Here is a 50,728-nt window from a genome sequence, read left to right as displayed (position 1 = left end):
TCACCATCTGTGCTGTGCAGCTGGGGAAACTGAGGCCACATGACTTGTCCTCGGTCACCCCGTGGGCCAGCTGGGAGCAGATCCCAGGTTGCCAGAGTCCCTGGGCCAGTACGCTGTCCATGAGGCCACGCTGTAGGTCAGGCCGTCTCCCACCTAACTATCCCTCAAGGGAGCGGGGTGGTGGCTAATGGCGCATCGTGCCGGGGGGGGGCAGCATTGCTCGCTCTCCTTGAGACACACGGAGGAGAAGCTCCTGCAGGCCCAGGCTGCCAGGGGTTCGGCTGAGCACGGAGGTATTTTTATCATAGTTTTTACCTTGAGGCAACAGCGGGGTGTGAAATCTCGTTCAGCTGCCTGACAAACGCACTCATTGCTTGGCTGGGCTGACGGCCTGCGCGGGGGAGCGATGCCCTGGGAGAGTTCCTGTCCCGTGGAGTATCTGGTACGAGGTGTGGGATCGCGCCGTGAGCCGGTCCTGTGCTCCCGCGCTCGGCGGGCTCGGGCAGCATGAATGATCTCGGTCCGTTGCTGCTCGATATCCCTTGAATGCTCCCTAACCGCCAGGGGGGTTACGCACTGGAGTAAATTGCCCAGGGAGGTGGTAGAACCTCCCTCATTGGAAATTGATAAGAGCAGGTTAGGCAAACACCTCTCAGGGATGGTCTGTTATTAAGAGTCCTGCCATGAGTGCAGGGGACTGGACTGGAGTGGGGAGTGTGCTCTGGGGCAGGCGGGGACGTCCCCTCCCCACTTTGCTAGCTGAACAGTGTTTGGGCACTGACCATGCTGCCAACCCGGAAACATCTAAAATCATGAGTCGTCCCCCTGCCCCCTGAAACCTCCCATGAGATTGCCCTCCCCCAAATCATAAGGCTTGTTAGAAAAGCTGACCCCATATTTACAGTCCGTCTCCTGACGTGTCAGGCGCCCCTGGGCTGCCCCGGTGTCCGAGCGAGATGGTTCAGTGAGCACAGCCCTGTGGCCCCCGCTGCAGGACCCTCGCTCGCGGCCTGGGGCCTGCACTGGGCACTGTACAGACGCAAGGGAAGCAGCAGTCCCCACTGTGCAGAGCGGAGACTCCAGAGCGGAGCGAAGGGGTGAGTTCGTCAGGTGGGAGCTGGCCGTGGCACTCCCCGGGCTCGTCTCCTGGAGGGGCTCCCAGACTGCCATGAGACAGGTGCCTCCGGCCCAGCGGGAGTGTAATAGCTGGGCAGCCGGCTGCGCTGTCTCCCCCCTGCAGCAGGAGGAGGAGCCCACAGCAGAGGGTGGCTGGGTGGAGAATTCGGAAGCAAACCCCCGCCTGAAGAGTCAGGTGAGGCTGTGCTGGGCGAGCTACCCCCTGATGTGTATTTAGTCCTGGGGCCGCCCTAGGAGGGCAGCAACCCAGGCTTGGTGGTGGCTGGCCAGGGCCCTCTGTATCTCTGCTGCTGGTCCCCAGGGCCAGGAGGGGGAGAGAGCCTGCTGCTCCATTTTTCATTCAGTTAACAGCCCTGGCAATGCCCTGGGTGCAAACAAACCCTAAATGCACCCCCCAGCCCTGGGAATAGGGGCCCTTCCAAAAGCCCCCCTGGAGAGGTGGGGAGGGGCTTGGGTCTAATCAGCAGGTCGTGGCCCTGCCAGAGCCTCCATGAGCAAAAGTGGCCGACGCGCAGGGAGCCGTTCGGCGCTGTGGCCACGGCGGTTTCAATCAGCCCTGGCGAGAGGACTGCCTGGATTCCCCCAGCCGGCTCCAGCCAGAGCAGCTCCGGCGTGGAGCAGCGTCGCCTGCTGGAGGAGGTGCAGACGTCCCCGGCACGGCTCACGCAGGGGGTCTGGAAGATGCTGTGTGCCACCACCAGGCAGATTCCTACCAATGCTCTGGCCTCCATCCATTCCCATTCACCTCCCGCTGCCCGTCCCTTAGCCCAGGGCGACCTGTAGGGCCAGCAGAGGGCTGAGACATATGGCCCAGATCCTCGGCTGGTGCAAACCAGCCTGCCCCCATTAAAGGCGTGGAGTGAAACTGGCTTATGCCAGCTGTGGGAGGATCTGGCCTGTAGCCATGTTGCTAGTCAAGGGTGAGGGTAGCGCCCACCACACGTGAAAGCATCGAGCATTGCCGTGCGGTACTGGAGTGTCCACATGCAAGCGCCAGTGTGTCCTGGCTCTGCTCAGCCTGCAGGCGGTAGGAGATGCTGTAACAGACGGCGGGCAAGGAAAGGAAACGCCCGAACCTGTCTGATGGAAACAGCCAGCCAGTCTGATGGGTACCAGAGCAAAGTTGGGCCTGTCGGGCCTGGGTCTTCATGCACTAACATTGTTTATACACCAAAAACGCAGCGAGACGCGAACATGAAGGTTTACGTGGAGCGAGAGGAACATGAGAGCACAGTTACAGAGAGAGAGGGATGCGTGCACACAAAGGGAGACAGAGCGGGGTACACAAAGTGAGAGGGACACATGCATACGCAGGATCACAGGAAGAGAGGGACACCCACACCCAGGGTCACAGGGAGCGAGGGCCACACAGACACACACACACAGAGTTACAGGGAGAGAGAGGGACACACAAACCAGAGGGCTCCAGGGAGACAGATGGACACGCACACCCACGGTCACAGGGAGCAAGAAGGACACGTACACAAAAGGTTACAATTACAGGGAGAGAGGGAGACGCACACACAGGGTCAGAGAGAGAGGGACTCGCACGGAAAGCGTCACAGAGAGAGAGAGGGACACGCACACACAGTGTCACTGGAAGAGAGAGACATGCACAGAAAAAGTCACAGGGAGAGAGATGGACACACAGGGTCACAGGGAGCGAGAGGGACACACATAGAAAAGGTCTCAGGGAGAGAGACACATACGCACATACACAGGGTCACAGGGAGAGGGGGACACACAGAAAAGGTCTCGGGGAGAGAGGGACACACCCAGGGTTACAGGGAGAGAGAGGGACACACACGCAAAGCGTCACAGGGTTGCCTTTGGCTTTAGCGCTGTGATCTTTTCCCTCTAGGTTGGGAAGCTCATTTCATTGTTTCCTGGGGGGGCCAGAAACCGGCTCAAAGGGCTACTATGTGTTATGGCTCGTTGCATTGCCAGGCAGTGGCCATCGGCTCCTGCATGTGTAACTCATTGTTAATTTGAGCAGCCTGAGGCCGTGGCGGACTCAGAGTTAGTGGGGCCCTGTGCGCAGCTTCACTTCCCGGGCCCCACCTCGGGACCCAGCCAAGAAAGAGGACATTCTCTCTTATCTCCCCCCCATTTTCCATTCTTTTCTTCTTCATCCTCCTCCTATATTATAAGTAATAGGAAGTAAATGAAAATAAAGTGAGGTACCTTGATTGGGGCAGGGGGTTGGGGGGCAGGAGGGGGTGCGGGGTGCAGGCTCAGGGCTGGGGCAGGGGGTTGGGGTGTGGGAGAGGGTGAGGGGTGCAGGCTTTGGGCTGGGGCAGGGAGTTAGGGAGCAGGAGGGGTGCGGGGGTCGGGCTCTGGGAGGAAGTTTGGGTGCAGGATGCAGGCTCTGGGCTGGGGCAGGGGGTTGGGGTGTGGGAGAGGGTGAGGGGTGTAGGCTTTGGGCTGGGGCAGGGAGTTAGGGAGCAGGAGGGGTGCGGGGGTCGGGCTCTGGGAGGAAGTTTGGGTGCAGGGTGCAGGCTCTGGGCTAGGGCAGGGGGTTGGGGTGTGGGAGGGGCCAGGGGGGGTGGCACTTACCTTGGGCGGTGTGGCTCCCAAAGTGACCGGCACACCCCTCAGAGGGAGGGGAGACAGCACGGGCAAGGGGCTGCCTGAGCCCCTGGTGGGGGGGGCAGCGGGTCTCCGTGCACTGCCCAGGGTGGAGGGAGCGTGCAGAGCCGCCTTCCCCCTGCCAGGGGCACGCAGAGGCGTGCCAGCAGCCGGTCACTTCTGGGAGCAGCATGGGCCCGCCGGCCAAGGCACGCAGGCAGCCTGCCTGAGCCCTGCTGCGCCACGGGCTGGGACTTGGGGGCAGGTTGTCAGATGAGATTTGTCCTGCATTTTGGGGCCCCTGTCGTTGGGCGTCCCATGCCACCGCACTGTTTGTTTCATGGTAAATCTGCCTCTGGCCTGAGCCCTGTTAAAGATTTAGCCAGGATTAGGTAACATTTAACGATTAGCGTGTTTGCTCTTGGACAACTGGTGCAGTCAGCCCTGATCCCTTTCTCACATGAGTAGCCTTTGTTCATGTGAGCAATCCCATTGGTCTGAATAAGGCTTACCCCATAGATAAGTGGGGGAGGAGGGGAAGCCTGGGCCATTTACAGAAATGCTTCTTATCTTCTGCAGAGGAGTCAGCATTAATAGGGTCCAGTATGCTCTGTTTCCTTGGGAAGAGCCCTCCGCTTCTGGGGAGAGACACCAGCACTGTGTTGCTGGGGCCTGGAGAGAGGGTGCTGAGATTCATAGAGGCATTCATCAATTCCATGGCCAGAAGGGACCATTGTGACCATCTAGGCCACGGGTGGGCAAACTTTTTGGCCTGAGGGTGCTCCGGACTGGGATCGAGGGGTTTGGAGAGCGGGAGGGGGATCAGGGCTGGGGCAGGGGGTTGGGGAGAGGCTCAGGGGTGCAGGCTCCGAGCGGCGCTTACCTCATGTGGCTCCCGGAAGCAGTGGCATGTCTCTTCTCCAGCTCCTACGGAGCGCCGGAGAGGGCCACTGGAGCACGTGGGAGCCGGAGCGGGGCCATGCTGCGGCTTCTGGGAGCCACGTGGAGTAGCCCCCAACCCACCGCCCCAGTAGAACGCTGCAGTGGGGCCGAGCCGCATGGTGCAGCCCCCAACCCAGCGCCCTGGCTGGAGCGGGGCCAAGCTGCATGGTGTGGCCCCTGACCCAGCGCCCTGGCTGGAGCGCTGGAGCGGGACAAGCCCCTGACCCTGCTCCCCAGCAGGAGCTCGCAGGCCGGATCCAGCCCGCGGGCCGTAGTTTCTCACCCCTGATTTCGTCTGACCTCCTGTACAGCACAGGCCAGAGACCTGCCCCACAATCATTGATACTGTAAGCGGGGGAATGGTCCGGTTATTGTGGGGAACTTTCCTGGCTTCTGCACGACCCCGGTGAAGTGGGCTCGCGAAAGGATCTGAGTCCTCGCTTCCACTTCCTTTACCCAGAGGCCTCCCTGCCCTTGAGGACTCCCCTTCCACTCTCCTGTCTGGCAGAGTCCTCGTAACCCTGACAAGGCTGGGCCCAGGATTCCTGGGGGGCTTGACCCCCAACCTTGTCACGGTCACTTAGGGCAGGGGCCAGGGTGTCCCCACTCCAGAGTGCTCTCTCTGCGCTGGGCACTTCCCTGGCCCACTGACCATCACGTGTGGTTCAAAGCAAATACGATTTATTAAACAGCAACCGATTTTTAAAATATAGGGAAAGAATGGGAAAGGTGAAAGGAAAACCCGTCACCCTGCTCTGTGGCCCGGGGACCCCACAGCCAGCCAGCTTGGGAACGTCCGGGCAGTTCACAGTCTGCTCCTCCCACGTCCCAGGCCCCTTCTCCAGCCCTGGCTGTGCTGCAGGGATGCTGCGGGTCGGACACTCGCTCTGGCGGTGGCTACACGCCCTCAGGCTCTAGGTGGCAGGACCCTTCTTCCCAGCATCAGCCCACCCTGTCAGGGTTACGATCCACACCCAAGTCTGGCCTGCAGGGTCTATTGGCTGGGGGGGGAGGGGTGTCTCCCTGCACTGGGCCCACTGCCCAGGGTCCTCCCTCGCTCTCCCCAGCTGCTCCCTGCACCCGGCTCTGGACTCCTCCCAGCACAGGTCTGCTCTCTGGGCTGCTTCTGTGGCTCTGCTCCCAGGACGGACCTGCTTCCTGGGCTGCTTCTCTGGTTGTTCTCTCTGGCTGGCCCGGCCCTGCTCCCCAGCTCAGCTCGGGCCCCAGCCCTGCTCTCTCCTTAGCTTGGCCCCACTCTGTCGGACCCTGGCAATTCCAGCTCACGGAGGATGGGACACCCCTGGCCTCCTGACTCCATCATTGGCCTGCCCGCCCTTTCAATCAGGCTGACCTGAAACACTGGTCTCTCCCCATTCCCCCTGGGGACTGTCAGTCGCAGGATTCTGACTTCCCATCAACCCTTCCCCTTTCTTTTGGTACTGGGAGGTACCCAACCAAAACAGCCCCACTGAATGTTAGTAAGGGGCCAACAGTCCCCTTACATTCCCCCCTTGCTAAAATTCTGCCACAGTGACAGTATTCACATCAGTACATCTGGGCCCCATAGTAACGCCATATGCCCACATCATGTCATATAAAAAACACTAACAATTAAGAAAAGAACATTTAACATTCTGTGTCTAATTCTTCATACTATACATAATAATATTCATTAAAACACTACATAGAATAAATAACATAGTCATTTCTAAGTTTAACAGGCAATATAACCTTAGTAGTTCTCTTCAGGACCTTCTTCAGACTGATGGTTCATTACCCATATTTTCTATTGCCCTGTCCCTGGGTAACACCAGGTCAATGTGAGGGATCTGGCCATTTTCATCAGGGTTTGGGTTTGCCCCATTGGTTTCAGTCTCCTCAGGAAATGCTGCTTTATGCCTCCTATGAGCCCTGGTCAGACTAAAAGTCCAACGTTTGAGCTGGTCCCTATGTACTATTCTCTCAGGACCCCCTTGCTCAGGCTGGATAGTGTAAACCAGCAGTTCGGGATTGTTGTTGGTGACCACAGTGTGGGGATTTGACTCTCACTTGTCCTGTATTTTATGATGTCTCCTGTGTCTATGGCTACGAACTGGTACACAGTCACCGAGTCTGATGAGAGCCCCACTGGACTTGCGATCGTAAGTCCTTTTCCTACTTTGGGCTGTGTCTTTAGTTGTACTGAGAGCAACTTCACTGGCTGTCTTTGGCCTGTCATGGACACCTTTGACCCAGACATTGAAATTGGTCACCTCATCCTTAGAAAAGACTTCTTGATGCTTCTGAGGCAAGGCCCTTAAGTTAGCCACCTGCGAGGAATCAGCCCTTTGAGAGTTGCTTGAACTGGCGCTGGCAGTCTCCCACCACATCTTTCTCGAGGAAAGGTAACTTGTCCTCCATTCTCCCTTCTTGTCACCCACAGCTCATTGCCATTCTCTTCAAATGTTACCTTCACCTGAGGAACCACCTCCTCAGGCCGGTGAACCTCTGCAGTTCTGTGTCCAGGATGCAACTCCATAGCCTTTGCACTCGAGTTTAGAAGACTCACTGGTACTCTTCCTTTGAGGGCATTAGTCAGAACATTGGCTGGCTGGAGCCCATTAGGTAGGTTCACCCCAGAGGTAGGCTCTCCAAGAGCTTGCTATCTATCGGTATTTCCTGGTACCCAGCAGTGTTCGTCAAGGATCTTCCCTCTCCGACGAGGAATAACAGTTTTCTGCCCACTTTAACGTGTCCAGTCTGCCCCACGGGGCCCAGGGAACGATTCTGCCTCTCTGCTCGAGCCAGTGCTCCACTCAGCACAGCGTTCTTCTTAGAGTGCCCATGACGGTTCATCGTGCTGGTTCCTTCTCCTGGCAACAGTAGCTCTTTCAGATCATCATAGAACCGTAGAATATCAGGGTTGGAAGAGCCCTCAGGAGGTCATCTAGTCCACCCCCCTGCTCAAAGCAGGACCAATCCCCAATTTTTTTTTGTCCCAGATCCCTAAATGGCCCCCTCAAGGATTGGACTCATAACCCAGGGTTTAGCAGGCCAATGCTCAAACCACTGAGCTATCCCTCCCCCCGAGATTACTAATGATATTCATCCCTTGAATCCCTGGTACTCCTTCTCTCATATGGCTCCCTTCAGAGGCCTTGTCTTTCAAGATGAAGTTGCATTTCCCTGGCAGTGACTGACCCATGTAGTCTATGTCTGCTTCAAGGCATCCCACCACTGGGCTTGCCAGTCCATTAACTGCTGATAGATGTACAAACCATGTGCTGTGCATGGTCAGCTCCTTGTCCTTCAAATATTTTTGAAAATGCGACTCAGTAATGGTGGTGACTTCTGAGCCGGTATCTAACAAACATCTGGTCTTCGCCCCTGCTGTACATACTTCACCAGTTAGACAGTCTCCAAATGCTCGCTTGCAGACTTCACTAGACATGCTGGCACTGCCCGCTTTCCTCTCAACACTGTATGCAGAGTGATTTTCCACAAAGGACAGGCCTAGGAATCCTTCTGCCACTGCTTGGCCTACTACTGTAGATGGACCACTCGCTCCTGGTGCCCCACTGGTTTCGAGTGCCTGGGACTGTGTTCTCCTTCTGCGTGGACATTCTTGTCTAGTATGCCCTGGCCTTTCACAAGTGTAACAAATGTACCTTCCCTGCTCATCCTTCAGGGGGATCCCGGTGCCCTTGGAGATTTTGGCACACTAATGGGATTTTTTTCTGTCATCAACTCAGTCATCACTTTCAGCATCTCTTCCTATTGGACCGCCAGTTTTTGGACACCTTCGCTTAAATGTTCCAATCTTAACCGTCTCTTCCACAGGAACTTCCTTTTCTTCTGACCACATAATGGCAGCCTGCATGAGTTCATGGAACTTCTTACCAGGCTCTTCCTTCAACCTTCTTTTCATTTCACAGTGGAGGGAGTCATCCCAGAGCCCCTGCACCAACTGCTCTTTCAGAACCGCATCTGGGTCTGGAACTCGTCAAGGGTCTCACCGTTCCACTTTGCTCATTCTCTCCTGGAGATCATACTTGTATGCCCAGACAGTTTCACCGGGCTCCTGCTTTCTCTCAAAGAACTCCTTTAGTTGGGTTCCAATAGGTGCCTTGTCTCCATACACTTCTAGGAGGAGTACAAATATCTTTTCCACATCTTTCTTGTCTCTCATTGCCATGAACTTTACTGTGGCCTTGGCCTGGCCCTTGAGGTGCTCCTCTATGAAGTCCAAACGATCTTCTTCAGGTACTCTTAGCACACGCAGAGCTGCCTTCACAGACTTGACCCACTCCTCTACCATAATGTCTCCTGGTCTAGTCAGGAAGTCACCAAACTCTGTGACCTTCTGCTCCCATAGGGCATAAATAATCGGGGGTTTCTTAGCTTCTGCTGCCTGTTGGTCTATTACTGCCTTAGTCAGCAATAAGGCTTCTCTCAGTTCGGTTCTAGTTTTTTGTAATGCCTCAGCTTGGTCTGGTAGTCTGCGCTGAAGTTCAGCAAACTGGGCCTGTAGTTCTTTAATTCCAGCCATGGTAGGAACTCAACCAGTAAACCAATGGGGTGGACCTTATGGATAGGAGTCTGTCCATGATGCCAATTATGTAAGCAGGGGAATGGTCCCGCTATTGTGGGGAACTTTCCTGGCTTATACACTACCCCGGTGAAATGGGCTAGCGAAAGGATCTGAGGCCTCGCTCCCACTTCTTTTACACAGAGGCCTGCCTGACCTCGAGGGCCCCCCTTCCACTCTTCTGTGGGGCAGAGTCCTCGTAACCTCGACAAGGTTGGGCCCAGGATACCTGGGAGGCTCCAGCCCCCTGAGGTCCGACTGGCCGAGTCCCAGAGCAGCAGGAACGGGAAGTTGCCTGACAAATGGACTCTGCCCTGTTCTGGACTGTGTGCCTTGTGCTTTCTGCTACCCATTCCTGCTGCCCCGCACCCCCACCTCATTTTCCTGGCATCCTGACCCAGCTTGATGCCTGGCATCTGACTGGTGGTTCTGATCTCCAGTTTGTCTCCTGCCTCTGACCCCTGGTATCCTGACCAAGCCGACTCTTGAGAGTCCTGTCGCATGATCGCAGACTCGGACTACTAGGTAGGCAGGCTCCTTGAGATGATCCAATGAACGACAGGGGGGAGGGGGTAGAGGAGCGAGTGATGGGGGTGGAGCCTTTTGGGGGGGAAGAGATGGAGAAGGGGCCAAGGACTTGAGAGAAGAGGTGGGGCAGGGCCTTGGGGAGAAGAGGCAAAGCAAGGGGAGGGTCTTGGAGGGAAGAAGAGGGCGGGGCCTCGGGGGTACAGTTGCCAGCAATTACAAAGGTGGCAACCCTTTTACCCTTTTTAAATATTGGCACAACATTGGCTTTCTTCCAGTCTTCTAGAACTTCCTTAGTGTTCCAAAACTTACTGAAAATCAACATTTAAGGGTCCAGCGAGCTCCTCAGTCAGCTCTTTTCAAACTCTTGGATGCAAATTATCTGGACCTGCTGTGTTAAAAATGTCTGACTTTAGTAGTTGTTGTGTGACATTTCCCGGAAATGATAGTGGAAAGGAAAGAATGTTGTCATCATAGGATGAGATTACATCATCTGCTTTCCCCCCCAAATACAGAACAGAAATATTTACTAAACACTTCTGGCCTTTAATCATTAATAATGCAAAAAAAAATTTCTACCTTTGCCATGTAATAAGGACCAATACTGTTGTCAGGATTCTTTTTGTTCCTATGTATAACTAAATCCTTGCATGTCTATGTCTAGGATTTGCTTACCTCTGTCTAGGATTATGAGCACAGAATAAATTGTGGGCAACTGAAGAAAGTGTCTTCTATGGTTGATTTATCAGCAAAAAAAAAAAGTGGAGGGGCAGAAGATAGCCTATCAATTGGGGTATAATTTGTGTCTTATTCAGTTGTAACAAAAACATATGTTTGTATTTTATTTGTATTTTAGAACTGCTGTTACATGGATAAATAAATATTGGCTGCTCTTAATGAAGCTGAATCAGACAAGAGCCTGACAACAGAGACTAAAGCCCAGGTTATAACAGAGCAAGACTTGACCATTAACGTTCCAGGTACAAACGATCCGCGAGTGCAGGGGTGTCACTCCTGAGTGACACCAGCATAACGGACAGTAGACTCAGGCCAGTAACTAGAGGCCAGATGGGCCTCCCTGCCAAAAGTTTCCTCTTATTTGTTTAATTAAGCAACTCTCCTTCTATTGGCTGCAGTTTTGGGTAGTTAATGAGAAACCCTGGAGATTGGGAAAGGTCACTGGCTAGGCCGTATAAGGCTCCTGCACTTCTAGTTTCATTTCTGAAGCCACACAGGTCAGAGCAAACACCCAGTGTGGTCCAGGCCAAGGCACTCCCCTGGGAGGAACGAAACCAGCACAATGTCCAAACTGGTGGAGTGTGTCCCCAACTTTTCCGAGGGCAATAACAAAGAGGTAAGGGGCTGGGTTCTCTCTGTGCTGCGTGACTTGCTTTGTGGAGATAAACTGTGTGCAAGGCCTTGGCTTGTTTGCTTTTCACCTGCCCTGGGTGCTGCTTTGTGTTGATTGCCTCTGGGCCGAAGCGATGGCGTTTGGGCTGGAGTTAATGCTTGTAGCTTGTCCTTGGATGACAGCTCCTCCGACCAGTATCTGCGGCAGCTTACAGCATGGCCCCCAGGGTGCACGGCCCAATGACCTCCCCTCCCCCGGCGCTTCTCAAATGCTCCCACGGGAATCCAGGGTGAGACTCCCTGAGCTCCAGGGGTGTGGAGAGGCCCTGCGGTGCGCATGTCACAGCCCTTTGTTCCACATCACCTCCGCTGCCCCAAAGGGGAGACTCGTGGCTGTGGCTTGGCTCCCACATCGTCCGAGCTGGGGCTGAGCAAGGATGCCATCCCATACCCCCTCCCCCGGAGAGCTCCTGGCTGGAGCAAGCTAGTGTCCCCAGTGCCATGGGGAGATGCTGAGGAGACCATCCAGCTCCAGGGGCTTTGGCACTGAGCAGCCTTGCTCCGGTTCTCCAGTGGGGGCCGGCTTGTGTGCTTGCCACGCCCTGACTTTGCTCCGTTGCTGCTGGTGGAGGTTGCCTTTGCCCGGCCAGCGCTGGAAAGGCCCAAGGCCAAGCTCACTGCCCCGCTCTTCTCGAAGAACAGCAGCTGGAATCGCCGCTCGCTCCTGCTGCCCTCTGGTTCCAGCTGCACCTCCTCCCTGGAGCTCCCAGGGCTAATTACAGGTGGGACCGGCAGGACCCATTATAAGACCCTGATTCAGTTGCTTATAAGTTTGCCAAACTTTAACCGTTTGGGCTGAAATTTTCCACGGCAGGTGTTGTCCTCAGCCTGCTCTTCAGTTTGACTTTACATTTCATCCCCAACAGTTCAGTCATTTCTGAGAAAATGGTCAGGGAAAAATACACCAGTTTGCCCCTGTTAAAAAATTCAGACCCCTTTCTTATGAGGAGCTCCGGTGTTTGAGAAGGCACTGGAAACGTGGCGTTCCCGGCCATTGTGTCTGGAAGGTGCCTCTGCCATCCCTCTAAAAATCCACCCTGATTTGGCCACAGAAAAATCGCAGTTTGCCCACAGGCAGCCTGCCCTGCATTGTAATGCCTATCTGCACTGAGCATGCTCCACCCAGGGCCGAGCAGCCCTTTGAGGAGGAGACTGGGACACGGAGCGGGGAAGGGCACTGAGGCGGGATGGGGAGCCAGCGGTGTGTGGAATGTGGGTGACGGTGGGAAGTGACGGGAGAGCCAGACAGCTTGCACAAAGAGCTGGAAGAGGGAGAGCGGAGGAGTGGAGACTGGAACTGGCTAGGGGCGGAGAATTGAACTGGGATGTGGGGAAAAGGCAGGACCTGGGACAAGGACAGGTTTCAGGGGAGGGGGAAGAAGGGTCTGTGACCTCTAGAGAATATGCAGCGCCCCCCATCCCCTACCCCACAGAGCCTGAGATCTCTGAGTCTCACCCTTCCTCTGCTGCCAGCAAAAATCTGTGAAACCCACTGGCAGAGTGGGTGTCTCTCCCCCGTCTAGCGCTCCCCTGGGCGCCGAAAGAGGCAGGAGTCTGGAGGAAAAAATAGCATGTGATCATGTCATTGAAGGCAGTGCAATCCTGTGTGTGCACCAGGGGGCTCTGTTAAGGGTCCACGGGCAGCCTGGTTTCTGGCATTTCCGAACTTTTGAGTGTTTGAGTTTGCGGCGTTAGTATTTTTAGCATAGCTTTTGTGTGTAGCTCTGATGTGTGTATTTGGAGGTGTATAAAAGGGGCATCAGGCCATTGCGCTAGGTGCCCCCGCCATAAAGTTCAAAACCAGAAATAAAACTGTTAGCAGAAGACTCAACGCCTGTTCCCCACCTCCCCCAGAGCAGCCTTCACCAAACCCCTCTCTCTGCAGCAGTCTGTGCACACAGAGGCCCCTTGAAGGCCAGCTGCCCTAGGCTAGTCCAGCCCCTCCCAGGGAGAACTCGTCACCAACAGCCCCCGCTCTTTTAAACTGAGGGCCCCTCTGCTGAGCAGCGCTGTAGCTGCATGGCACAGAGAGAAAGGCATCTCTCTAGCATCAGGGCCTGGGCCAGGCAGGGCTTTATAGCTCAGAACCATCACCTTACATTCAATCCAGGAGCCACGAGCAGCCGCAGCAGACCACAGCCACTAGGAGACAGCAGTCATGTGTTCCCGCCAAGCCGCAGCACTGCCTAACAGGCACCGCTGCACTCTGCACCGGGCGACACTCTGGGCTTGAGTTAGGGATCTGACTGTCTGGATCAGCGGATTGGATTTTCGGAGAACAGCATCTTGTTGCCACAGCAACACAAGGTTCCAGCCCTAGAGCTTGGTACGCTCCCATCTTATGAAAAGGCAGTTGAGAGTGTTGTTTTCACACACGGCTTCTTTCATCGCCACTTCCTCTGGGTGCCCGGCTTTGTGCTCCGATTACTTACATTGTCAGCTCTTTGGTGTGTGTTTGTACAGCACCTAGCACCGGGGGCGGGGGGGGGGCGTGGGCCAATGCTGGGGCTCCTAGGCACTACTGTAATAGTAATGATAATAAATGGACTGCAGCTTTAACCCTACCCTCTGTGCATTGTACGTCTTCCGTTACATGATCACATGCCGATTCGCAGCTCATACAATAGTAGACCATTTTTTCTACTTCCTTAGTCACATGTGTAACATCTTGTACACTGGCTTCTTTTCAGAGCAGTGTGGCCTAGCAAACAGAGCACAGGACTGGGACACAGGAGACCTGGGCTCTGTTCCTGGCTTTGCCACTGACCTGCTGAGTGGGCTTGGACAGGTCACATCACAGCTCTGTGCCTCAGTTTCCCCACCTGTAAAATCGGGGTGATGATACTGAACCCCCCCTCCCTTTGTAAAGTATTTTCAGATCTCCCAGTGAAAAATGCTAGATGTGAGCTAGGGATTATTGTTATTATTGACGTTAGTCTTGTGCGCTCACACATTTTGAGGTAGGATCCTCAATTGGGGTAAATTGTCATTGTTCCATTGACCGAGCGATAAGAATTTACAACGGCTGACGCTCTCCCTCACCACTGTTCCACTGTACCTTATCCAGGTGGGCACCAATGGGGAGAACTGCTGTGTACCCATGTCAAAGTTCCCTCCCCACTCTGAACTCTAGGGTACAGATGTGGGGACCCGCATGAAAGACCCCCTAAGCTTATTTCTAGCAGCTTAGGTTAAAACTTCCCCAAGGCACAAACTTTTTGCCCTTGGAGGGTACGCTGCCACCACCAGGTGATTTAACAAAGAATCAGAGAAAGGACCACTTGGAGTTCCTATTTCCCCCATATATCCCCACAAGCCCTTACACCCCCTTTCCTGGGGAGGCTTGAGAATAATATCCTAACCAATTGGTTACAAAGTGATCACAGACCCAAACTCCTGGGTCTTAGGACAATAGAGAAATCAGTCAGGCTCTTAAAAGAAATAGAATTTTATTAGAAAGAAAAAAGGTAAAAGAAGCTCCCCTGTAAAATTAGAAGGGAAGCTAATCTCACAGGGCAATCAGATTTAAAACACAGAGGATTTCCCTCTGGGCAAAAACTTTAAAGTTACAAAAAGAAAACCAGGAATACACCGTCCTCTCAGCACAGAGAAAATCACAAGCCAAAACAAAAGTAAGCTAACACATTTCCTTGCTAGTACTTACTAATTCTAATGGAGTTGGATTGCTTGCTTTCTTGATCTCTCTCCGGCAAGCACACAGAACAGACAGACAAAAGCCTCCCCCTCGCCCTAGATTTGAAAGTATCTTGTCCCCTTATTGGTCCTTTTGGTCAGGTGCCAGCCAGGTTACCTGAGCTTCTTAACCTTTCACAGGTAAGAGGATGTTGTGCCTCTGGCCAGGAGGGATTTTCTAGCACTGTATACAGAAAGGTTGTTACCCTTCCCTTTATATTTATGACAGCCCCCAACTTCCACTGCCTACGGGGGCCAGGCTTTCCTGCTGACATCTGTGGGCAGTGCAAATGTTTAGCACCTCTCAGGTTGGGCCTTCGCTTCTTTCCCAGACTGGCAGTTCCAGCCATTCTCAGCACCCATGTGCTCTGGCTATCGAAGAGGAGTTTTGCCCTTTCAGACGTGCAGTGTTGTTGTAGCCATGTCAGTCCCAGGATATTCAAGAGACAAGGTGTCAGCAGACCAGGTCAGAGGCGGTCAGGCCTAATGGTTGGAGGCTGAATGCCAGAGACAAGGGTGGAGGCAGAGTCGGAGTCAGGAGTCAGAGCCGAGAGTCAGAACCGGTTTACCAGGTGTCAGGGAAGGCAGGGGCTGGGCTGGCTCTGAGGCAGGAGCACGGCTGGAACAGGATGGGCACAGGGCTGGGCGCAGGGCAGGATCTGGGCTGGAGCGGTGGAGGAGCAAAGCAGGAGCAGGGCTTGGAGAGATAAGCCCAGGGAGGCAGAGTGTCCATGGGCGTTGAGCAGCCAGCAAGCTACTGCTGCTGCTAGATTTAAAAAGTGGCCAGCTGGCTTCCTCCGCCAGTCCTTCCGGCAGCCTGGCGGGCTCGTTAGGGTGTCAGGGGTACTGAGCAGGCACAGCTGAGGGCCTCACTCCTGACACAAGGCGGAGGAGGTAATATCTTTTACTGGACCAACTTCTGTTGGGGAGAGAGCCAAGTTTTCGAGCTGACACAGGTTGCACATGACCTACAATCTGATTGTCTTGCGAAAGTCCATAAACAACTTCCCTGAGTAAAGCACGTGCTGTAAAATATTGTTACTCTGTTTCTTTAATGCAGGTGACCTTGTATACCAGAATTTGTACTTGATTTGAAAGGTATCAGTATATTTCTAAGTGGACAACAACAAGGGTATTGAACAGTGAATTATCTCATACACTGACATAAAAATGTATGTGTCACGGACTCACGGGCCCAGTGCTCTCACCCCTGGGAGTAACCCCCTTCAGTGTGTCATCCTTTCGTGAAGGTTGCACTCTCTGGGGTTAGGCCCTCTGGCCTCGTTGCCTCCCAGGACCACACCTCTAAGCTTTCAGGACACCTGTCTCTCACCAGGGAGTTCACTCGCTCTGGACCCTCGGGGCCTCCACCCCCAGAGGGAGCAATGCCACCGTGATCTCTAGCCTGCAGTGACTCTCAGCCAGCCTAAAACAGAGGGGTTTATTGTATGTCAGGAACACAGCACAGACAGTTCTCAGGGCCTTGAGCACGCAAAGTCTCAGCACAGTCTGGATGGGACTGTCCAGCGTCCAGGTGGCTCAGGCTGCTCTTTGTCCCTGGTCTAGAAGCCCCCTCCTTCCAGCCGACCACCATATATCAACTTCCCCAAAGCCCCTCCTCCATCCTTTGTCTTCAGTCCTGGGCAAACAGATCACCTGGGCCCTCTCTCTTCCATCCCTGCCAGGTCTAATCACCAGAGTCCTCTCTTCTCAGCCCTTTGTCCTTCCCCTGGCCAAAACCATCTGGCTCCCAAGATGGGGTGGGCCTCTGGGCCTCCAAGTCCCTGGTTACTAAGTTCCACAGCATCCAGGCCATTGTCCAGGGGCCAGCTTGCTAGGCAAGGTCACACCTGGCCCTTTGCAGTAACAAACCCCTCTCTGCCACACCTTGTTACACATGCAGCACGCAGGGAAAACCGACACACGCAGTGTTCATGCACAACGCTAGGAAAATCTCCCCCCTTCATCACAGTATGCTTGTTTCCAGATGGAAAGAATTTACTGAAAGCTACATTAATGAAACCCCGTTAACAGTGTTACAGCCTTGCTGCAATTTAATTCTAAAGCCTTGTATGACATATGCTAGCCCTTTCCCATTATTCTGTGTTGCTATACATCACCTGTAGTCGGTTTTCCAAGTACAGCATACTGTCTAGTATTCATATAAAAGGCTTCTGTGGGCTGTCTGACATGCAGTGTAATACATAGGTTATAAGCAGCTCACATGCATCTCTACGGTTGTAGGAAAAAACAGTATATGGGAACTTTGTCTTATGTGAACCATTCTATATGTTCATGTCATTAAATACATTAACATGACGCAGACACAACAGGGGCCAGGTTAAGTTGCACATTAGGAAGGAATAATCAATCACACAAATAAAATGGGAAACGACGGCCTAGGAAGGAGTACTGCAAAAAAGGATCTGGGGGTTTTAGTGGATCACAAACTAAATATGAGTCAACAGTGTTACACCGTTGCAAAAAAAGCGAACATCATCCTGGGCTGTATTAGCAGGAGTGCTGTAAGCAAGGCACGAGAAGTCATTCTTCCACTCTACTCCGCGCTGATTAGGCCTCAACTGGAATGTTATGTCCAGTTCTGGGTGCCACATTTGGGGAAAGATGTGGACAAATTGGAGAAAGTCCAGAGAAGAGCAACAAAAATGATGAAGGGTCTAGAAAACATGACCTGTGAGAGAAGATTGAAAAAATTGGGTTTGTTTAGTCTGGAGAAGAGACGACTGAGAGGGGACATGAGAACAGGCTTCAAGTACATAAAAGGTTGTTACAAGGAGGAGGATGATAAGTTGGTCTCCTTAACCACTGAGGGCAGGACAAGAAGTAATGAGCTTAAATTGCAGCAAGGGAGATTTCCTAATGAGCAGGGTAGTTAAACTCTGGAACAAATAGTGCAGGGAGGTTGTGGGATCTCCTCTATTGGAGTATTTAAGAGCAGGGTAAACACCTGTCAGGGATGGTCTAGCCCAGTGCTTCTCAAGCTATCTGATGTGGGGGACTGGCAGTTTTTTTTTCCAACGTGCACGCAGACCAGCAGCCGATGGCTCGTGGACTGGAACCGGTCCCCAGACCTCCACTTTGAGTAGCGCTGGACTAGACAATACTTAGTCCTGCCTCAGCACAGGGGACTGGACTAGATGACCTCTCAAGGTCCCTTCCAGTCGTACATTGCTCTGATTACGCTGACCAGCTATTTTGCAGACCCCAGGGCAGGCCGTGATTTGGAGCTGGAGGGTGACATTATGGGCTGTGCTTTGAACATGAATGATTCCGCTGCAAGCAGACGTTTGGCTCCTGGCTCACTTTTAGGGGTGCATTTGAAACATTAACAAACCCAGCCATGCCTTGGCTCCTTTCTTTAGCAGACTCCATGCTGGGCTGCCTTTTGAGAGGAAGCATTAATGAGCCGGGCGTAGCTCTGGATGCCGGAACACCCTTCTTCGGCTGTGCTCTCTTGCAGGTGATCGATGCCATTGGTGAGGCTGTCTCTCAGACACCGGGGTGCGTCCTGCTGGATGTGGATGCCGGCCCATCCACCAACCGGACGGTCTACACCTTTGTGGGGAGTCCAGACGCTGTCGTCGAGGGGGCTCTGTGTGCAGCCAGAGTGGCTTTTCAGCTCATTGACATGGGCAGGCACAGAGGTGATCAGGGTGGTGGCGGAGCAGGAGGATGGGCTGCTCGGCGGGGCCCAGGGGAGTGAGCTGCCAAAGGTCTCAGCTGTCAGGTCCGGCATGGATCTGGCTGAGGTGATTTGCCAAAGCCAACGCAGAGCAGCAACTACAGGCCCAAACCGGAGCAGCCATGAGTGTGGCTGTGCTCGAGTCTCGGGGTCTCCCTGGGAGCACTACTCAGATTGCTACTGGACGGCTCTCCCTCTCCCGTCTCATGACGTTACGGGGTTTTCCTCCCTGTGATGTACAATGGAAGCCAAGCCCGGCGGGCAGCTGTTAGGGGAGCCGTGCGCTCCCTGCAGCTGGAGCTACATTGCACAAACACAAAGGGCAGTCACTTTTCAAACAGCCTCCCCATGTCCTGTGGGAGGCCAACAAATCTACCCAGCCAGGTGCAAGCTGCGATAGGAGCAGAGATTCCGCATCTCCCTCTGATGACCCTGAACTTGTGGTCGTTTTCTTTTGGGCTGGAATAAACAAGGCAGTTAGTTGAGCAAATACAGACAGCGTAATCGGTTAGTCCCGTCGCGTCAATGGCCCTGAGGCAGGAGGGGTGTTAGCTGAGTCCTGAGATCATAAGGAATGAATAAATAAAGTCCGGCCTTATCTAAACTGGCTCGTCCTCCCCTCCCCTCCATCCCACCCACCCCCATACCCTTCCAGGCCTCTGTGCACATCTCTGGAATGGTGCTTTGCTTTCCTAGGAGAACATCCACGGATGGGTGCCCTGGATGTCTGTCCTTTCATCCCAGTGAGGAATGTCACCATGGAAGAATGCATTCGCTGTGCCAATCTGTTTGGGCAGCAATTGTCAGTGGAGCTGGGCGTGCCTGGTGAGTTGGTGATGGGGAGGGGAGAGAATTCTGTCTGTATCCACCTCTTTTCTGACCTCTTCAGTAATTCCACCATCTCGCCCTGTGCTCACATGGACACAGTACATGGTTCTGTTCCGCTTCTGCACTGGGACTGTCCTGCTCTGATAAAAACAAACAAACCCCTTTTACAAGAGTTAACTTAGGCTAAAATGTCGGTCATTAAATTATCGCGGCAAGAGAAGTGTATGAACTTTGAAATCTGCCACACATGAGCAAGGAGGGCCGAGGTTTTCAAAACTATCACAAGTGATTTGGGGAGCCCAACTTGAGAGACAATGGAGAGAGTCTGATTGTAGACGGGGGCTGCTCAGCCCTTTTAGAAGATCCGCTCACTTGAAGAGTCTCAGGACTGGAGGCACCTGAAATCACTGGCTGCTTTTCAAATTTTAAGCCCTAATTAGTAGGCACTCTTGGAAGTACTAGTAAAAACGTATAGGCCCTGCTGAGAGCACTTCATACATTACCTCTGTTCTTGGTGGCAGGGAAAGTGCCGAATCGCTAACTCATGACTTGGACAGCAAATGAAGGAGAAGCTGGTTTCGGTGTATATTTGTGATATCCAGGCCTACACAAACATAGTTATTGAATTAGGACCCGAGAACTTTTATCTCTTTTAAAAGCTTTCTGGTTTCCCTTAAGCTACGTGTGATTTCACTGGGGGCAGAATATGGTGTCCATTGTCTTGGCACTTTATGTTAGAGCTGGCCTGTATTTGAACACCTTGGGCGATATCCAGGGCTTTCCCCAGTGTCCGCACCCACACTAACATGCATGTGTTGGATGGTTCCAGGCCAGTGGTCCGTCACGTATGCATTTCCTCTTGCAGTGTACCTGTACGGAGAAGCAGCGCGGAAGGAGAGCAGGAAATCGCTGCCAGCAATCCGAGCTGGGGAATACGAAGCCCTCCCTGAAAAGGTTAGAGTCCTCGTGGTGTCTGGGAACGGCGGGGAGGGAGTAGCATGCTGCATATGGACCCAAAGGGGCGCTGCTCACATTAGAGTGCGGGAGCCTCCGTGGATGCTCTGGGCGTTTTCACTGTTACACTTACAGTCTGCCAGCATTCTCTCATTCCAGACAAAACACTTTGTTAAGGCTGAGAGGAATGGCCGTTCTTGGGCCTGGATGAGAGGTTGACTAGAGAGTTTAACATCACCACCTCAATGGTATTTTCCACTTTTCTCGGAAAATGCACAAGCCAAATACGGGTCTTGTGACTGGAGGAGACTTTTACCTTAAAAACTTTCAAATTCCTTGGGGAAGGGGAAGGCCTGGGTCTTAGTTTGCATCCTGTACAGTGTCAGCACTCAGTTAGTGATGGTAATCACCTCGGTACTTTTCTCTTCTTGCTTTTGCTTTGGAAAGCTGTGGGAAATATGCATGTGCAGTAGTGTGTGAGAAAGGAGGCAGCTTCCCATTGCCTTGCCTGAGCAGAGGAGAGGTGGGGGCTGGCTGGGTGATGTCTACCAGGTCTCCGAGACTCCGGAATTTGTTGCCAGCCTTCGTCCACAATACAGTGTTGCCAACACTTGTGATTTTGCAATGACTCTCCTGGTATTTGGTTTGTCTGTTAAAGCTCCAGCTCCTGGAAGCATCTGATGAGGTGAGACTCTTGGCTTTCATTTCCTAACCAAAGGAAGTTTCTAGCTCTCTTGGTTACAGAGAAAAATGTAAACATGTGACCCAAGTGCAGCCGAGGTCTGAGAAGCCAGAGGGCAAATAGAAAGAACCTCACATTTCTTATTCAGTCTTTTTATTTTTAAATGTAACCCTTCTGCCCGTCAGAGTTGGCAGCAACAAGGGCCGGGTTCAGTATCTAGGGGATCCATTCCAATAACACAATGCAAAACCGGCTCGAGCCCCCACCCAGTGACCTGGAACAAATATATACCACCCCCGCTGGGCGCCTCCAAGAGGCAATACTTCCCTCTCGCAAGCACAGAGTCTGAGTGTGGCAAAAAGCCTTTTAATAACAGAGAGAAACAATGTGGCATTATGTTGAGGAAACACCACCACCAGGATCCATAACACAACCCATGAGAAAAAACCCACCCCAAGCAAATTGGGTCGTGTCCTTTCCCTTTGGTTCTTGAGTCCAGCAACCCGAAATCACCCAAAATCCCAAAAGTCCAATGACCCAAAAGTCTCTGTCCCTGGTCAGGGCAGCCCCAGAGTTTGAAAGTTTATCTGCAGAGCTTTACCTCCCAACCTGGGTGGAGATCGGGGAGGAGGGGGGGAAGGGGAAAGAGAGGTAAGGGGTACCTTACATGATCTGAAGCTGACTGCCCTGCAGCTCCATAGGGCTCTACTCCGCATCCCACAAGCAGCTCCCGCCGTCCTATGAACGGCTCCACCAGCCTGTCCACAAGGCGCTCCAGCCGTCCGCAAACTGCTCCACACTATATCTTCAGGCTCCCCCGCTACTCAACACAACACTCAGTGATTTCAGCTCTTAGGTGAATTCAGCTTGTAGTAGGGAAGCCTCAGTGCTGGTGCACCATTAGCCCAAAGCGAGCTCAGCAGCCCATAACTAGACTCCTAATGGAATCAAAATTAGCTCTGATATTTCATAGTGGAGAGAGGAGAAAGTGCAATTAGCATGTAAGGCCCTCACCAAGGGGCCCATACCACCAAGTATCAATACTTATCCCCAATCTCTCTTAATTCACAGAGTTTTGGAACCCATGACCCTTGCCTAGCGAGTGCTACTTAGTTGATGGTGAGTCCCTCCATCATAACAAAAGGCCCAGTACAGTTCCAAGCACAGTTCCCATAATCAGGGTAATAACAATTTATTCTTCCTGTCCCAATAACAGAGACACTGGGGATCCCACAGCAGCCTAAGTGACCATTTGGGCAGCTATGGCCTCATTCTAGGCGGGGTGGGTGTGCCTATGCAAATGAGATCAGCCCCTGAAGTTCTTTTCCACACCTTGCCACACCTCACACCTCAGATGTCAGGGTGGAGCTCCTCCTGACTCTGCTTACATCAGTCTCTTAATTTTTAAGGCCATCTCACCATTCTGGTTGTCCCGACTCATGATTTTAAAAGTGTGGGGCTGGCAATACTGACAGGAGGGCCCGTACGGTGACTTTCTAGGCGTGCTGCAAAATGGTGTTTGGAGGGCGGAGGTTGTCCTTCCTAGACCATGCAGGGATGGAAAGGAGTTTCTGGAGGTGGCCAGCGGAGCTGCTGCTGAGCTGATTCTGTTGTTAATGCTGCTGAGATTGTATTGTAGTGTTGAGGTGTGTAGGGGCTTCTGGGGCCAGATTTTTACAAATATTTAGGTGCCTAAAGATGCAGAAGCACCTAATGGGATTTTCAAATGAGCCTAAGTGCCTAAATACCTTTAACAAGCTGAGCCCTAGAGCCTTGCAAAGGCAGGTTATTGGTTATTTTAAAAATTGAAATAAATTTGAAAAGTCAGTGAACTTGATAAGCTTGAAGTGCTTGGTTTTTTCGAGCATAAAAGAGCTTCTTAAAAGTGCTGGACCAGCCCGGGAGCAGGTGGAAGATCAGCTATTTCTTGTGACATTTCTAGCACTTTAGACTGCTAAGAAAGATGAAATCCCATGCTGAATGCTGGTGATTGGTTACCTTTTCCGGAGCTATTTTTTGCCCAATTGCAGTACCTGGAATTGCCACTAGGGGACAGTGTAACGATTCTCATTTGGGGCTGACTGTGCTTTGTTGGGACATCTGATACAGTTCATAGAATCACAGAACATCAGGGTTGGAAGGGACCTCAGGAGGTCACCTAGTCCCACCCCCTGCTCAAAGCAGGACCAATCCCCAACTAAATCATCCCAGCCAGGGCTTTGTCAAGTCTGACCTTAAAAACCTCAAAGAAAGGAGATTCCACCACCTCCCTAGGTAACGCATTCCAGTGTTTCACCACCCTCCTAGTGAAAAAGTTTTTCCTAATATCCAACCTAAACCTCCCCCACTGCAACTTGAGACCATTACTCCTCGTTTTGTCACCTCCCACCACTGAGAACAGTCTAGATCCATCTTCTTTGGAACCCCCTTTCAGGTAGTTGAAAGCAGCTATCAAATCCCCCCTCATTCTTCTCTTCTGCAGACTAAACAATCCCAGTTCCCTCAGCCTCTCCTCATAACTCATGTGCTCCAGCCCCCTAATCATTTTTGTTGCCCTTCGCAAGACTCTCTCCAATTTATCCACATCCTTCTTGTAGTGTGGGGCCCAAAACTGGACACAGTACTCCAGATGAGGCCTCACCAGTGCCGAATAGAGGGGTATGATCACATCCCTCGATCTGCTGGCAATGCTCCTACTTATACAGCCCAAAATGCCGTTGGCCTTCTTGGCAACAAGGGCACACTGTTGACTCATATCCAGCTTCTCATCCACTGTAACTCCTAGGTCCTTTTCTGCAGAACTGCTGCTGAGCCATTCGGTCCCTAGTCTGTAGCGGTGCATTGGATTCTTCCGTCTTAAGTGCAGGACTCTGCACTTGTCCTTGTTGAACCTCATCAGATTTCTTTTGGCCCAATCCTCTAATTTGTCTGAGGCCCTCTGTATCCTATCCCTACCCTCCAGCATATCTACCTCTCCTCCCAGTTTAGTGTCATCTGCAAACTTGCTGAGGGTGCAATCCACGCCATCCTCCAGATCATCAGTCCTGAGACGCTGAACTGAATGCCATCACTGGCAGAATCATTCTCCTTCAAATCCTTTGTGGTGTAAAGGAAATGGGGGCAGAGAAGGCAGCTTAGGGCCTGCAATACCTAAACAGCCAGCGGTTTGCAGATGTTTAGAAAGAAGCGGGGCCATCGCTCCTCGCACAGCAAGCAATTCTCTCCCACACGCACATGCATCAGCATGGGAACGGCCGCTCGGAACAGACAGTGATTCACCCAGACCAGCACCCTGTTCATCCCAAGGACTAATGGCACCATCAGAGGGAGGCTTAAAACCCTGTAATATACATGTTCTCGAAGCAGAGAAAACCCAGCTCCCACCCTGTGAGTGGCCATGGCTGTGATATGTACAGTATAACCTCAGTGGAACAGGCATGTAATCATGCCCTGTGGGTTTGCCAGATTCGGATTACAGCTGTGTGAATAAGGGATTTTTCAGTTTGCCAGCCATTCCGAACAATGGAGGGGGAAATAGTCTTGGGACGGTCCCAAACCAGTTCTCTCTCTCTCTCACACACACACACCCTGAAACAGAATGTCTTGTTTTGATTTACAGCATTTTTTAATGTTTTCAAATTTTTCAAAATAAAATCAGGGGAAATGTTGAAACACAAAGCCGTCTTGAGTTGAAGGTTTGAATTGTGGTGTTGGGATATCGCATACTTAGCACTGGCTGATCAGACAGCATCAGCACTGCCCATGCCGGGAACTTTGCTGGCTAACTCTTACAGGTTTCAAGAAATGTTAATTGACAGGAAAGCCCCCTTACTTTCAGCATAAACACCCATGTTTTAAATGCCATTTTATTTTGGAGGCAATGAAGAGAATGCCCAGTAATCGGAGACCTCTTAGCCTATTTTTGCCTTTGCTCATTTCATCTGCTATTAACAAGTGGAGATGAATAAGCCACTTCTCTAAGTGGTGGTACAAGCTCTGAGCCTGATTCTTCCCTCTGACACCCCAGTTTCACCCAGGCATGTCTTCATTCCAGTGGAGGTCCACGGAGTAACACCGGGGTGACGCATGCCACAATGACCAAGAGACGTTCTGCAGGCAGTGCCTTCATTACCGCTGTGCAAATAACCAAGTTTTTAGTTCGTTGACCAAACTGAAAAACTGGAGGGGAAATTCTGTTTAATTTTGAGTTTTATTCGAAGGTCTTCCAGATGGTACATCAACTCATCTAGATATTTGCCTAGTTTACCACAAGCTACATAAAAAGCACTAAGTACAAACTAAAATTTCAAACAGACAATGACTTGTTTGTATTGTGCTCTATACTCTGTATACTGAAATGTAAATACAATATTTATATTCCAGTCAATTTATTTCATAATGATGTGGTAAAAAGGAGAAAGTCAGCAATTTGTCATTAATAGCGTGCTGGGACACTTTTGTATTTTTATGTCTGATTCTGTAAGCAAATAGTTTTTAAGTGAGGTGAAACTTGGGGTAGGCAAAACAAATGAGACTCCTGAAAGGGGTACTGTATTCTGGAAAGGCTGAGAGCCACTGGGCTAGATGGAGCACTGGGCTCACACAGTATAGCCATTCTTATTATTATGTTCTTATGAATTTGTTTGTTTTTTCTGTACAAACTTGCTAAATATTTTGGTCAACCCAAATTGGAATTTTTTTGTGAAAAATATATGTCCGACAATTTGTAGTACAACTGGTTTTACAAATCTCACCCCTCAAGGCTGCGACCCCTTCTGAGATGAGTCTAGTAAAATCAGAAGGGTAAACCCAGCGGAGGAGCCTAACCCTGTGCCCAGTGAAGTCGTTGGCCAAACTCCTCTGTTAGGGAAAAAGGGTTCCCCTCCCGTCCAGGGCCGGGAGGGTAGCCTTCCCTGTACTTCTGTATTAGCCAAACAAACACAGAGTCGTGGCTCTTAGATAAAATGAGGCACTTTAATGCTAGCAAGTACGACAGCTGAAGGGCTCACCAATTTCCTACAAGGAGGAAAGTGGCGAAGCCCTGAACAAAGAACAAGGTTGAGCTTTTATAGCTTGGCTCAACATAAATTGTGACATTTCTTCCAGTTCAAACCAGTTAAACCCAGTCTGTTTGGGTCCTGTGGTATGAACATGGGGGCTTATCCTTATAAGGGGTTCTTTCCCTGCACAGGAAGTAAAGGTTACACACAGTGCAAATTCTTTCTACCCATAAGCGAGGAGAAAAGACAGAAGCATAGCTTTACACAATTGTTTTTTTTTTCCCCTCTATCACCTCCAGGAGCCAGGCTTGGCCCTGACCCAGGACAGTGTTTTCCAAGGTGTGAGTGAAGGATTGTCTCTGTGCTGTGATGCTATCGCTGAGGTGCCCATTCATTGCCCAGGGCCAGGATCTGGGCCCAACACCCCCACATCTGCCCAGCATCTCACACAGCCAGAGGGCTGCCAGGATGCCTCAGCTCAGGCTCTACCTGCCCGTGGGGGCATCTCTCCTCTTTTTTGCAGTGCCCTCCTGCCTGGCACCAGCCAAGCTGGAGCCAAGATGATGGGAAGAATGAACAGGAGCTGATGGCATCAGTGACTTGCTTCCAGAGAGCTGGGGAAGAAGGGAGAACCTGTGACAGGCCTCATCCCAACAACCCCCCGCTCCCCAGCTGTCATAGGCCTCATCCCAACCCCCTCCCACAGGCCAAACCCCTCGGCCCCATTCCCAGCTTGGATCTCCCCCCCGCACACACAACCCCTCATTTCTGGCTCCATCCTGGAGCCCGCACCCCCTCCCGCAGCCCAATCCCCTGTCCCAGCCTGGTGAAAATGAGCAAGTGAGTGAGGGTGGGGGAGAGCAAGTGATAGAGGAAGGGGGGATGGAGTGAGAGGGGGTGGAGCCTCAGAGAAGGGGCGGGGCATCAGGGAAGGGTGTTTGATTTTGTGCACTTGCCCTGGCCCTTCTCTGAGGCCTCGTGCCGCTCACTCCCTCCCCCCTCCCGCCATCGTTTGTTCTCCCCCACCCTTACTCACTTTCACCGGGCTGGGGCAGGGGGAGTGGGTGTGGGAGGGGGTGCGGGCTCTGGGCTGGGGCCAAGGGGTTTGGAGTGTGGGAGAGGGCTCTGGGCTAAGCCTGGGGCACGGATTTGAGGTGCGAGAGGAGGTTCATGGTGCAGGCTCCAGCAGGGTGCTCAGGGTTGGGGCAGGACATTGGGGTGTGGGAGGGGGCGAGTGGGGCAGGCTTTGGGAGGGAGAATGGGTGCAGGAGGGGGCTCAGGGCTCAGGCAGGAGGTTGGGGTGCAGGAGGGGGTGAGGGGTGCAGGCTCTGACCGGGTGGCTCTTACCTTGGGCGGGTCCCAGTCGGCAGTGCAGCTAGGCTAAGGCTGACTCCCTCCCTGTCCTGGCCTTGCGATGTTCCTGGAATTGGCTGGCACGTCCCTACAGCCCCTGACGGGTGGGGAGTTGGCTCCGCGTGCTGCCCCCGCCTGCAGGCACCACCCCCACAAATCCCATTGGGCGCAGTTCCCAGCCAATGGGAGCTGGGGAGTCGGCGTTTGGGGCGTGGGCAGCGCAAGGAGATCCCTGCCCCCCCACAGTGACGTGCTGGATGCTTCCAGGAGCGGCATGGGGCCAGGGCAGACAGGGAGCCTGCCTTAACCCAGCTGCGCCACCACACTTTTAGCACCCTAAAATCTCCCGGTTTGGCTGCAGTAGCCTCCAGGAGATAGAGCCCGATTCCGAGAGACTCCCAGCGAAATTGGGAGGGTTGCCAACCCTAGGCCTCACCCCAATGATCCCCCTACCCCCCATCTGCCACAGGCCTCACCCCAACGATCCCCTACCCCCCAGCTGCCACAGGCCTCACCCCAATGATCCCCCTACCCCCCAGCTGTGACAGGTCTCATCCCAACAACCACCTATCTCCCATCTGCTACAGGCCTCACCCCAACGATCCCCCTAACCTCCAGCTGCCACAGGCCTCACCCCAACGATCCCCCTACCCCCCAGCTGTGACAGGTCTCATCCCAACAACCGCCTATCTCCCATCTGCTACAGGCCTCACCCCAACGATCCCCCTAACCTCCATCTGCTACAGGCCTCACCCCAATGATCCCCCTAACCTCCAGCTGCCACAGGCCTTATCCCTACGATCCCCCACTTGTGACAGGCCTCATGCCAATGACACCTCACCCCCCAGCTGCCAGAAGCCTCAAGCCAATGACCCCCCGCCCCCCAGCTGTGACAGCCCTAATTGCAATGACCCTCCTGCCCTCCAGCTGCCTGCCACAGGCCTCATCCCTACCCCCTCCCCTGCAGCTGCCACAGGCCTCATCCCAAAACCCCCCTGCCCCCCAGCTTCTACAGGCTTCATCCGAGAAATGTCTCCTAGTTGCCTCAGGCCCTCCTTCAATCCTTCTCCCATCTCCAGGCAAGCCCCCTGGCTTCCTCCTCCATAGTCAGTCTCTGACTCCCTGAAATTCTCTGGTCCTCAGTGGGAGAGCTGATATGGGACTCCATCAATACAGTATTTGAGGACAGGGATATAATTACTGCCACTCATTGCAGCATTATGGAAATAGGTCATGTCAAACACACCTTTTATGGTTTTTGAGGAGCTCACACGTTTGGTTGGTGCAGGTAACTGTGGGGCTGTAGTAATACACGTTGAGTTTTGGAAGGCAGTTGACTTTGTACCACACAACGCTGTTTGAAATTAGCTCTCTATAGCATGAATAGCGCCTGGTAATGGATGAAGGCCTGGCTAATGGACAGATCGCACAGGGTAGTTGTCAATGGGGAATCACCATCAAATGGGGCGGTTCCCAGCAGGGTTCCATCAGGATCGGCACTAGGCCTGATGTTGCTCACCATGTCCATCACCGAGCTGGAAGTAGATCTAAAATCACTGCTGATCAAATTGGCAGATTACACAAGGATTGGTGGAGTGGTAACTAGTGAGGACAACACAGTCACACCGCCTGATCTGGATCACTTGGTAAGCTGGGCCCCTTTAAACAAAATGTTTTTTAATAAAGCCTAATACAAAGTTATAGACATCTGTGAAGAAGGGATGCCGACAGAGTGGGGCGCTGTGACCTGGAGAGCCATGGCGCTGAAAGGAGAGTGGAGAACAACTCAACGTGAGCTCCGGTGTGATGGTGACACAGAAAGGGCTAATGCGATCCTGGGATGTGTAGAGTGGGGAGTGCAGAGAAGTAGGGCAGTGATTTACCTCCGTACATGGCAAGGGTGAGACAATGCTGGAATACTGCCTCCAGTTCTGGGGTCCCCGTTTTAAAAAGGATGCTGGGAAATTGGAGAGGGTGCAAAGAAGAGCCACAAAAATGATCCGGGGCCTGAGGAAAATGCCGTACAGTAGGAGATTAATGAGCTCAGTCTGTTTAGGTGATCCAAAAGAAGCCAGGGAGGTGCCTCAATACTTCGTAGCTTCACTAGGAGAAAGTACTCGGGACTAAAGGGCTCGTTAGTCAAGCAGAGCAAGGCAGAACAAACAGCAGTGACTGGAACTTAAAACCAGACAACTGCAAAGGAGAAGTACGGCACCAATTGTTAACAGTGAGGGTGATTAGCCATTGGAGCCAACCACTAAGGGAAGTGGTGGATTCTTCATCTCTTGATGTCTTCTACTCCAGACTGGATACCTGTCGAAGAGATTGGCTTTAGCCAGGCACAAGTCATTGGGCTGAGTATAGGGGTAACTGGGGGAGTTCTTTGCCCAGGTCACACGAGATAATCTAATGGTCTCTTCTGGCCTTAAGTTCTATTGATCTGTGAATCAATGGCTCCCCATTCACTCTGGCTGCCCCATTCACCAAGTGCCCCCTGCATCTCCCCAATCCCCCATTACTACCTTTTCCATGGTGTGAGGGATGGCTCGTGCCTCCCCACCAGACCTGTCCCACAGCCCGGGGTGCCCAGAGGGAGTCAGCAATGGTTGGTTGCTGGTAAGACATGTCGCCCACGGAGCTGTGCAGAACGTGGCAGCTCTGTGAGCTCCTGTTTTCATTTCCTAATAGTTTCTCAGAGTCTCCCGTAGGGGCTGAAATGTCTCGTTTGGTGTCAGCCAAGAGGGGGCATCGGGAGAAATTTGAGGAAAGGTTAATGAAGCTGGTTGTGCTGGCTCTTGGGGAGAAGAGGGAGCACTTCTGAGTTGTTCTGGAATTTCCCAGATGCTTTCTGTGCAGCCAGAACATGTTCTTTTGGCCAGGCAACCGGTGTGCTGCACTGAGGCTGCTGCGGACTGTGCTCAGCATGGTGGGTCCATTGTGACCTTGTCCTTCCTCTCCACCCCAGTCATTTGTTTGAGCCACACGTTGTTTGGCCTTGGGCTAAGATCGGGGCTCTTGGCTCGAGTGGAGCACACACACACACTGACCCACAATACTGGCGGCTGGGCGTGGAATAGCTCTGAGTGAGGAATGCACCATGTCTCCTGTGCTGATTCCCAAGAGCGGGAATTGTAAATCAGGACTGGATGTTCTCGAAAAGATCGGCTCTAGCTCAGCCACAGGTTCCTGAGCTTCCTGCCAGAATGATGGGCCGAGGTTCTCCAGCCCGCATTACACAGAACGCTAGATTAGAGATCTTAATGGCCATTTCTGGCTAGACGGTCTATGAACTCTGAATTAACTCTTGCAATCAGCTCTCTGGAGTGACAAATAAACCCGGCTGACCTTAAACGATGAGGAGTTCCTTTTCAATGGATTTTGTTCCTTTCGTTTGCTCTCTTCTAAGCTCACAAAGGCCGAGTGGGTTCCTGATTTTGGCTCTGCATCCTTTGTTCCAAGATGGGGAGCTACAGTCACTGGTGCACGCACATTCCTTGTTGCGTACAACATCAACCTCCTGTGCACAAAGGAGCTGGCGCATCGGATTGCTCTCAACATCCGGGAGCAGGGCCGTGCAAAGGACCAGGTAAGCCCATTAAGTTCCTTATTCAGAATAATGAGGCTTCCCTGGGAGAGGGCACTGGATAACTAGAGCGTTGGCTCAAAAATAAAAAAATGAATAAATCCCTCTCCCACCCACTCCTAGTTCCACAGTGCTTCAGATTTGAGTTGTCCATCTTTGCTGTCCCAAAGTAAGGGAGACTGGTGCCAGTTTGTGTTACAGGCTACACCTGAATTGATTACTACAAAAATTACAAACTGGGCTTGTACAGGTTTACTACCCCTCTCAGCTATTTTCATACTGCTGAATTATGGTTCTCGGGGAGGAGGAATTTAGGATCCTTAGATCAGAGTAGCTGGGTAAATGCAACCTTTGTTGTAGCAACATTGGCTTTTTTGACCTTTGATGTGAAGAACATATGAGGCTCTGATTAATGTAAGCTGGTTCCTATATTCCTTGACATATCTACCCATTTATAGTATGTGATGGTGCTCTCTGGCTTAGGGCAGGCATGATGTCCCAGCAGGCGTGTGCTTGGGTTCCCACTGGGGTGGTGTCTGTTGTTGTTTCATCAAACTCTGTAGGTGGGAGTATCCCATGTTCTAAGTGTGTCGGTTGAGTCATCCCCCAGGGCCATCCCAGAGCCTTGTCTGAGGGTCCATCTACTGTATCTGGGAGAGAAGGGAAGCTGCTTATGTCTCTCGCCAGCACCCAGAGATACTTTGGACTTTATAGAACTGCCTTGTCAATCTCTCATGTGATCCAACAGCCTGAGAGCAGCAGGAGGGGCTTGCCAAAGTGAGCTCACAGACAGGAGAGATTTCAGGATGGACTCCCTGGTCTGACAGTGGGAATCTAGTGCTCCACAGGATGGGAGTGTATCTGAGCAGGCGATTAGAGGGATCCATCTGGAAGGAGATTGAGGGTGGGTTTCTGGGGCTGAGCAATGGGAGGCTGGACACCGAGGCTGTCACCATAAATAAAACAGGATGCACTTGTTTGTTTGATTTTTTGTTGGGAGGAGTGTTACTGGTCTCTGGCCAGGTTGCTTTCAGCATAAAACACCTGTTTGCTGGAGCGAGGCTGTGGGTCTATCTACACAGCAATCAGGGGGGTGACTGCAGCATGTGAAGACAAACCCAAGCTCGTTTTGGTCTAGATAGTGTGTAGCTGAGCAGCATGGGTTAGTCACTGACATACATATCCAGCCTCCCGCATGGGCTTGTGCAGTCTATGCTGCTGCCATTTCCCTGCTATTGTTCTCTAGCTAGATGAAAGCTGCCTCAGGCGTGTCTACGTATGCTGCAGTCACTAGTGCCTAGCGCCGTGTGGAAATACCCTCTGTCAGTCTGGCAGGAGAGCTTAAGGTCTTAGTTAGCAGATCGCAAAAATGCACTGCAGAACATTGTACTGGAATGCATAGTCTGGGCAGAGCAGACGTAACATGGAACCACTGAGCCCAGCAGTGCTTGGGCATGTCTGACTACAGCCAGGGTGATTCCCAAACTGTACCATAGAATCTCTATGAACAGTAATTCCATGCTCAAATCATAAGAATCTAGAACTAGGGGTATATTACTGACCACCTGACCAGGATGGTGATAGTGACTGTGAAATGCTCAGGGAGATTAGAGAGGCTATTAAAATAAAAAAACTCAATAATAATTGGGGATTTCAACTATCCCCATATTGACTGGGTACATATCACCTCAGGAGGGGCTGCAGAGATAAAGTTTCTTGACATCTTAAATGACTGCTTCTTGGAAGAGCTAGTTAGAACCCACAAGGGGAGAGGCAATTCTTGATTTAGTCCGAAGGAGAGCACAGGATCTGGTCCAAGAGGTGAATATAGCTGGACTGCTTGGTAATAGTGACTATGATATAATTAAATTTAACATCCCTGTGGCAGAGAAAATACCACAGCATCCCACCACAGTAGCATTTAATTTCAGAAAGGGGGACCACAAAAATGAGGAAGTTAGTTAAACAGAAAGTAAAAGATTCACTGAAAAAAGTGAAATCCCTGTAAGCTGCGTGGAAAATTTTTAAAGACACCATAACAGAGGCTCAACTTAAATGTATACCCCAAATTAAAAAACTTAGTAAGAGAACAAAAAAGTGCCACCGCGACTAAACAACAAAGTAAAAGAAGCAGTGAGAGGCAAAATGGCATCCTTTAAAAAGTAGAAGTTAAAGCCTAGTGAGGAAAATAGAAAGGAGAAAAAACTCTGGCAAGTTAGGTGTAGAAATATAATAAGGAAGGCCAAAAAATAATTTGAAGAACAGCTAGCTAAAGACTCAAAAAGTAAGAGCAAATTTTTTTGTAAGTAAATGAGAAGCAGGAAGCCTGTTAAACAACCAGTGGGGCTGTCAAGGTTCCTTCCCCACTCTGAACTCTAGGGTACAGATGTGGGGACCTGCATGAAAACCTCCTAAGCTTACTTTTACCAGCTTAGGTTAAAACTTCCCCAAGGTACAAATTAATGTTACCCTTTCCCTTGGAATTTCCACTGCCACCACCAATCTTTAACTGGGTTTACTGGGAAAACGTAGTTTGGACACGTCTTTCCTCCCAACCCTTGCACCCCACTTCCTGGGGAAGGTTTGGTAAAAATCCTCACCAATTTGCATAGGTGACCACAGACCCAAACCCTTGGATCTTAGAACAATGAAAAAGCATTCAGTTTTCTTACAAGAAGACTTTTAATAGAAGTAAAGGAATCACCTCTGTAAAATCAGGATGGTAGATACCTTACAGGGTAATTAGATTCAAAACATAGAGAATCCCTCTAGGCAAAACCTTAAGTTACAAAAAAGACACACAGACAGGAATAGTCATTCTATTCAGCACAGTTCTTTTCTCAGCCATTTAAAGAAATCATAATCTAACACATACCTAGCTAGATTACTTACTAAAAGTTCTAAGACTCCATTCCTGTTCTGTCCCTGGCAAAAGCAGCATACAGACAGACCCAGACCCTTTGTTTTTCTCCCTCCTCCCAGCTTTTGAAAGTATCTTGTCTCCTCATTGGTCATTTTGGTCAGGTGCCAGCGAGGTTACCTTTAGCTTCTTAACCCTTTACAGGTGAGAGGATTTTTCCTCTGGCCAGGAGGGATTTTAAAGGGGTTTACCCTTCCCTTTCTATTTATGACAGGGGCCACTGGACGATGGAGATGCTAAAGGAGCACTCAAGGACGATAAGGCCATTGCAGAGAAACTAAATGAATTCTTTGCATCCGTCTTCACAGCTGAGGATATGAGGGAGATTCCCAAACCTAAGCCATTCTTTTTAGGTGACAAATCTGAGGAACTGTCCCACATTGAGGTGTCATTAGAAGAGCTTTTGGACCAAATTGATAAACTAAACAGCAATAAGTCACCAGGACCAGATGGTATTCACCCAAGAGTTCTGAAGGAACTCAGATGTGAAATTGCAGGACTACTCACTGTCTTCTGTAACCTATCATTTAAATCTGCTTCTGTACCAAATGACTGGAGGATAGCTAATGTGACACCAATTTTTAAAAAAGGGCTCCAGAGATGATCCCGGCAATTACAGGCCGATAAGCCTGATTTCAGTACCGGACAAACTGGTTGAAACGATAGTAAAGAAAATTTTCAGACACATAGATGAACATAATTTGTTGGGGGAGAGTCAACATGGGTTTTGTAAAGGGAAATCATGCCTCACCAATCTACTAGAATTCTTTGAGGGGGTCAACAAGCATGTGGACAAAGGAGGATCCAGTGGATATAGTGAACTTAGATTTTCAGAAAGCCTGTGACAAGGTCTCTCACCAAAGGCTCTTAAGCAAAGTAAGCTGCCACGGGATAAGAGGGAAGGTGCTCTCATGGATTGGTAACAGGTTAAAAATAGGAAACAAAGGGTAGGAATAAAGGTCAGTTTTCAGAATGAAGAGAGATAAATAGTGGTGTCCCCCAGGAGTCTGTACTGGGCCCAGTGCTATACAACATATTCATAAATGATCTGGAAAAAGGGGTAAACAGTGAGTGGCAAAATTTGCAGATCATACAAAACTGCTCAAGATAGTTAAGTCCCAGGCAGACTGCGAACAGCTACAAAAGGATCTCACAAAACTGGGTGACTGGGCAACAAAATGGCAGATGAAATTCAATGTTGATTAGTGCAAAGTAATGCACATTGGAAAACATAATCCCAACTATAGCTATAAAATGATGGGGTCTAAATTAGTTGTTACCACTCAAAAGAGAGATCTTGGAGTCATTGTGGATAGTTCTCTGAAAACAACCACTCAATGTGCAGTGGCAGTCAAAAAAGCGAACAGAATGTTGAGACTCATTAAGAAAGAGATAGATAATAAGACATAAAATATCATATTGCCTCTATATAAATCCATGCTACTCCCACATCTTGAATACTGCGTGCAGATGTGGTCGTCCCATCTCAAAAAAGATATATTGGAACTGGAAAAGTTTCAGAAAAGGGCAACAAAAATGATTAGGGGTATGGAATAGCTGTCATCTGAGGAGAGATTAATAAAACTTGGACTTTTCAGCTTGGAAAAGAGACTACTAGGGGAGATGACAGAGGTCTATAAAATCATGACTGGTGTGGAGAAAGTAAATAAGGAAGTGTTATTTACTCCATCTCATAACACAAGAACTAGGGGTCACCGAATGAAATTAATACAGAACAGATTTAAAAAAAACAAAAGGAAGCATTTTTTCATACAACACACTGTTAATCTGTGGAACTCTTTGCCAGAGGATGTTGTGAAAGCCAAGACTATAACAGAATTCAAAAAAGAACTAGATAAGTTCATGGAGGTTAGGTCCATCAATGGTTATTAGCTAGGATGGACATGGATGGTGTCCCTAGCCTCTGTTTGCCAGAAGGTGGGAATGGGTGACAGGGGATGGATCACTTGATAATTACCTGTTTTGTTCATTCTCTGTGGGGCACCTGGTATTGGCCACTGTCAGAAGACAGGATACTGGGCTAGATGGACCTTTGGTCTGACCCACTATGGCCGTTCTTATGTTGTTAGGTTCTTATCTGTGCACACCGTCTTTAGCCTGTAAGTTCCTTAGAGCAGGGACCTGCCATTTCTATTAGTATGCAAGGCCCCATGCAAACCTATGGAGCAGAACAAATAACTAGAGGAGAGTTGGTAAGGGTCACAGTCCCACACCATTAAATCTGTACAAGTAAATACGAAGGCAACTTTATCCGTTATCAGTAGGGACTCTTCTTCCTTCATAGTACAATATCTGGCTGCTGTTACTTCTGGGTCATCAGCAAACCCAAATATGTGGGCTAGTGGCCTCCAGTTGTGTATCAGTCAGTTCCCCTCATCTGCAGAATGCTTTCTCTCTCACAGACTTATTCCCAGGGTTGAGTTGGCTTGTCAGCCACCACAACTCTGAAGTGTGTTGTTCTTTGCAGCCGGGGCGTTTGAAGAAGGTCCAAGGCATGGGCTGGTACTTGGATGAGGAGAATATTGCCCAGGTTTCTACAAACCTGCTGGACTTTGAAATCACCTCCCTCCACACAGTCTATGAGGAGGTCTGCAAAGATGCCCGGGTGAGTTGCACAGGTGCTATGCAAGTTTGAAGCAGCTTTGCCCAGCGCAACCAGCCTCCTTCAGAGAAGTAAAATTACAGTCAAATTGCCCGTGGCTGGTAGAGAAGGAGAAAGTTCTCGCACCTGTGGCATGAAAGCTTGTCTTGTAGGAGGTGTGTGTGTGAATACACAGGGAGCCACAACCTACCCTCCATACTTAAGGCGTTAAGGGAGCAGGAACGTGTGCCTCATGAGATGTGCCAGCTGCTGCACCGTCCCCTCCGGGCTGGCAGTCACGTGGCATGGGACAGCGGCATGGCCAAGTTTGTTGGCCTAGGCTTAAGATCTGTGAGCCTATACAGGGAACACCCTGGGCTCCCCTCTGCTTGTGGGCTCCCCTCTGCTTCTGTACCCTACCTTCAGTGCCTTTCGGGAGGGAGTCCAGATGGCCTCGTTTGGTGAGTTGCCAGCTATCCTCTCCTCCTCTCATGTTTTCAGGAGGCTGCTAAATGGCGTACACCCACTTCTTATCCCTTAGGGAGCCAGCCAGCCAGCTCACTCCCTCCCTCCCTTGTACAGCCTTCCCTGGCATTTCCCCATAAGCACCAGGCACACTGGGATGTCTACCCCTTGGAGTGAGGGGCGTGGTGGCAGCAGGCCCCCGTGGTGACATTAAGGTCCCACTGCTGTAGAACTGGGGGCGAGGAGGCGAGCAGGTGACCAGCTGCGCAGACCCTGTGTGCTGCGGATGGGACTGAGGGGGTCAGTTGGTTGGGTCCAAACAGCAGCAGGAAGGACCAGCAAAGTGAGATCTCTGACTATGAGTCCCAACCCCTAGAATGGGAAGGGGCCTGCTTGAGTCCGGTGCACCCTTTGGCGCGGATCAAGAGTCGGGGGCAGTGGGAGAGGTGGCCAGGCAGGGAGGCTGTAAGGCTAAAGGGCTGTTAAATGCTAGTCCTTGTTTGCAGGAGCTGAGCCTGCCCGTGGTGGGCTCCCAGTTGGTGGGGCTTGTCCCCAAGAAGGCCATGCTTGATGCAGCAGAGTATTACATTCAGAAAGAAAACCTCTTCATCCTGGAGGAGGAACAGAAAATCAGACTGGTAAGGCCAACGCCCATTGACATCCCCGCTCAGAAATCTTTCCCTGGAGGGAACTGCAAATGATAGCAGCTGAGCTGGCAGCTTCTTGCCTGTGAAAGGGTGTGATGGGTTTCCCTGGGGTGCAACCTGGAACTGGGGTACTGCTGAGCCCTCTGACATACCAGTCTGGGCCCCATCTCACACTGTGAGGCTGTGACAAGCTGCAGACTGCTCCCGGTCTTACACTCACACAAACATCTACACAGGCAGGGACACACCCAGCTGCAGTGACATGAATGCTTCTCCTCAGCCATTCATGAATTAACAACGGAGAGGCCCCAGAGAGCTCCCCCCAGCTCCACCGCCTAGGACCCCAGAGCTGTACCATCTTGCCCTGGTCAAAGGCCTGACCAGTATAAGTTTATTACCCAGTCCTCCCCTCTCTCAGTGTGGAGAGGACCATGCACCAGTTTTTATTCCTGAGCAGATTCCCCAAGCACTTCTAGCAAAACACACTGTTTTAGGGAAAAATATACAAAACAAATGTCTTAACTGCAGAAAGATAGATTTTAAGTGATTATAAGCGCTGAGCATACAGATCAAAGCGGGTCACATAAGAAATAAAACAAAAATGCAATCTAAGCTTTATAAACTAGGTAGGGTTTGAATCAAGCGGTGTCTCACCCTGTTAGCTCGTACAAGCAGGTTATAGCTTTTACATACACTGGCTGGAATTCTTCTGTCCCACGTGAGACCTCCTTTTCCAGTTCAGTCTTTGTTCCTAAGGTGTTTCCAGGTATTCAGTTGCAAGGGGAGTGAGGCCAAGTGATGATGTCACTTCCCCTCTTTTATAGCTTTTTCCACCTTGCTAGAAAGATCTTTGCTCATGACATGGGGTTCCGCTCCACTCTCCCCTGGCCCCTGGTCAAGCATCTTCCATTGCCTACACGTGATCCCTCTGGGAAACCTCCATTGTAAACAATTCCTGAGATAGTCCCTGAGCGTGTGGATTCCCCTTAATGGGGCCATTAGTACTGTCTGGCTTCTTCATTGTTGTACCTGAAAGGCTGGTTGTGGGTGTTCCCAGCCTCACAACATATTTCAATAACACACACACAGCAAAACTTCATAACTTCCCATACAATGACAACACATAAAATCCAACCGGATATTAATGTTCAACAGATCAAGACTTTTAGAATGATACCTCACAACGCATACTTTGTACAAAACATAGCCTAATTATATGACAGTGGTGAATATGGGGGTGCCAGGGTGTTGTTTTGGGGCACAGAGGGTCAGGCAAAAAGCAATGGAGCAAAATCAGATCTGTCTTTTCCTTTCCCACCAGAGAATATGAAAGATTTGGAGGTTCCTATTTATTCCCTTGCTCAGAAACCAAACCAAGCCCCTGAGGCTGATAAAATTCCCAGTGACATTCTGAAGAAGGACTTATTGCTGTGAATGAGACAGCATTCATTGGGTTAGGTTCCAAAGGGATGTTCAGTGACTTGGGAGGTTGGAGAAGTGCTGTGTGGGAAAGCAACCTGCTTAATGTCCTTAAGGAATCTATTTCTGTGTGTATTGGGTTTATTAAAACTCTACAGGAGCTTCCCAGAGCCTTACCCAAGTGGCAACTGTTTCCTTGGCCCACGGGATAATTCATTTTCCACGTGGTAGGTATCATGATGTATGGTACCCTTTAAAAATAATATACAAAGAGAAAATGAATCAGCTTTCAGGGTTTTAAAGACATGGTGCTGTATTTCAAATGCCATGTCACGCTTCGTTAGAACCAAAAAGGACCAGTTTTGTTTAGCTCTGATATCACACTTCGGGTTAATGTCTTGCTAAGGCATTTTGAATAGGGTGGGTGAAAAGGCCTAGATAAGAGTTAGTTAATTACGATGATGATGATGAGGATGGTGACGGACAGCTTGGATGGATATCAGAACATACTCATGGCTGGAACCAATTGTAGGTTACTAGCTTTGATACTGTTCCTTGTAAAAACTTAACATTGATTTTTAGAAACGTGTACATGACCCAAGTGTCCCAAGTGAGGCCAGTCCTTACTGGCTGGATATTTACATCAAATCACTCGCTCGGAATTCCTGGCCATCTGATGAGCCCTGGAACTGAATATTCTCCCCCAGAAGTGAGCAAGGCTAATATGTTGACTTTGCCTTGATGAATGTGTCTTTCTTCATTTCAGGTAGTCAGCCGGCTGGGCCTGGATTCCTTGTCTCCATTTAACCCCCAGGAGCGCATTATTGAGTATGGACACCTTGTCCATTTTTTTTGTCACTCTCCTTGTTTGTAGCCCAGGAGAATAGCTGGTGACTCAATTTACTGTTGCTCAGATCCCAAAGTAGCACAATCTTCCTGGGATGCCATTTGGAACTCATTTGTGTTCCTACAGGGTTTAAAATGCTCCTGGCTGCCCAATGAAATGTTGATTTCAACAACATTTTTGATGGGAAAAAGTCAAAAAGAATCGCTTTGATTTTCTCATTTTGTTTCACTAATCCTGAAATGTTTCATTTAGATAAGGTAAAAAAGTTTTGGTTCAACTTTATCACTTTAATTTTGTTTTGACTTTAAGTTTTTAATAAAATATAATGTATGTTACGTTTAATAGTTGACATATTTATATATAACATATGTTAAAAATAAAATGAAACACTGTCAAAATGACACATTTTTACCTTATCAAAACAAAACAATCTGACTTTATTGAAATGAAACTTTTCAGTGGTCCAAAATCAAACTTTTTCAGAATTTTGATTTCATAGGAAATTTCAAATTTTTGGCTTTTTGTTCTAATTCAGAACGTTTTTTTTTCTTCATAATGTCAGAATTTCCCACAGGCAAGAAATTCCAGTGTCTGCCCAGTTCTAGTACTGGACAATGAAGTGCTGGGTTTACACAGCACCATCAGGAGCATCCAGGGTTTGCTTAGCAATCAGCGTACCTGGCTTAACATGCCACTGCATATCCAGTTTAGCAACGTGGGTGTCTACACGTGCTGCACTCACACCTGCCAATCGCAGTGCAGACACACCTGCAGGGTTGTATGCTGCTTCCCTTCACCATAGTATCTAGCACCTTGCATGTAAAGTCATTAGCAAGAGCAAAGTTCCTAGAGGACTTCATGGAGTCTCTGGTTTATTGTGGAAGGGCTGTTTCCAAGAGGAAGGGTTTGCAGTGTTTCCTAGAGCTGGTCAGACTCTGGAGGACTGTTCTGTAGCTGGATACCCTCCTCCGGCCTCCCTCCCACCCTCACTCATCATTGGCCATTGCAGGGTGAGCCCAGCTGGTGGCTGTCCCCTGAGAAGAGCAGCATGGCAGTGCCCAGTCCCTTCTCTGCCCCGAAGAGCAGCTCCTCTTATTTCATGGCACTGCTGCCAGCGCCGAGATGCCTCTGCTCAGAGCAGTGGAGGGGATTTTTAAAGGGGAAGAGTTGGATTTTTGTGGGGATGGTTCATGCGTTGCAGGAGAGAGGAACGATCCCTCCTGCCAGAAGTGTCTCCACTAAGGGCTCCCCCACACAGGCCCTGGAATAAACAGTTCTCCTTCAGGACAGGCTGCTGCTGGTTTCCATTTCCGAAACTGGGGTGGAGTTTCTCTCCACAGATATAGCCCCGAAAGGCCCAGTGAATTCAATGCAGCTCCTGGCTGTGATGGTCTAGGCCTGAGGGTGCCACATGGGACCCCGGTTCTGGTTTCTGGTAAAGGAATTGTCAGGGCATGCTGGGAAGAGCCGTCGGAGCATGGTTGGGGCTGCTCAGAGAGCCTGGCTTCCCTGCAGTTGCTTGACACTCTGGCCTGGAGCAGGGAAGGGCTGAGTTCCTTCTGATTTGCTGTTGGCAGGTACCTGGTGCAGAGCGGCCAGGCAGATGGAGGCTTGGTGTCCAAGTCTCTCCACACGTTCGTGCGTGCCGTTGGTGCGAGGTCAGCAGCTCCTGGGGGAGGATCGGTGTCTGCAGCAATGTCTGCTCTGGTAGGTTCGCGCTTGGCTCTCCTGTGTTACAGCAGGGCGACTGCTTCCCTGTGGGGTGGAGAGCCTGCCTGGGTGGGGCGGGAGCCCACTCTAAGTCAAACACTGACATTGTCCACAAGTGAGTAGTAGGAGAAACTGTAGCTTTCTCAAACTTTTGTACCGGTGACCCCTTTCCCATCGCAAGCCTCTGAGTGCGACCCCCCGTTATAAATTAAAAACACTTTTAAATATATTTAACACCATTATAAATGCTGGATGCAAAGCAGGGTTTGGTGTGGAGGCTGACAGCTCATGACCCCCCATGTAATACCCTGCGACCCCCTGAGGAGTCCCGACCCCCAGTTTGAGAACCCCTGCTGTAGCTCGTCTGCCAGGGGGTGTTGGCAGCAACAGGGGCTGGGGTCACTAGGGGAATCTCTGGGATCTAGGGGAATCTCTTTAACAGTGCACACCAGAACTGGCTCGAGCCCCCATCTGGAAAACTACACATTGCCCCGGGTGACTCTAAGAGGCCTCTGCTGCTGTTCACTTGCTGCCATTGTTCTCGCCGCTGCTTGCTGCCACCTTTGCCACTGTTCACCGCTGTCTCTGCTGGCTCCACTCTTCTGCTTGCCGCTGGCTGCTCCCCTAGCTGCCACGCTGTGTTAGAATCATAGAACATCAGGGTTGGAAGGGACCTCAGGAGGTCACCTAGTCCCACCCCCTGCTCCAAGCAGGACCGATCCCCGACTAAATCATCCCAGCCAGGGCTTTGTCAAGCCTGACCTTAAAAACTAAGGAGCAGGCCAAGTGATGGAACTGCAGAACACTGCAGATCTGCCAGCAGATCGAGGGATGTGATCGTTCCCCTCTATTCGACATTGGTGAGGCCTCATCTGGAGTACTGTGTCCAGTTTTGGGCCCCACGCTACAAGAAGGATGTGGAGAAATTGGAGAGAGTCCAGTGAAGGGCAACAAAAATGATTAGGGGTCTGGAACACATCACTTACGAGGAGAGGCTGAGGGAACTGGCATTGTTTAGTCTACAGAAGAGAAGAATAAGGGGGGATTTGATAGCTGCTTTTAACTATCTGAAAGGGGGTTCCAAAGAGGATGGATCTCGACTGTTCTCAGTGATAGCAGATGACAGGAGAAGGAGTAATGGTCTCAAGATGCAGTGGGGGAGGTCTAGGTTGGATATTAGGAAAAACTTTTTCACTAGGAGGGTGGTGAAACACTGGAATGCGTTACCTAGGGAGATGGTGGAATCCCCTTCCTTGGAAGTTTTTGAGGTCAGGCTTGACAAAGCCCTGGCTGGGATGATTTAATTGGGGATCGGTCCTGCTTCGAGCAGGGGGTTGGACTAGATGACTTCCTGAGGTCTCTTCCAACCCTGATATTCTATGATTCTATTTTTTTTTAGTACTTTATGTTTAACACAGCACTGAACTGTATTGGCTTTTTGTGTGTGTCTCTGCGGCTGCCTAATTCCGCATCATAGAATATCAGGGTTGGAAGGGTCCTCAGGAGGTCATCTAGTCCAACCTTCTGCTCAAAGCAGGACCAATCCCCAATTTTTGGCCCAGATCTCTAAATGGCCCCCTCAAGGACTGAACTCACAACCCTGGGTTTAGCAGGCCAATGCTCAAACCACTGAGCTAAAACTCCCCCCTTCCAGTTCTAAATTAGGTGTGTAGTTGACTGGTCAGTTCATAACTCTGGTGTTTGTAACTCTGAGGTTCTACTGTAGATGAAACAAAGGCTCCCAGTTGAATCCAATCATCTCCATCTTTAAACACTACAGGGAGGATCAAATGGTGTCTAGGACTTTTTAAACAGAGCTTACACCTCCAGACAAGAACACCCATCCCCCCCACCCCGAACTTGGCTTTGGCATCACTACCTGTGCTTAGCAAGTGAGGGTGACCCCCCTCAAGTAGAACATATTAAGTGCTGTTTTGCTGCCCTTTACTCGTACAATAAGAACGACATTTCATTACTGCGTATCCAACACTAAAATGAATTTTAATCCAAAACAGCCCAAATCGATCACTTTGGCAAAGCAGATCCACCTGCTGAGCACCTTGGCAGATTAGGCGTGTCTATGCAAATGTGGCCTGCTCGTGAGGTCTTTTCCCCTCTAGATCACTAGATGGCAGGGGAGAGCTCATTCAGACCCTGACATTCATCGCCTTTGACAAATAATACCTTTGCATTTGGGCCAGTGTAGCCACCTGGCTGAGGTCACTGAGGAAGTCTCAGAAGCCAGGTGCGTGTAACGAGCAGGCGCCCCCTTCCAGCAGCTGTCGGGCAGTGCAGAGTGCTCTCTGGGCTGGTGGGCCTCTTGGCAATGGCACGTGGCAAATCAGCTTCCTCGGTGGCCCCGTGAAAGCGATACGTGGTAACTGTTGTACTCACTCGCCTGCGTCTGGCATGGTCTCACTGCTGGCTTCACATTCAGCGCTCTTCCAAATAGCGCTTCCTGGCTGGTTCTTTAGTGCCCAAGTATCCCTCGTCCTTCATCTGAGTGTCTCGCTGCACTCCCCCTGGGCAGGTTGGGGGCTCTTTGTCCAGTCGCGGGCATGGTGGTGTGTGTGTCGTGGGGAGAATGGCAATGGCAATGGCAATCCACTCAGGTTAATGTCTCTTGTGGCTGGAGGAGAGCATGCGCGTGGAGCTTTCACCATGTCTCCTTGCAGGGGGCAGCTCTGGGCTGCATGGTGGGGCTGATGTCCTACGGGAAGCGTCAGTTTGAGGCACTGGAATTGGTCATGAGGAAGCTGATCCCTCCGTTCCATCAGGCCATGAATGAGCTGATCGTCATGGTGGACACGGACTCACTTGCCTTCAGCAGTTACATGGTGAGTGAGGTTTTTAAGCACTGCACAAGCTGCACATCTCTCCATTTCTCACCCCTTTATATCTGGAGGCTGCTCGCAAGCCTGCTCTCTCTCTGGTCGTTCCCATAGCGTGATGCTCTGGGTAAAGCTAAGGAGCTATGCTAGGACTCTCTGCAAAATTTTGGCTGACTTGATAGTTGCCTGTGGTAGATTTCCTACTTAGCCCTGCTTAGGTGGAGGGCTGAGCTTGCCAATGTCTCCTGGGCATAGACATAATGACAGGTAGAGAGGACCAGATTCTCCACTAATGTGAATCCCTGCAGCTCCATCAAGATCAGGGAGCCTGGGCAGAGTTCAACCAGCTGGGGGCCTGGCCCTGAATTCTGAAATGAAACAGTGCGATAAGCCAGAGTTCAGGAAAGGTGCATTGTATCTAACTAAGAACAGCCCCAAAGCCAAATTAATACAACAAACCAAATCCATGCGGATGACATTCCAGTGACCTTACAGGATACATCAAAGGCGGATCCTAAAATCTCTCACGATTTAGCTGTCTTGTCTGTGCCGAGAGATCGGCTCCACGGATCAGGCTGCGAGGAGAGAGGCAAGCAAAGGACTCTTCCTGCACAGAGATACGTACAGGGCACACCAGGGTGCTGCTGCGTAACAAGAAGAGACCCATGACAGAACGAGCCCAAACCAGTTGAATGGGAGGATGACGTGGGCTGGGACGAGGGGCAGAGAAAGCCTGTGAGCCTGCCCCTCACAGATCCACAGCCTGCTTGAGTGCCCAGGGTGCCCAGAGCTGCTCCTGGGGCCCTGCCCCACTAGTTTTGCACTCTGGCTCCCCAGGGTTGCATTGCAGCCATCACACTGTGCCATCCGTTCCCACAGGTGTTCAGGCTGAGAGTCGCAGCAAAGAGTGACCGGAAGGGTGGCACACCAAGGAATGTCCTCCCGTGCCCAGTAGGACAGATTCCCTCTGGCACCAGCATTCGGCTAGGCAGAAGAGCAAAGAGAAGAGGGCAGTTCTGTCTTCTTCATCCCAACACTGAGGGTCCGCCCCAGCCTTGATGTGACTAAGCAACTGCCGGGCAACTTTATTGTGCACCGCAGGGCAGCGTCCTCAATGGAGGGTGTCTGGCATGTCACTTCAGCCAGCAGTGGGATATAAACACGCCGCCCGGATGGAAACATTCCCCCTTTGTGCAGACAGGCCCATGCTGGGGTCAGGCAGTGGGGAAGGGCGAAGGCTCAAGGAGCTGTACTTTATCTGGGATAGTTCTTCCATCTCCAGCATCCTTGGTCTGATGCATGTTTGTTTGTTTGTTTCTCAACAGGATGCAATGAAGCTGCCTAAGAACACGCCAGAAGAGAGAGAAAAGTTTGTATTGTGTGAAGAGCTGAAACACAAACTCTGGCGTATGATCCCCTGGGGTAGCCGCTGGAATGAGCTGAAGGCCAATGGCCTGACCCAGAGCTACTGAAGTCAATGGAGGGGCTCTCATTGGCTTCAATGGGCTGTGGCTCAGGCCCTCATTTTGTGCGTGTGTGTGTGAGAGAGAGAAGGAAATCCTCACACCATACTGCAAAGCTAAAGTTTGGCTTTCCTCAGGCTTCTTATGGGGGCAGCAGACTCAGTGAGTTGCCCTGAATGGTGGGCGTTTGGGTGGATTTTTTTGGACATTTGTCCTACTTTCAGTGTTTGTTAATCATTCTTTGTGTATGCCCCATGCTCTGTGGAAAGGCATATTGTTAACTCACCACAGGGTGGATCATTTTTGGATGAGCAAATAGAACCTAAAACCAGCGTATTTGCCTAATGGTTTGGCCAGACTAGTGTCCATGGTGCGATATCACCCCTTCTCACAATGGTTTCCTTGCTTGCCTTTTGCAGTCAGGTTGACTTTATGTCTTGCCTTTCGCAGGCGCACAGCTGCTATGCAGCAGGGGCTGAAGAAGGCTGTAGGTGTCCCCTTCTCGCTGGCAGAGAAAGTGAACGCCTTGTGGCCCATGTTAAAAGAGATGGCTCAGTATGGGAACCTCGCTTGCAAATCAGATCTCCAGGTACTGGCCTGAGCGCTGGCAGTGGGCTCCGAGTCTTTCGCAGCTCTTTAAGAAGTTTGGCCCAGCTGGAGTGCAGAATGGAAGAAATCTGCCTTTGAGCAGTGGGAGGACTTGTACAGATTCTCGTTTATGTTGTTAGGAAGCAAACGGTCTGTCGATCACTGGTACTTGTATGACTCCCCTCACCAGACTGAGCACTTACAATCTGTAATGCAATCCTCACCTTCCCCCGGAGCGTATTACTGCTATGGTTCAGGTGGGGAACTCAGGTCTAGAGAGACTAAGTGACCTGCCCAAGAAATTTGTGATTGAGCAGGGAACTGATCCTACGTTTCCCAAGTCCCAGGCAAGCGCCCTGACCACTGGACCAATCTGTCCAGTACAGTATGGTGTGAGGATTTCTCTGCCCAAGCAGTGGAAAAATCCCGGTGGTGGCCATAATTTTTCTGACTTGCCACGGAAGTGCAGTGCCCAAGAGTCTGTCCCACATCCCCTGCTGTCTTGTACCAGCAAGGTCCAGTGGCCAGGCTGCCAGAATGAGAGGTGGAGGAGCTGCCAGTGGCTCATTGTCTGAGTTTGGGCAAGTCACTTCAGCCAATGGGTTCAAAGTTAGCCACTGATTTTAGCTGCCTAAATTTTTGGCAGGTTCTGATGGCCAAAACCAGTGGCATCTTTAGAAAATGTTGACCGTCGGGAGGGGACAATAATGCTCTCCTCCTTTGAGATCTACAGCTGACAAGTGCCACCTCATGGGAAGTTTGGATTGTTGGTCTGAGTATCAGTATCTGGACACGATCCACTTCCTGGGCCAGATCTTTGTGGGTGTAAATCAGCCTCAGGCTGTTGAGGTTGGAGGAGCCAATTTACAGCAAGGAAGGGGCAGCCCGGCATACGTAAGCTACTCAGGTAGCTCCTCACACGCGCCTTTAACGCTTGCATTCAGGTGGCGGCTAAAGCACTGGAAGCGGGAGTGTTTGGTGCCTATTTCAATGTGGTGACCAACCTGAAAGATATAACGGATGAAGCCTTCAGGAAGGAGGTAGGTCGCTCCTCCAGTTGTCCCCCAGGCCCTCCCGAGGAGGCGTAATGTGTCTGAACCGTCACCTGCCCCTGGGCTGTTGCCCGGTGCGGGAGAGATGTGTCAGGCGATGGCACTGCAGGCTAGAATTACACCTCTCCTGTGGATACTCTCTGTGCCCCAGTTCATCCCTGCTCCAGGGGGGAGCCCAGTGTAGGGCCCCCTACCCTGAGGGCTGCCTAACCTTGTGTCTACTGCCAGAGTGCTGTAGTCCTTATGGCAGCCTGGGAATAGCTGGGATGTAGGAACAGGCTGTCTCTTGTCCCCAGCACCCTCTCTCCTGCCCCCTGGCTGGCCCAGGAGCTCCTGCTGGGGGGTAAAGGCCCCACGAAGTAGTTCTTCGCTCCGGCGGGGGAAGCAGCCCGCTTAGCCCCGTGTACGGCGTGCACGCTGAGTCTGTCCCTCAGCCTTCCAGGGAGAGCCCAGGGAGTAATTCACAGTGCCACCCAGTGCAGTCTGGTCACTGCCTCTGCCTCTTTGCCCCCTGCAGGGCACGGGCTCTTCTGCTGCTCCCCTGCCCTTTCGGGAATTTAAAACAATGGGCAAGTTCAAGGGTATGAGAGAAGCACAGTTAGTACACTCCAACCTTGCACCATCCCAGTGAAACACTGGCCCCTTCTCAGAGCCACCCGGCCCGGCTGTGTCGCTTGTGTGGTATCTGGTGCATCTCAGGGCGCCATAGCAATCAGGAGCCTCCCGAAGCCAGATCAGGGGAGCTCAGACAAATGCTGCATCTCTTGCCCTGGCTCGTTGGGCCATCCAACACACCAGCTCCATTGCCCTGCTGCCTGGAAAACGACTTGTACGCCTGCCATCCTGTGACACTCCCTGCTGCAAGGACCAGAGGATACTCTGTGGCCCTGTGGAGGGACAGGTTTTTCATTTCCTTTCCAATCTCACTTGTTCCGGTGCTGGTCCACTGTGCGCTGGGCTCCTTGCACGGGGAAACTGAGACCCGCAGGATGGGAGGAGAGAAACGAGCCCGGGGCCTGCAGAAAGTGACAAGCTGTTGAGCCGCTAGGCACAAGTTTCAAAAGTTCCCAAGTGACTTAGGAGTGTAAATCCGGAGCCATAGTCTCCTAAGTCACTTAGGTGCTTTGGAAAATGTTACCTACTGCTGGAACCATCAAAAGCCACAGGCCTCTGAGCCCCTTTTGGGGAGAAAGTGTTGAAGAATCAGGAGATGGGGGGGTGGGGGAGGGCGCTGCTTATCTGACCTCGCCCAATAGTGACTTCTCATGCTGCTCACCCACTAAATGCCCAATTCAGGCCAGCTGCCTTAACCACATTAGCACTCACACCCACTTTGAACCCATTTACACCATGCACTTGACTAGGGTTGCCAACTTTCTATTTGCAGAAAACAGAACACCCTTGCCCTGCCCTTCCCCTTGTCTGAGGCCATGCCCCTGCTCACTCCATCCCACTCCCTCCATCACTCACTCTCCCCCACCCTCGCTCACTCGCTCATTTTCACGGGGCTGGAGCAGAGGGTTGGGGTGCAGGGGGGAGTGGCAGTGAGGACTCCAGCTGTGGGTATGGGCTCTGGGCTGGGGTGCAGTGTCTGGGGTGGGGACGGAAATGAGGGGTTCAGGGTGTGGGAGGGGGATCTGGGATGGGGCAGGGGGTTGGGGTGTGGGGGTGGGGGCAGTGCGCAGAGCTGTCCCTCTGACTAGGAGCCAGAGGCAGACGCCGGCAGCGTCCCGGGAGTTGCACAGAGCCGGGTAGGGAGCCTGCCTTAGCCCCACTGCACCGACCGGACTTTTAACAGTCCCATCAGTGGTGCTGACTGGAGCCGCCAAGGTCCCTTTTCGACAGGACGGTCCAGTCAAAAACCGGACACCGGGCAACCCTACACGTAACTGACATCACGGCTGAGTTTTGTCCCGAAGCGCGAACCGTTAACTGCAAGGGAAGCCTGCTGGGAGAGGGTGCTGGCCCGTTCAGCTGTTACAATGGATTGGGCGGGAAGCTCCTCTTTGGCCTGTGGGCACTCGCGCCTCAGGCTGGGGGCGCGGGGCAGGCTCTGGAAACGTAGCTCCCCGTGTGCTGCATCCACATCTGACAAGGGACCCCGCCTGGGATGAGGGGTATATACACAGTGCCAGAGGGGGGACCCCCGGGACGGGGGCTGGGGAAGAGGAAATAGTTCCGCTGCCCTTTCAGTGGGAAACAATTCACTTTCTTTTTACACACAGACGCACGGCAGAGTCTCCAGCTTCTTGGCGGAGGCCCAGCAGAGCGCGGCGTTGATCCTGGAGCTGCTGGAGGGCCGGGGGCAGTGAGAGAGGGGGGCCGCTCCTCGGCAGTGCTAGGGCTGAGGCCAGGCTCGGCTGGGCCCGACTGCACAGAATACAAACCTGAAATGTTCTCGCTCCTCTTGTGGTCTCGTCACGAGGCAGCTGTCCTTGCCCAGACAGACCATGCTCTCCGGTCCCGTAACGGGCCCACGGCTGCGGCCAGCGCAGACTTCACCCCTGGCCGGTGGCCAGTACTCTGGGTCAGGGCTTGTGGTAGGAAGGGATATCACACCCTCCCAGGGAAGCAGCGTGAGCCGTGGAGGGGAGCTGACCAGTGGGGAACTCGAAGCTGCCCTGCAGCTCCCCGTGGGACGCCTTTCCCTCTACCTACTGCCTGGCCTGCCCATCCCTGCAACAGCATGGCTCCTATGCAGTGGCTTGGCCCTGGGTTCTCCTCGCAGCACCAGCCTTCCCCTTGCTGCAGCTGTGGGGTGGATTTCCACCTGTTACCACGCGGTGCAGGCAGCACAGAGTGGCTGTCCCCTGCCCTGCCCCTTCCCCCTCCCGTCCCCCCCCAAAGCTGCAGAGTCGCCGTCATCTGCACAGGTGAGGCCTTGGAGGGCCAAAGAGAGATGGGACTGGGTAATGGTGGCCCAGCTCTCCCCCTCCCTGCCTGGGGCCCGCCGGCCCTGGTTTAGCCCTCTGGAGGGGGTGGGGCTGCAGCAATGAGGCTGGGCTCCGGGGGAATAGGCTCATTTCTCCCCCTGTGACCTCATAGGCTGCATTTTAGGGCTTTTCGGGGGGGGGGTGGTGGTGGGGAATCTCACATGCAGCACATGGGCTCTGCCGCACCAGGGCAGTGGCTCTAGCCTCGGCAGAGGCCAGGTGGTATCTGTGGCTGTCCCCGTACACACGGGGCGCCACGACCAGTGTGGCCGGGACCCTCCTGCGAGGGGCGACCTTGGGTGCTCT

The 50,728-nt window shown here is 51.6% G+C and overlaps 1 protein-coding gene across 2 annotated transcripts; it reads left to right on the top strand.

Annotated features, from left to right (window-relative positions):
* The first annotated feature begins 10,917 nt into the window (after nucleotides 1-10,917).
* FTCD (formimidoyltransferase cyclodeaminase) lies at nucleotides 10,918-49,886 on the top strand. 2 transcript variants are annotated; one of them, XM_073306928.1, is made up of 14 exons: nucleotides 10,918-11,093; nucleotides 18,324-18,507; nucleotides 19,242-19,370; nucleotides 20,239-20,327; nucleotides 30,769-30,948; nucleotides 36,354-36,491; nucleotides 37,439-37,570; nucleotides 39,765-39,826; nucleotides 41,423-41,552; nucleotides 44,231-44,392; nucleotides 45,712-45,755; nucleotides 46,300-46,438; nucleotides 47,382-47,477; nucleotides 49,715-49,886. In XM_073306928.1, the coding sequence occupies exons 1-14, from the start codon at nucleotides 11,040-11,042 to the stop codon at nucleotides 49,799-49,801; spliced, it is 1,626 nt and encodes a 541-aa protein (XP_073163029.1). In that variant the 5' UTR covers nucleotides 10,918-11,039; the 3' UTR covers nucleotides 49,802-49,886. The 2 variants fall into 2 exon arrangements, with proteins under 2 accessions (XP_073163029.1, XP_073163030.1); XM_073306929.1 differs by lacking the exons at nucleotides 10,918-11,093; nucleotides 18,324-18,507; nucleotides 19,242-19,370; nucleotides 20,239-20,327 and adding an exon at nucleotides 27,655-29,008.
* Nucleotides 49,887-50,728: the final 842 nt, after the last annotated feature.

This window comes from Lepidochelys kempii, chromosome 11 (assembly GCF_965140265.1).
Source record: "Lepidochelys kempii isolate rLepKem1 chromosome 11, rLepKem1.hap2, whole genome shotgun sequence".
In the NCBI taxonomy this organism is placed as follows: domain Eukaryota; kingdom Metazoa; phylum Chordata; order Testudines; family Cheloniidae; genus Lepidochelys; species Lepidochelys kempii.
Note: the sequence above shows the minus strand (reverse complement) of the source record. Positions and strands in the feature narration are given on the sequence as shown.

Excerpts from the sequence above, each read along its gene's own strand:
- FTCD (XM_073306928.1), top strand. The coding sequence starts at position 11,040 with ATGTCCAAACTGGTGGAGTGTGTCCCCAACTTTTCCGAGGGCAATAAC. Across the intron at positions 39,827-41,422 it reads CCCCAGGAGCGCATTATTGA|GTACCTGGTGCAGAGCGGCC; the intron begins GTATGGACACCT and ends TGCTGTTGGCAG. Across the intron at positions 47,478-49,714 it reads ATGAAGCCTTCAGGAAGGAG|ACGCACGGCAGAGTCTCCAG; the intron begins GTAGGTCGCTCC and ends TTTTACACACAG.